Source organism: Bufo bufo, chromosome 1 (assembly GCF_905171765.1).
Source record: "Bufo bufo chromosome 1, aBufBuf1.1, whole genome shotgun sequence".
In the NCBI taxonomy this organism is placed as follows: domain Eukaryota; kingdom Metazoa; phylum Chordata; class Amphibia; order Anura; family Bufonidae; genus Bufo; species Bufo bufo.
The window spans coordinates 170,312,784-170,384,872 of NC_053389.1; the positions used below are offsets into that span (position 1 = coordinate 170,312,784).

General features: G+C 45.1%; 1 protein-coding gene across 3 annotated transcripts; it reads left to right on the forward strand.

The window, feature by feature from the left end:
• Positions 1 to 15,158: 15,158 nt before the first annotated feature.
• On the forward strand, positions 15,159 to 46,411 carry TMEM45B (transmembrane protein 45B). 3 transcript variants are annotated; one of them, XM_040431949.1, is made up of 6 exons: positions 15,159 to 15,282; positions 31,186 to 31,377; positions 36,276 to 36,488; positions 40,396 to 40,580; positions 40,711 to 40,856; positions 45,860 to 46,411. In XM_040431949.1, the coding sequence occupies exons 2-6, from the start codon at positions 31,194 to 31,196 to the stop codon at positions 45,975 to 45,977; spliced, it is 846 nt and encodes a 281-aa protein (XP_040287883.1). In that variant the 5' UTR covers positions 15,159 to 15,282; positions 31,186 to 31,193; the 3' UTR covers positions 45,978 to 46,411. The 3 variants fall into 3 exon arrangements, with proteins under 3 accessions (XP_040287883.1, XP_040287898.1, XP_040287892.1); XM_040431964.1 differs by having other exon boundaries at positions 15,188 to 15,276; XM_040431958.1 differs by lacking the exon at positions 15,159 to 15,282 and adding an exon at positions 28,600 to 28,715.
• Positions 46,412 to 72,089: the final 25,678 nt, after the last annotated feature.

Here is a 72,089-nt window from a genome sequence, read left to right on the forward strand (position 1 = left end):
CTAGTTGATACCAGGAGGCTAGTGAGTGTGAAGATCAGCCTGCCTGTGGATAATGAGCCAGAGTTAGCTCAGAAGATTCACCCCAAGAGAAGAGTTTTCCTCCTGAGAAAAGCCAAGTTCCCACAAGCAGAGCAGAGTGTCGGGATTCGAACCCGTGACCAGCCACATCCCAGGCGGTAGCCCTGCTTACTAGGCTACCGTCCTCTCTGGACATTCCTCCCTGAAACCTATCAGTTAACCTCAGTCTTGCCAAGCCTTGCTTGATTCCCCACACCTGGTACTTCCCTTCATAAGTCCAGCCCCTTGCTCTCCAGTTTGCTGATTATTGAGCTCCTGAGTCTTGATCAAGCTTCTCCTCATCTGCTGCTCTTGCTACTACTGGAAGTTCACTGCTGACCAGGAATTGCCTACCGACTACTCTTCTGCTTTGTCCCTACCTACTGAACTGCTACCACTGTTGCCATCCGGATTGTCTGACCACGCTTACTGCCGCCTGCCCTGACCCACCGCCTGCCTACCGACTACTCTTCTGCTTTGTTCCTACCTACTGAACTGCTACCTCTGTTGCCATCCGGATTGTCTGACCACGCTTACTGCCGCCTGCCCTGACCCACCGCCTGCCTACCGACTACGCCCCTCCAGACTTCCTGCACCTACTGCCTGCCTGCGGTCCTTGCCAATGGGCTCCACTCCTACCTCCGGCCAGCGGTCCTCTGACTCAGGTGAGCCTGTAGGACTGTTACAGAATAATCAGTCACACTATGGAGTCCGCAATGGCCACTCTGCTTAAGCAGGTCTCCGAACTTTAAGAATTTGGTACTACATATCAGGAGAAATTTGCCCAGCTCCAAGGCGTAGTCCAAAGCCAGCAAAGGGAGATTATTGAACTACAGAGGCAACTCCTGGACGTCCGCGGCGTGGCCGCAGACTCCCGCATGCCACTCTAATCAAGATTCGGCGGTGACAGACGCCAGTATCGGGGGTTTCTAAACCAATGCCGCATCTATTTTCAGATGTACCCGGCCCCTTTCACCACCGAGAAAAAGAAGGTGCTATTCATGGTCAATCTCCTGACGGATGAAGCATTAGCATGGGCATCACCTTACGTGGAGACTAACAGTCAGCTCCTGGACAACCTAAACAACTTCATCACCGCCATGAGCCAAGTCTTCGATGACCCCAACCGCTGTGCGACAGCCGAGGCGCGACTACATGGTCTGTGGCAAGGGAGACGCTCCGTCGCCGAATACACCGCCGAGTTTCGCCGTTGGGTCACGGACACCACCTGGAACCCAGCGGCACAGAGGAGCCAATTCCGGCGAGGCCTGTCCGAATTAATAAAGGACGAACTCGCCAGAGTTGAGGCCCGGACGATCTGGATGACTTCATTCAGTTATGCATACGGATAGATCAAAAACTCTCCGAGAGGAAGAAAGAAAGACTCTGGTCCTCGGACCACAGACCCACTTACTCCTTCTCTTCCACCTCCCAGCACAACCCCCAATCAGCAACTGAACCTATGCAGGTCGACGCTCTATGTAGGTCTCTATCAACAGCTAAGAAGGAGAGACGGCTGGCCGAAAACCTCTGCCTCTACTGTGGGGAGCCGTGTCATTTTGCCATCAAATGTCCTCATAAGATCCGAAAGACTATTGCCGTCACGGAACTAAAGGAGCAACCACAGACTCCAACCCCGCCAGCAGCCCCGGAAAATAACAACACGGTGGCTCATGGATCCCACTTCATCGTTCCCATCCTCATCGACATTGAGGGGCGACAACTCCCCTGTTCAGTGATGTTAGACTCCGGGGCGGGAGGCAACTTCATGGACCTAACCTTCGCCCGCGAAAAGAACATTCCACTGACAATCAAGGCAGCCCCCGTTTACCTGGAAACAGTCGACGGATCCCCACTCTCCTCGGGGCCGGGCACTCACGAGACCACCGAACTACAACTCCTCATAGAACCCGATCACAGCGAAAAGATCCACTTCTCGCTGATCGCCTTCCCGAAGTTCCCGGTGATCTTGGGCATCCCATGGTTGGCCACCCACAACCCCTCGGTGGACTGGGAAACCCGCTGCATACGATTCCCGTCCGAGTTCTGCTCCCTAAATTGCTCCCACAAACCCGTCCTTCCACCCGAAGACACCACCATCTCAAAACTATCCATCAAGGATCTGCTACCCCCTCAATACAGCGAGTTCCAGGATGTCTGCGACAAGAAAAACGCAGAAGAGCTGCCACCACAACGACCCTACGACTGCCCTATAGAACTGTTGCCCGGGGCCGAAATACCCTTTGGCAGTATCTACCCCCTCTCAGAGCCTGAACTCAAGGCTCTGAAAGAGTACCTGGACGAGGACCTGAGGAAGGGGTTCATTCGGCCCTCTACCTCCCCAGCGGGAGCCCCCTTTTTCTTCGTAGAGAAAAAAAGACTCCTCCCTGCGTCCCTGCATAGACTACAGAAAGCTTAACAACATAACCGTAAAAAAAAACGGTACCCGCTCCCACTGATTTCAGAACTCCTCGAGAGACTCCGGGCAGCGAAGATCTTCACTAAACTCGACCTTCGAGAGGGGCCTACAACCTCGTCCGAATCCGCCCTGGGGACGAATGGAAGACCGCCTTCCGGACACGTTATGGTCATTTCGAGTATCTGGTCATGCCTTTCGGACTCTGCAATGCTCCCGCCACCTTCCAGCACTTCATTAACGACGTCCTCAGGGACATGCTGGATCTGTTTGTAGTCGTTTACCTGGACGACATCTTGATCTTCTCTGAAGACCTCGAACAGCACCGCGAACACGTCCGCAGGGTACTGCAGAGACTCCAACAGAACTCTCTCTATATCAAGCTAGAGAAATGTGAGTTTGAGCGAACCACCACTCAGTTCCTCGGATACATCATCTCCCCTGAGGGCCTAAGTATGGACCCGGGGAAGGTCCAAGCTGTGATGAACTGGCCCGTTCCGAGAAACGAGAAGGAGATACAAAGATTCATTGGCTTCGCCAACTTCTATCGGTAGTTTATCTGGAACTTCTCCAAGGTCATAGCACCAATCACCCAACTCACCAAGAAGGCAGTCCCCTTCTCCTGGACACCCGAGGCCCAGGAGGCCTTCACCAAGTTGAAACTCCTCTTCACTTCTGCTCCAATCCTAATCCACCCGAACCCCGAGCTGCCATTTACAGTCAAAGTGGATGCATCAGACTCCGCGGTGGGGGCAGTTTTGTCACAACGGACAGGGGAGAGGATGCTATTACACCCGTGCACATATTTCTCCCGCCAGATGTCCCTCTCCGAGAAGAACTATGACATCGGGAACAAAGAACTACTGGCGATCAAGGATGCCTTCTCCGAGTGGAGACACCTGCTGGAGGGAGCCACCAACCCCATAATTGTACTAACTGACCACAAGAACCTCGAGTTCATCCGCAGCGCTAAGAGACTCTCAGCCAGACAGGCCAGATGGAGCCTATTCTTTTCCTGCTTCAACTTTCTCATCACCTATCACCCCGGATCAAAGAACGGCAAGGCTGATGCCCTCTCCAGAATGTTTTCCGAGCCCTCACAAAGTAACAAGGGCCAAAATAACATCCTACCCGAGAGAAGGGTCGTAGGGGCCACCTACTCTAAAGAACTCCTGGGCACAATCAAAGAAGGATATGAAAATGACCCCTGCCTCGCCCACCCCACAGGGAATGTCAGCCTTAGGTTTAAGAACGGTCATTGGTTTCATCAGGACCTACAACTATATGTACCAGAAATCGCACGGCTCGAAGTGCTCAAACTCAACCATGACTCCAAGGTGGCCGGCCATTTTGGCACAAGAAAGACCCAGGAGCTTCTCTCCCGCTCCTTCTGGTGGCCAACATACAAGGAGGACATCAAGAGGTACATCTCCTCGTGCACGGTCTGTGCCCGCAATAAGACTCCTCGTTCCTCTCCCGTGGGACTGTTACAACCCCTCCCGATTCCCTCCCGCCCCTGGGGCTCGATCTCCATGGACTTTGTGGTAGACCTTCCTCCTTCAAAAGGGATGAACACCATCCTGGTCCTGGTCGACCGTCTCACCAAGATGGCCCATTTCATCCCCTACAAAGGCCTACCCACCGCCAAACAGACGGCCGATCTTATTCTCAGAGAGGTCTTCAGGCTGCATAGGATCCCGGGACGATGTGGTCTCCGACCGAGGCGTACAATTTGCCTCAAAGTTCTGGAAGAACTTCTGCCTGGCGCTCGGGGTTAAAGTGAACCTGTCCTCCGCCTTCCACCCTCAGTCAAACGGGCAGACGGAGAGAACTAATCAGACCCTAGAGCAGTACCTACGCTGTTTCAGCTCCCACCTGCAGGATGACTGGCTTGATCATCTCCCCACGGCCGAGTTCGCCTACAACAATGCTGAGCACAGCTCAACCAAGCACAGCCCCTTCTTTGCTAACACAGGCTCGCACCCGGTGTTCATTCCCCACCTACCCGTCGCCTCCACCCTCCCAGCAGTGGCCGAACGCCTAACAACCCTACAGGAGGCACAAAAGAACATTATAGACAACCTCCAGCTTGCCCAGAGGCGCTTTAAACAGGGAGCAGACAGACGTCGCAAACCCACCCCGGGATTCCATGTGGGAGACAAGGTATGGCTGTCCACCAGGAACCTCAGATTGAAGGTCCCCTCCAAAAAGTTGGCCCAAAGATACATGGGTCCGTTCCGGATCATCGCACAAATCAACGAGGTCAGGTTCCGGCTCGACCTTCTGGACTCCATTAGGGTGCACCCTGTCTTCCATTGCTCACTCCTCAAGCCATACGTGGAGAACACCTTCACAGGCCGCCACTCGCCCCCTCCACCACCCGTGAGGGTACAGGGTGAAGAAGAATACGCTGTCGCAAAGATCCTCCACACCAGGATCCACCGGGGAAGACTACAATACCTAATTGGGTGGGAGGGTTACCCTCCCGAGGATAACTCCTGGGAGCCAGAAGAAAATGTCCACGACCCCAGACTGGTAAAAGAGTTCCACCAACGGCACCCCGGTAAGCCTGCCCCTGCGGTGCCCGGAGGTCACCTTGGAAGGGGTGGAGTACTGTCGGGATTCGAACCCGTGACCAGCCACATCCCAGGCGGTAGCCATGCTTACTAGGCTACCGTCCTCTCTGGACATTCCTCCCTGAAGCCTATTAGTTAACCTCAGTCTTGCCAAGCCTTGCTCATCACCCTTGATTCCCCACACCTGGTACTTCCCTATATAAGTCCAGCCCCTTGCTCTTCAGTTTGCTGATTATTGAGCTCCTTAGTCTTGATCAAGCTTCTCCTCATCTGCTGCTCTTGCTACTACTGGAAGTCCACTGCTGACCAGGAATTGCCTACCGACTACTCTTCTGCTTTGTCCCTACCTACTGAACTGCTACCACCGTTGCCATCCGGATTGTCTGACCACGCTTACTGCCTTCTGCCCTGACCCACCGCCTGCCTACCGACTACTCTTCTGCTTTGTCCCTACCTACTGAACTGCTACCACTGTTGCCATCCGGATTGTCTGACCACGCTTACTGCCGCCTGCCCTGACCCACCGCCTGCCTACCGACTACGCCTCTGCCAGACTTCCTGCACCTACTACCTGCCTGCGGTCCTTGCCACTGGGCTCCACTCCTACCTCCGGCCAGCGGTCCTCTGACTCAGTTGAGCCTGTAGGATTGTTACACAGAGCCAGTATACCAGCTAGACAAGTAAGCTGAGGGGCAGAAGGAGATATACTTAAAGCAAGGCCATATACGAGAGGAAGTTTTCTACTAAGGATAAAGCCAGCATTAGGGCATCCGGGCCTTGGGATAAAGACAGACAGGAGTTCTGAGGAACAGTGTACAGTATTTTTGAGGAGAAGGTACAGCCTGATCTGTGAGTGTGTTCAACCCTCTGAGTATCTTGCAAAGAACATTGTTGCCTGCCATTTATGTAAAAGCCTGCTTGTGATGTGATCCTGCTATATGAAACTGAACTTACAAAAGACTGTATAAAGTTAACCGCTTCCAGTAAAGAAAGTTTGGTTCACCATAACAACGTGTTCCTTACTTATTACCACTATCATCAACCGGTGTGCCACCGTTACAGACACTGGCGTCACGAACCTTAAAGGGACCTTGCCCTAGGCACATTAAACATCTGCAACATCCAGGGCACCTCATCTACCATCAGGCTTGGTCCCTATATACAGAGAGTGCCCCAGAGGACTTCTGTGCCAGCCTCTCCATTACTGCTTTACGCCTGCCCAGGGTCATCCCAGAAACTGTGAGTAACCCATAGCAACCCTTGTTTGCCTAAGTAACCGTGACCTCACATCGCAATACCCTGCAGGTCTACGTACTGCACATGTGTCACAGAAAGGAAAATTTTGATGCTTACCTACCCTAACAATGTTCCTAACTGTTTGCACGATCCTTCCTAGTCCGCAGTCACTCCGTAATGAAGTGCTGAGGCCTATATGGGGAAGGTACAGTGGGGTCAAAATAACTAACTAGTGAAAGATCGGCCAAATAACTATATTCCACCACAGTCAATACCAGGAGAGACACACAAGATATTTCCACTATCACTCTTGCAGTTTCACTCCACAGTGTGCCAGGCAGGGTCACAGCATCCATTTACACAGGCTGTGTGTGTCACTGACTGGACCGCATCACATTCACAAATTCTCACACAATCTATCTGTGCAAAAGAAAACTGACACTGTACTGACTGTGCACTCTTTATTTAATGCAGAACCAGCTAAAATTGGCATTTTTTTTTCTTTAACCACTTCACATCCAGGCCATTTCCCCCTTCCTGACAGAACCTAATTTTGCAAATCTGACATATCTCACTTTATGCGGTAATAACTTTGGAACACTTTTACTTAGCCAAGCCATTCTGAGAATGTTTTCTCATGACACATTGTACTTCATGACAGTGGTAAATTTGAGTCAAAATATTTTACCTTTATTTATAAAATAATCCAAAATTTCGCAATTTTCAACATGTTAATTTCTCTACTTTTAAAACAGAAAGTGATACCTCATAAAATATTTATTACTTAACATTCCCCATATGTCTACTTTATGTTGGCATCATTTTGGAAATGTCATTTTATTTTTTTAGGATGTTAAAAGGCTTAGAATTTTAGAAGCAATTCTTAAAACTTTTAAGAAAATTTCCAAAACCCACTTTTTAAGGACCAGTTCAGGTCTGAACTCCCTTTGTGGGGCTTACATAGTGGAAACCCCCCATAAATGACCCCATTGTAGAAACTACACCCCTCAAGTTACTCAAAACTGATTTTACAAACTTTGTTAACCCTTTAGGTGTTCCACAAGAATTAAAGGAAAATGGAGATGACATTTCTAAATTGCCAAACAAAACTCAATATTTATTACCCTGATTCTGCGGTTTACAGAAACACCCCAGATATGGTCGTAAACTGATGTAAGGGCACACGGCAGGGCGCAGAAGAAAAGGAGCGCCATATGGTTTTTGGAAGGCAGATTTACCTCAATTGGTTTTTAGATGCCATGTCCCATTTGAAGCCCCCCTGATGCACCCTTACAGTAGAAACTCCCAAAAAGTGACCATATTTTGGAAACTAGGGGATAAGGTGCCAGTTTTAGGCTACTTTCACACCTGCGTTTAGGTCGGATCCGTCTGGTATGTGCCCAGACGGATCCGCACCTATAATGCAAACGTTTAGATCCGTTCAGAACGGATCCGTTTGCATTACCATGAACAAAAAAAAAAAAAAAAAATTTTTATTTTTTTTTTAATTATTTTTTTTGTTCATGATAATGCAAACGGATCCGTTTTGACTTTACATTGAAAGTCAATGGGAGACGGATCCGTTTGAAAATTGAGCCATACTGTGTCAACTTCAAACGGATCCGTCCCCATTGACTTACATTGTAAGGCCTCTTTCACACGACCGTTGTGTGCACCCGTGGCCGTTGTGCCGTTTTCCGTTTCTTTTCGCGGACCCCATGACTTTCAATGGGTCCGTGGAAAAAACGGAAAATGCACCGTTTTGCAGCCGCATCCGAGATCCGTGTTTCCTGGCCGTGAAAAAAATATGACCTGTCCTATTTTTTTCACGGCCAACGGTTCACGGACCCATTCAAGTCAATGGGTCCGTGAAAGAACACGGATGCACACAAGATTGGCATCCGTGTCCGTGATCCGTGGCCGTAGGTTACTTTTTATACAGACGGATCCGAAGATCCGTCTGCATAAAAGCTTTTTCATAGCTGAGTTTTCACTTCGTGAAAACTCAGAACCGACAGTATATTCTAACACAGAAGCGTTCCCATGGTGATGGGGACGCTTCTAGTTAGAATACACTACAAACTGTGTACAAGACTGCCTCCTGCTGACTGGCAGCACCCGATCTCTTACAGGGGGCCGTGATCAGCACAATTAACCCCTTCAGGTGCGGCACCTGAATGGGTTAATTGTACTATCATATCCCCCTGTAAGAGATCAGGGCTGCCAGGCAGCAGGGGGCAGACCCTCCCCCCCTCCCCAGTTTGAATATCATTGGTGGCCAGTGGGGCCCCCCCCCCCCTCTATTGTAATAATAGGTTGGTGGCCAGTGCGCCCCCCCCTCCCTCTATTGTAATTATTCGTTGGTGGCACAGTGTGCGCCCCCCCCCCCTCCCTCCCTCTATTGTAATTATTCGTTGGTGGCACAGTGTGCGCCCCCCCCCCCTCCCTCTATTGTAATAATTCGTTGGTGGCACAGTGTGCGCCCCCCATCGGCCCCCCCTCCCTCTATAGCATTAACAATGATTGGGGGGGGGGGGAGATGGGAGGCCACACACTGGCCACCAATGTTGTTAATGCTATAGAGGGAGGGGGGGCCGATGGGGGGCGCACACTGTGCCACCAACGATTTATTACAATAGAGGGAGGAAGGGGGAGGGGGGGTGCACACTGTGCCACCAACGATTTATTACAATAGAGGGAGGAAGGGGGGGGGCGCACACTGTGCCACCAACGAATTATTACAATAGAGGGAGGAAGGGGGGGGGGGCCGCACTGTGCCACCAACGAATAATTACAATAGAGGGAGGGGGGGGGCGCACTGGCCACCAACCTATTATTACAATAGAGGGGGGGGGGGCGCACTGGCCACCAACCTATTATTACAATAGAGGGGGGGGGGGGCCGCACTGGCCACCAATGATATTCAAACTGGGGAGGGGGGGGGGGTCTGCCCCCTGCTGCCTGGCAGCCCTGATCTCTTACAGGGGGATATGATAGTACAATTAACCCCTTCAGGTGCGGCACCTGAGGGGTTAATTGTGCTGATCACAGCCCCCTGTAAAAGTCGGGTGCTGCCAGGCAGCAGGGGGCAGTCATGTACACAGTTTGTAGTATATTCTAACTAGAAGCGTCCCCATCACCATGGGAACGCCTCTGTGTTAGAATATACTGTCGGAAATGAGGTTTCACGATCTAACTCATATCCGACAGTATATTGTAACATAGAGGCGTTCCCATGGTGATGGGGACGCTTCAAGTTAAAATATACCATCAGATTGGAGAATACTCCGATAAAAGGGACTCCAGACTTTACATTGAAAGTCAATGGGGACGGATCCGTTTGAAATGGCACCATATTGTGTCAACGTCAAACGGATCCGTCCCCATTGACTTGCATTGTAATTCAGGACGGATCCGTTTGGCTCCGCACGGCCAGGCGGACACCAAAACGACTTTTTTTTCATGTCCGAGGATCCTCCAAAAATCAAGGAAGACCCACGGACGAAAAAACGGTCACGGATCACGGAAAAACGGGACCCCGTTTTGCGGACCGTGAAAATATACTGTCGTGTGCAATAAGCCTAAGTCTGGACGGATCCGTTTGCCTCCGCACGGCCAGGCGGACACCTGAACGCTGCAAGCTGCGTTCAGGTGTCCGCCTGCTGAGCGGAGCGGAGGACAAACAGAGCCAGACTGATGCATTCTGAGCGGATCCGCATCCATTCAGAATGCATTAGGGCTGGACGGATCCGTTCGGGGCCGCTTGTGAACCCCTTCAAACGGAACTCACAAGCGGAGCCCCGAACGCTAGTGTGAAAGTAGCCTTATTGGTACTATTTTGGGGTACATATAATTTTTAATTGCTCTATATAAAAATTTTTATGAGGCAAGGTAACCAAAAAATGGCACTGTTTTTATTTTTTACAACATTCATCTGACAGGGTAGATCATGTGCTATTTTTATAGACCAAGTAGTTATGGACGCAATGATATCAAATATTTCTACTTTCTTTGTTTGTTTGTTTCAGTTTTACATAATAAAGCATTATTAAAAAAAAAATTATGTTTTTGTGTCTCCATTTTCTGAACGCCATATTTTTTTTATTTTTCTGCCGATCGTCTGGTGCAGGGGCTAGATTTTTGCAGGAAGAGTTGACGTTTTTATTGGTACCATTTTTGGGTACATATGATTTTTTTATCATTCATTATTACACTTTATGGGGCAAGGTGACCAAAAAATTGGTTGTTTTAACACAGTATTTATTTATTTTTACAGCGTTCACCTGAGGAGTTAGGTCATGTAACATTTTTATAGAAAAGATCGTTACGGATGTGGCAATACTTAATATGTATACTTTTACTTATTTATTTAAGCTTCACACAATAATAGCATTTTTGAAACCCAAAAATTATGTTTTAGTGTCTCCATAGTCTGAGAGCCATAGCTTTTTTATTTTTTGACCGATTGTCTTAAGTAGGGTCTCATTTTTTGCAGGATGAGGTGACAGTTTGATTGCTACTATTTTGGGGGGCATACGCCTTTTTGATCGTTTGGTGTTGCACTTTATGTGATGTTAGGTGACAAAAAATGGTATTTTTTGGCACTGTTTTTATTTTTTATTTTTTCACCTGAGGGGTTAGGTGATGTGATATTTTTATAGAGTTGGCTTTTTTACAGATGCGGCGATACCTAATATGTATACTTTTTTTATTTATTTCACTTTAACACAATAATAGCATTTTTGAAACAAAAAAATTATGTTTTAATGTCTCTGAGTGCTATAGTTGTTTTTTTTTTTTTTTTTTGCGATTTTCTTATGTAGGGGCTCATTTTATCTATCTATCTATCTTTCTTTATCATCTATCTATATTTACTGGCTGGCATGGGGCCATATTATGGTGGGGGGTGGGGGGGTGCTGGAGGGCTTGGGCAGATGGCACAGAGGTGGGGATGATGGCATGGGGGGGTGGAAAGAGACACTGTTGGGGGCTCATGGAATATGGGGCAGATTATTGCACTGGGGGAAGTTGAAGGCACTGGGAGGGGGGCAGATGGTAATGTGGGGCAGTAGATGGCACTTAGGGGGGCATATGGCACTGGGACGGGCTGTTGGAATTTGGTCAGATTATGGTATGGGGGAGTTGATGGCACTGGGAGGGGGTGCAGATGGCACTAAAGGGGGGGCAGATGGCACTGGGGGGCTGTTGGCATGTGGTCAGATTATGGTATGGGGGAGTTGATAGCACTGGGAGGGGGTGCAGATGGCACTGAGGGGGGGCAGATGGCACTGAGGGGGGAAGATGGCATGTGGGCAGATTATGGTATCGGGGGGAGTTGATGGCACTGGGTCTGGTGGTGGCAGATGACAATTTGGGGCGACAGATGGCACTGAGGGGGGCATATGGCACTGGGGGGGGGCTGTTGGCAATAATAATAAAGTAAATGGGGACCCAGGTAACTCATCCCTTGTCTCCTTAGCAACCGTGCGTGAAAACCCTAACCCTCACCCTAATAAAATAAATGGGGATCCGGGTCAGTCATCCCTCGTCTCCTTAGCAACCATGGGTAGCAGCCCCATTTATTTCTATGGGGCTTTCGTTGCGTGAAAAACGCAGAATATAGAACATGCTGCGATTTTCACGCAACGCAGAAGTGATGTGTGAAAAACATCGCTCATGTACACAGGCACATTGAAATAAATAGGTCAGGATTCACCTAACACATTGCACCCGCGCGGAAAATTTGCCCGTGTGAAAGGGGCCTTAGGCATAAAAGATGCTGAAAATCTATTCCACTCAGGGATTGGAGTAGATTTTCACTCCAGGCGCGTGGACTGCTGTCATTTATGCCGTGACACATGCCTTGTCATAAATTAAACTAATCCTCTGACAGCACAGTTGGAAATCACAGACGGGCGTAAATAAACGCCAATTTCAGGGATCATTTACTAACATTTTTACGCCAGTTTGTGGGGGGCTAGGACATCGCCCCCAAAAAATTTACTGGGAAGAGGTGTAAATGTTAGCGAACGTGACTCCAGTCAGTGGCTGGAATAGTTCTTACACCAGACTCATGGACTACCAAAGGTGCACCTAATTTATTACACACTCTTCGTCATAAATTAGCTGCATCCTTCGGCAGCGCAAGGGGAATCAAAGACAGACATAAAATGTCGGTCTTTGTAAATGCCGCCCGTTGTCTACAGTTCACACAAGTGGGTTTTTACTATTTATTTGCAGCTGGTTACCCTAGGTCTGAGGCAGGTGTTTCCTATATATATCCAGTATGCAGCAGGATATATACACCCACACTGCATGTGTCTGTACTTGTGTTGATGTAGACAGTTACCTAATGTCTAAGGAGGGACTGATACAATTAATGTTTATTAGTAAACTGTGACAATGACACGGTTACATTGCATTACAGTATTAAATCAATGGCTACAATTCCTGGCAGTAACATGTCTCTGGGGGGGCATATACTATAAGATGGCTTTTTACATTGGTTTTTGTTGTCCCTCTGCGCCGCTGGAGTATCCAGCTAATTTATGATGAGCCGTGCGCCTTGTCATAAATTAGGCGCATATATTGCAGTCCGTGCGCCTGTCTGAAAAACCATGCCAGCCCTTGACTGGTGTAAAAGTAGTAAATTTGCTGGAGTTGAAGTTCGGGGTTCGGGGTTCGGCACAGCCCCCACTCCGCCCCCATCCAGCCTATCTATATTACTTGGCGTAAAAACACTTTTGTCACACAAGTGTTAAAGTAGTCGCAAAAATGTCCTTTGCAACTATTTTTACGCCAGATAATAAATGACCCCTTACACTTGAATAACAGCACACAATGGGGCACATTTACTAAAGAGTCTCATCCAGTTTTCACGAGTATTTTTTAAGTCTAATTTACCAACTGTTTATGTGCCAGTTTTGGAGGCATTTGCGACTAGTTTGAGTTTTAACACAAATTCAGAAGTCAGTCTGATACCAGTACGCCTTGTCTAAGCGTACTTTCACACTAACGTTATTCTTTTCCGGCATAGAGTTCCGTCCTAGGGGCTCAATACCAGAAAAGAACGGATCAGGTATATCCCCATGCATTCTGAATGGAGAACAATCCGTTCAGGATGCATCAGGATATCTTCAGTTCAGTCCTTTTGCCATTTCAGGCCGGAGATAATACCGCAGCATGCTGCCGTTTTATCTCCGTCCAAAATTCCGGAACACTTGATTTTTTCCCATTGACATGCATTATTGCCGAATCCGGCCCCAAGTGTTCCGGCAAAACAGATCAGTTTTTGCGGTCTGCGCATGCTCAGACCGCAAAAAAATGCAAACAAAATAAATTCCGGATCCGTTTTTCCGGATGACACCGGAGAGACGGATCCGGCATTTCAATGCATTTGTCAGACGGATCAGGATCCTGATCCGTCTGATAAATGCCATCGGTTTGCATACGTTTTGACGGATCCGGCAGGCAGTTCCGGCGACGGAACTGCCTGTCGGAATCCTCTGCCGCAAGTGTGAAAGTACCCTGATTCATCAACTGCTGTGCGACTTTTAGGGATGTTTCACACGAGCGGGAACATAAAGCTGTGAGTATGATTCTGTAAAGGTAAGGTCAAGCAGAGGCACACAACATTATAAGGGTCCATTCACATGTCCGTTTTTCTGGGTCCGCATCCGTTCCGCAATTTTGTAGCTGGTTGCTATGAGCAACTAAGCCAGTTCTACTTTACACCAGTTTAATAAATCTCCCCCTATGTCTTGACATGCCATGTTTGATGCAGATTATTGAATAAATCACATGAATTGGAAGAGTGCTGTGGTTTTCCTTTACTATAGGCCTCATGCACACGACCGATGTTTTATTCCGTGTCCGTTGCGCTGTTTTATTGATTTTCTGCGGACCCATTGATTTTCAATGGGTCCGTTGAAAACTCGGCTAATGCACCGTTTGCCATCCGCGTCCGTGATCCGTGGTTCCAGTCCGTCCAAAAAATATAACCTGTCCTATTATTTTCACGGAAAACGGTTCGCGAACCCATTCAAGTCAATGGGACCGCTAAAAAACGCGGAGGCACACAAGATTGTCGTCTGTGTCCGTTTTTTTCCTATCATTTGCATGGCAAACCTGTCTTAGACTTTTTTTTACATTCCTTTATGTCTGGTGGTCCTTCAAAAATAAAGGAAGACACACGGAAAAAAAAACGGAAACGGATCACGGGTAGATATACTCAGGTGGTATGAATCCAAATAGACTATTCACAGAGTACCACCATAATTAGGGTGGTACCCTGTGAATACACCATACCAAGTTTGGTAATCCGTGGTGCTGCTTGTTCTTGTTCTTCTCTGGTGTTTTTATATATTTTTTTGTGTGTGTATAGATTGTGCAGTTTCATGTGCTCCATAGTTTAGATCACGCATGCTCAACCTGCGGTCCTCCAGCTTTTGCAAAACTACAACTCCCATCATTCCCGGATGGCCTACAGCTATCAGCCCTACAGAAGGGCATGGTGGTTGTTGTATTTTTACAACAGCTGGAGGGCCGCAGGTTGAGCATGCCTGCTTTAGATGTTTCTGCAGACTTCCATTTCAGAAAAGAGAAGGTTTATCGCATACGTTCTTTGTGGTTTCATGTTTTATAGCCTCCAACACATTTCTTCACAGATCTCCAGATGGAAACCTGTCTGCCCCATATGGGTACTGTAGAGCATACGTCTGCCATGTGTTTGTGCTCTTGTGATGCTATGTTTAGATGCAGGTTTATGGGCAGGTGTAAAGAATTGTCAGGCGGCTTTCCTGTCTCTCAGGTTTGAGGAGTTGGTCCATTTACTGTTATCAGAAATGTTGGAACTGTCACATTGTTAGGTACAAGCAGAACTGGTTTTATTTCACACCGTGCAAAGGTCGCACACACCTCCCCCAGCCAGCCCTGAGCGGAGATGTGTACACCTGTTCCACAACTCCCTGCAGAGACCTGAGGAGCGCACAGGTACAGGTGAGAGCTCATGCATACACCTTCTTCTCATCAATGCTTTTTTCGATTCCTGGATCTTCTTGCTCCCATTCAGGAATCACGAAAACTTTCCAGTCACTCAGATGAATTTTTTGAGTCTGGTTATTCTATTTTAGGCAACTTTCACCAATAACTTGCTGTGTTTCTGTCACTTTTCATTCTTTGCCTATGTAACTTACTGATGACGTGAGGTTAATAATTCGTTTTTCAGGGTGGGGTACAGGACTTAACTGTGAGGGGTGGAGTAGCATTGTGGGCAGATGACCGCACTGTTGACAATGGGGGAAGGTAAATAGTGGTGGAGATTATCGCAGCTTGTAGCATATGGCAACTATTTGGCTGGTTTCATACACAATGGGGGTTATTAATGAAGTGCGCTATGCCTGTTTTAGGTGTAACACCTTTTTGCCACTTTAACCCCTTAGTGACCAGCCTGTTTTGGGCCTTACTGCCCGAGGGGTTTTCTTCCTTTTTTCATCGTTGCGTTCCAAGAGCTATAACTTTTATATTTTTCCGTCTATATAGCTTTATGAGGGCTTGTGTTTTGCGGGACAAGTTGTAGTTTTTAATGGCACCATTTTGGGGTACACATAACTTTCTGGTTAACTTTTATTAACTCTTTCTGGGAGGGAGATGGGAAAAACAGCAATACTGCCACTGCGTTTTTACGTTATAAATTTTAAGTCGTTCATTTTTTGGTATAAATAACATAATATCTTTATTCTCTGGGTCAGTACAGTTACAGTGATACCAAATACTTAGTTTTTTTTTACGTTTTACTACTTTTTAGCAATAAACCCCCTTTTTTCTTTTTAAGGTGTTTTTTCGGTGGCAACTAAGAATAAATGAGCAATTCTGCCTTTTTTTATTTATTTTTTACGGCGTTCACCGTAGGGGATAATTTGCGCGATATTTATGTAGTCCGGGTGGTTCCGGACGCGGCAATACCAAACATATGGGGAAGATTTTTTTCATTGAAAAGCGTATTTTATGGAAATCAAAGCGTAAATATTTTTTTTTATGTTTTTTTTTTTAAATTGAATAAATGTATTATATTTTTTTTTACTATAACAGACAGCTTTTTGATTGCTTTTAAAATGGAATGCTCTACAGTTCCGAGAATCAGCCACCTTCACAAGGCCTTCATCGGGCTGTTCTCGGAACTGACTGCTCCCGGTTACCGCATTTGTTTCAGACCAGCTCGCTGACTTACCTGTGCCTCGCCGGACTTGTAATTTAAGATGGCAGCCCGCATGTGTTCGCGGGCGAACATAGCGAACTAGCTATCACTGATGCTCTATGGGCCAACATGCATTGCATTTTAATGGCAAAGCTATTCTGACATTGACCAGCAGGCTGCGCCAGAGAGATTTCAAATACTGACGGAAATTATACGCTCCATTCATTAACATTAGCAACGGATTCAGGGACATAAAATCCGGACTATATACGCATTGCAAATAGGCTCGTAAGATTCTTATAATTTATGACCGTGTGTGCACTTTGTCATAAATTAGGTAAATCTATGGCAGTCTGTGTGCCTCCTGGCTGGAGTAGTTTTCCCCCAACATTTAAACCTGTTTCCTTTGTCATACGGCCGGTGAAAAAAGGGAATTGCAACTATTTTTAAGACTAAAATAATCGCAAGCCCCTTAAAAAACAGTAGTAGAATTTGGAAAACTGTTTTAGTTGCCCACAGCAACCAATCAGGGCTCACCTTTCATTTTAAAAGTGTTCTGAAAAAATTAAAGGTGACCTCTGGTTGCTATGGGCAACTCAGACAGTTTTCCTGTTAGACAGTTTTGACAAATGAGGCGCAATAGGGGAGATTTAGCAAACTGGTGTAAAGGAAAACTGGCTTAGTTGCCCATAGCAACTAATCAGATTCCATCTTTAATTTTCCAATGGAGCTCTGAAAAATGAAAGGTGGAGTCCGATTGGTTGCCGTGGGCTACTAAGCCAGTTTTTCTTTACACCAGTTTTGATAAATCTCCCCCAATGGATCTGCATCTGCAAACAGAGTTCACACGGCCAGGGCCCGTGCATTGTGGACCTCAATTTGCGGTCCGCAGCACAGGGCCCTTACGCTCGTGGGCATGAGCCCTTGAGGAGCAGAAACTGTTTATGGTCCCAATACGGGCACTGAGCGCTTACACTATTGCAGAGCTGCTCTTTGCGGGCCGCAATATGGGCACTGGCCAACAGCCCCTCCTCCCTCCCCGCACTGTAACTGGAAATCCACATGTAATCTGCAATGTGTGCAGGTACCCTAAAGAGGTTGTTTCAGGAGGAAACTGGACAACACTTTGGATCTGCCTGCAATAAACAATTGATCACTACCTACCTGATTCCACGCTGTCGCTCTGGATCACCCACCTATGCTCTGTTTATCCAGCTGAAGCTGTGATGTCACATTGATAACACCTCTACAGCTAATCACTGCTCTCAGCAATGCATTGCCATTTAGGTGGAGGATGACATCAGAGGCTAAAGGGCAAAAGTTCATGGTGAAGCAGTGCTCCGAGGGCCTAGGCCCATCCCTTGGTGCACCGAACACCTCATTAGCTGAGATAAACTGCAGGTTTCTCACAAATGGGGCTACGGATTTTAATAAGAGAGGGGGTGTTTTACTCGGCACGATCAATCCTAACAGTTTGCCTGGCTTAATAATGGGTGATCATGATTACAGATGCTCTTTTAGGGCTCATTCATATGACCGTATCTGTTTTTGTGGTCCGCAAATTGCAGATCCGCAAAAAACGGATAACGGCCGTGTGCGTTCCCCATTTTGCAGAACGGCAAGCCCCATGATAGAAATGCCTATTCTTCTCTGCAAATACAGACAAGAATAGGATGTTCTATCTCTTTTTGCGAGGACGCAGAACGGACATACCGATGCGGACAGTGCTATCCACATTGAAATGAATACATCCCCATCCATTCCGCAAAATTGCAGAACGGATGCAGACGCAAATATACGGTTGTCTGAATGGGCTCTAAGGAGCAGAATCTGGCAGAATAAAACTTCATATTCACACTACTTCTGATGAGAAAATGAACACACAATGTATGTTTGTACTGCTCTGGCCAGCCCCTCTCTACTGCTGTCAGCAGTTTAGCATGGTCAAATCTTTTCACTATATTTTATAGGGAAAATAACATCAACCCGCAGGGGACTGGTGGGAGCTCACACATGTAACTTCTGCAGACATGAAAGTCACTGATTCTCAACAGCAATGTTTTGAAGGAGAACTTTTCTGTATGCTCCCCTATAAGCAATGAATAGATGCGGAAATTAGACATCACAACATTATAGCTCCTCTCCCTAGTGCTGACAAATGCAGCTTACATATCACTTGTCACATTAAATGTTATGCAGATTCAGTTGTGAGACGTTGCATGGTTTCCAGACATCCCAACCTGCAAAAACTCATTTTAGGGCAGTGCACTTCTCATTTCAGGAGGTTTTCTTTTTTTTCTTTTTTTTTCTTTTTTTTACGAACTTTTTATTACATTTTCCAAAAATATGCAGAACATAACATATAACAAGGTTACTGTGCTGATGCAGCAGCTGTAACAGTTAAAGGCAAGTGTAACATGAACAAAACATATATGGGAACATAGTGAAACATTATATAATGTATGACCAAAAAGAAACAAGAACAGTAACATCTCAAGGTGTAGATTACGCCGCACCAGGTCTGGCCATGTGTTATAACAATCTACGAAATCCAGTTACGACACAGGAAGAAATAGCTTTCATTGTACTGTGTAGTAGCTTGTTTGGCAGATTTCAGCATTTTGCTGGAAGTCTCAACCTCGTAGCAGTCTGTGTCAATAAATTTGTTAATTTTGTAAGACATCAGATTCACAAGAGTTTTGTGAGACGGCTGACTTCTGAATTCCGTCTTAATGTGACGCACAATGCTGAATGCCCTTTCCACATCACAATTAGAATTTGGCAGCACCAAAAGCAACTTCATCAGCTGGCAGAGCTCTTTAAACCTCAACTGCCCTGTGCTCATAGATTTTACTTTGGACAGCTTCCCCCAGAATTCATCTACTGGTAAACTTTTGTAGTTTGGCACCAGTCCCTCAAGATTTGTTAAGACATAATCCAGGACTTCCAAGTGGAGCTGTTCTCTGGCATCTGCCTTGATCACATTTGGAAATCTCTCTGCCAAAATCAAAATCTGCTCTTGAAAACCTCATCTTGGTTTTCCATATTAACCACTGACAGATTCTTCAAGACTTGGTCTCCCATTGGGAACTTCTCCAAGATTTTTTTAATGCTCCTGAGTAGGGCTGCACGATATGGGAATTTTGTGCGATTGCGATTAGGGCCCTAAAAATTGCGATAACGATATGCGATACGATATTTTAAGGGAATTGTGCTAGAGGTCGATTTGCTTGGATTTTCAAGGCAAAAGCACACAGAAATGACTGATAATGCTGAAATGTAGTTATACTTAACTCCAGAACGGAAATGCACAGTGTTTTTCAAAATAAAACATCTTTTACTAAATTAAATAACATATTTGCATTACTGCAAAAGTACAAAATACAAAACTTGCCATTTTCTTAATAGCACTGCACAGAACAGATAAATAAAATAGAATAAATAGAAAAACATTTGTTCATTAAAATAACGACTTGCCTCCAGCCCCTCCTCCCTCCCCGCACTGTAACTGATGTATCGCCGGCCACGCTGTGCAACATAGCGGCCGGCGATACATCCGTGTCAGCCACGTAAAAAGTCAACCCTCGCTTTTTGGGGAAAAAAGTTTGTCTTATAAAGCAAAAAATATGGTAATACAATTGCAGCATTTTTGGGTCGGCCAATTGGCGATTACGATATGGCGATTTATAGCGATTGCGATTGCTTTGGCGATATATTGTGCAGGCCTGCTCCTGACATAGAATGCTCTGACATCTTTAAAGAACTTCTTTGTCTTGTAAGGGGGCATCTCTTGTCCTTCCTCACTTAGCAACTGCATCCTGGCCAGGTACCCAACAAATAGCTCTTCATCTGGAAGGTAAATTTCAGTGTTGCTTATATCTATTACCCGAATGTTGTTTTCTCTCAATACCTTCGACTTAATAAATCTGCTCGCCATGTCATGCAGGAGCTCTTGTACGCTCTGATTCAACTTGAAGAGGATAGGTGCCTTATTTTAAAATATCAAATTGAACTTGTCAAAGCACTGTGTGACATTATGTAAAAAGCATGCATATCGTTTCATTTGGGGATCTTTCAGCCTTTTCAGAATATTAGATGACTTCTTGATTCAAAATATGATAGAAAAGCTGGCCATTGGTGGAGCAGATGGTCCAAACCTTTTCCTAAAGAAAGCCAGCGTGTAGGACAATGCTTTTGTACTCTCTGCTGGGCAGCATTGCAGAACTCTTGAAACTGTTTTAGGTCTTCTCTTAGAACTTTTCTCAAAGTAGTAATAGATGTCAATGAGCAGTTCTTCAGGTGACATTGATATCTCCTTAGCCGCAGTTTTGGCACAAATGTTGACCAGGTGACTTGGACAGCCAACACTGTAAATATGAGGGGCCTGTGCTTTCACTCTTGACAATACAGAGTTGTTTTTGCCAATCATAACATTGCAGTTATCACGGCTAAATCCTACACAATTCGACCATTCAAGGCCTTTGTCATGCATGGATGATGCAATGGAGTTGAATATATTTGCAGCCATGGCATCATTGCACACTGGCATGTCTACAAATCCAACTGTTACCTTATCCTGTGTTTCATTGTAGTACCTGACTAAAATGGCACATTCCTTCTCACACATGATATCATTGCTTTCGTCAACCAAAATACTATATGGTCTTTTTTCTATCCTAATGAACTTGTACAGTTCCTCTGAACATTCAGGTTCCAGTGCCATGTTCACGATAGCTGCTGTCTGTTGATGAACAGGCATAGTTTTTTGCTATTTCTGAATCGGGAAACATTTTCCTGACTAGCTTGCCTGTGTGCTCACACCCCTGGAATGGCAGGTTATGCTCAACAACGAAAGATGTAAAGTATTCCTCAGCTCTAGTGACCTTCTCTGTCAGACTTTGGTTTTCTGCTGAAAAGAACTGTGAAATACTTGAGCAGCCTTCCCTGTGCTTAGCCTTCCTAATAAGCACAAGTCCCTAAAAGAAATAAAAGCATAAGGTGTACCCTTTTTATATTGTGTTATGTAATGGACTTTTTGGGGGTATTAAATTTTGTCGCAGTTTCACGGACGCACACAATTTTTAACCTGTGCATGTTGGGTATCTATTTACTCATTATAACCTCATCTTTTATATCTTGTAAAAACAATTGGTATTTTATTGTGCGTTGGGCACTACATTTAACTTAAAGGGGTTATCCGAGTTATGGGAAAAAAAATAAAACCTAACAAAATTAATCAGGATATACATATACATTAGTCAAGCTTGATTTTTTGAAAAAAAAAACGATCTTTACACCTTTTCTAGGTTCTGTTATTGCTGTGTTTACATACAGCAGTAACAACAATGACTCATCTCTCCCTCATGAATATTTGTGGGAGGGGTTGATCATCATGATGGCACTGTTTAGGGGGGAGATCTGTGTGGATGGCACTGTTTAGGGGGGGGGGGATCTGTGGTCTGTGGATGGCACTGTAGGGGGATCTGTGGATGGCACTGCCTGCCATCCACAGACCACAGATCCCCCTACAGTGCCATCCACAGATCCCTCTCCCCGACGCTCACAGCAGCAGTATATTAATAAACTAATCAGTCACTTCATTTCTCAATGCAGAGCTATTTTCTTATTATTTTGAAATCTCTGTGTCTCTGACTCTTACTTTGGCTTAGCTCCGGTAACAACAGCAGGCAGTGCAGGCGGCGTTCACTCACTGACGTCACGCGCCTGCTCCGCCTAGTGGGAGGAGCAGGCGCGTGACAACAGTGACAGTGAGTGAGCGCCGCCCCCCGAACTGCCTGCTCTGCTATTACCGGAGTACAGAGCTAAGACAAAGTAAGAGATATCCTGTAATAATCCAAGTAAAGAGCTCACTACAGCGCCCTGTATATTCTAACCCCCAGGCAAGCGTCCCTGTCACCATGGGAACGCTTGGGGGTTAAAATATACCATCGGATTTGAGTTTTTTACGATCTCACTGAGCTCGAAAAACTCAGATCCGATGGTATATTCTAACCAGGCAAGCGTCCCCGTCACCATGGAACGCCTGGGGGTTAGAATATTTTATACCATTGGATCAGCTATTAGCCGCAGGGAGGAACTTGGAGGTAGCCGCGGCACAAGTGAGGATCGCGCATGCGCGATCAACTCACAGCCGCACGGACTGTAATCCAGAGAGGTGGGGGCGTGGCCAAGGCTGATGACGTTCCGTTTACATGGCTTAGTCACTCCGACAAGCAGAGAGCTCCATGTAAACGGAACGTCACAGCTGATGACGTGGGCGGTCACATGACTGTTTAGTATAGCAGAGAAACGGCACAAGATAGGTACTGCAAGTGATTTAGGAAAACTAATGTATAGGAGAAATAAAGCCATAGAGAGAAATTAAGTTAACTCGGATAACCCCTTTAAGTGCATTTTTCACAAATGTTTTGGGTTTGAAAATACGTTGCGCTAATATCGTGCAACATACAAATTTGCAACTGCCACTATTTTATTCTAAAGGGTCTTGGCTTTCAGAAAATATACAATGTTTTGGGGTTTGAACTAATTTTCAGGCCTAAAATGGATTATAACATGGGTGCAAAAAAGGAAAAAGAGTCCTTGGTAAATTAAGGGGTTAACTGTAAAGTGTCACACATATTAAACTCACCTCAACATGTCTCTTAGGCCTCTTTCACACTTGCGTTGTCCGGATCCGGCGTGCACTCCACTTGCCGGAATTACACTCCGGATCCGGAAAAACGCAAGTGTACTGAAAGCATTTGAAGACGGAACCGTCTTCCAAATGCTTTCAGTGTTACTATGGCACCCAGGACGCTATTAAAGTCCTGGTTGCCATAGTAGGAGCGGGGAGCGGGGGAGCGGTATACTTACAGTCCGTGCGGCTCCCGGGGCGCTCCAGAGTGACGTCAGAGCGCCCCATGCGCATGGATGACGTGTCCAATGCGATCACATGATCCATGCGCTTGGGGCGCCCTGACGTCACTCTGGAGCGCCTGGGGAGCCGCACGGACGGTAAGTATGCTGCTCTCCCGCTCCCCGCTCCACTTTACCATGGCTGCCAGGACTTTAGCGTCCCGGCAGCCATGGTAACCATTCAGAAAAAGGTAAATGTCGGCTCCGGCAATTCGCCGAAACGACGTTTAGCTTAAGGCCGGATCCGGATCAATGCCTTTCAATGGGCATTAATTCCGGATCCGGCATTGCGGCAAGTGTTCCGGATTTTTGGCCGGAGCAAAAAGCGCAGCATGCTGCGGTATTTTCTCCGGCCAAAAAACGTTCCGTTCTGGAACTGAAGACATCCTGATGCATCCTGAACGGATTTCTCTCCATTGAGAATGCATTAGGATAAAACTGATCAGGATTCTTCCGGCATAGAGCCCCGACGACGGAACTCTATGCCGGAAGACAAGAACGCAAGTGTGAAAGAGCCCTTACAGTCATTTAACCCACCATGGGAAATTGAAAAATCACTGCTGCAAACAGTACAGCGAGCTACATTTTCATTATTTTTTAACCCTATCAGACAAGGGTACACTTTAGTGTAGTCAGGGGTGAAGTGCGTTTTGTACTTCTTTTTTTTACTTGCACATTCTGCCATGGTGCTGAGTGGTCGTCACGCTCTCGCTTTTGGCAAACTTAAGTTGTCTCTGATATGATATATGAGGTAGAAGGTAGGGCAGGCAGGGACTGGCAACGCTTCCCTATCTGCACACTTTGCTCTATGGTGTGGAGGACTGGGCTCATTACCCTGCCCCAAATTATCATATTTAGGCCTCCTGCACACGGCCGTTTTTTTTCCCCGTTTACTGGCCGTTTTTTGCGTTCCGTATTCTGTCCGTATACAGAACCATTCATTTCCGTATTTCCGTTTTTCCGTTCCGTTTTAACATAGAACATGTCCTATTATTGCCCGCAAATCACGTTCCGTGGCTCCATTAAAGTCAATGGGTCCGCAAAAAAAAGGAACACATACGGAAATGCATCCGTATGTCTTCCGTTTCCGTTCCGTTTTTTGCTGAACCATCTATTGAAAATGTTATGCCCAGACCAATTTTATCTATGTAATTACTGTATACTGTATATGCCATACGGAAAAACGGAACAAAAACGGAAACACAACGGAAACAAAAAATGAAACAACGGATCCATGAAAAACGGACCGCAAAACACTGAAAAAGCCATACGGTCGTGTGCAATAGGCCTTATGTATATGATTAAAGGGATTCTGTCACCACCTATAAGCCCCTGTGAGCTAAACATATGCTCATGTCCAGGGTAGCATTCTGATTTCTAAGGTGGCATTATAAAAGCTATTTGTGGCTTTATTCTGCGGAAAAAAACAGGTTTTACTAACCTGCCAATCATTGAATTAAGGTGCCCAAGCAGGGGAGGTCTGTGGATGCATGGTGCCCGGCCGCACGCATCGCCGTTCGTGCCCAGCGACGCCTTCTACTCCTCAGTGCCGCCTCTCCCTCTCACTCACTCCCCTTCCTCCCGCTTTGAGATCCTGCGCGTGGGCACAGGCTCAGCCTGATGCGCCGTTGCGGACTGCTGGCATTGGCTTCTTCTTGCACTGTGCGCACACGCGCCGAGAAGGGGACACTGCTACAGGTTGCCGGAAAGGTTTACTGCGAGTAAACCTTTTCCGGGATATATTGTTTCACATGCGGGCGTCAGGGAGCCGCTATCTAATAGCGGGAGACTCCCTGAACGTCCGGGAGACTTGAGATCCCTGGGTTTCCATCCTGGTAGTTGTCATTTTGGGGGGTCATTCGCAACATTCGCACAAATTCCTGGGGAGGAGCATGGATTTTAGGCGAGCTAGTCCTAATGTCAGACAAATACTCAATGGTTTACTTATAGCTGCCACTGTCTTTCTTATTTGTGTAGCTGTAGTCATAGTAGAGGTTGTCTCTGTTTGTTCTAGATAAAGGATAAGGAGACTGGAAAAAACAGGCTGTGGCCAGACTCACCTGATCTGGAATTTACTATGGAACATGTCACACTATAAGGCTACTTTCACACCTGCGTTCGGGTGTCTGCTCGTGAGCTCCGTTTGAAGGCTCTCACAAGCGGCCCCGAACGCATCCGTCCGGCCCTAATGCATTCTCAGTGGACGCGGATCCGCTCAGAATGCATCAGTCTGGCGGCGTTCAGCCTCTGCTCTGCTCAGCAAGCGGACACCTGAACGCTGCTTGCAGCGTTCGGGTGTCCGCCTGGCCGTGCGGAGGCAAGCGGATCCGTCCAGACTTACAATGTAAGTCAATGGGGACGGATCCGCTTGAAGATGACACCATATGGCTCAATCTTCAAACGGATCCGTCCCCCATTGACTTTCAATGTAAAGTCTGGACGGATCCGTTCAGGCTACTTTCAGACTTAGAAATTTTTTCAAACTATAATGCAGACGGATCCGTTCTGAACGGATCCAAACGTCTGCATTATAGGAGCGGATCCGTCTGTGCAGATACCAGACGGACCCGCTCTGAACGCTAGTGTGAAAGTAGCCTAAGGCCTCATGCACACTCCGTTTTTTTTGCGGATAGGATGAGGACCCATTCATTTCATTTCAATGGGTCAGCAAAAAAATGCTGATAGTTCATCCGTTTGTGTTCCGCGTCCGTTGTCCGTGTTTCCCTTCAGCAAAAAAAATAGTGCATGTCCTACTTTTTTCACATTTGCGGACAAGGATAGGCATTTATTACAAGGGATCTGTGGAAAAAAAGGATCCTCCCCAAAAAAACTGATGACGCATCATTTTTTTTTTGGCGGACGCACAATTTGCGGACGCAAAAAACAACTGTCGTGTGCATGAGGCCTAAGGCCTCTTTCACACTAACGTATTTAATTTTTTTTAGTTTCTGTTCCGTTTTTGCAGTTCCCGTTTGTGGACCATATGCGGAACCATTAATTTTAATGATTCCGCAAAAAAAAAAACAGAATGCACCCCGTGTGCATTCCGTTTCCGTATTTCCGTATATCCGTTCCGCTGAAAGATAGAACTTGTCCTATTATTGTCCGCAAATAACGTTCCGTCGTTCCATTCAAGTCAATGGGCCCACAAAAAATACGGAATGCATACGGAACACATCCGTATGTCATCCGTTTTTTGAGGATCTATGCCCACTTTGCCCATTTGTTTACACATTTTCTGTTTCCGTTTGCGATTCGCAAAAAACAGATCGCATACGGAAACCATACGGGGAATCAAAAAACGGATCCGTGAAAAACGGACCGCAAATATAAATCTTGAGTGATCCTGGTCTCAGGGAAAGCTGGGTGACAGCCAATATTCACAAAAATTTCAACATAAATTACAACATGTCCATGATGCATTAATAAACCCTAAGGGTAATGGCACATAAAGTGAATTATGTGCGGTTTGCATTTTCATGTGGGGAAAACCACATGGTAATAGAGGCTAATGGCACCCTTTAGGCTAGGTCTACACGACGACATGTCTCGCTCGACAGGGCACAACTACACTGCAACATTTGTCGCGTGACAATTTTTATAATGATAGTCTATGGTGTCACAATGCGACATGCTGCGACTGCGATGCGACAGTCACAGAAAAATCCATCTCAAATGGATTTTTTGAAACTGTCGCAGTGCAACACCATAGACTATCATTATAAAAATTGTCGCGCGACAAATGTCGTCGTGTAGACCTACCCTTAAAGAGGACCTTTCATGGGTCCAAAGAATATGAACTAATTAGCAGGCTACATAGAGCGGCGCCAAGGGATCTAAGTGCACTCACTATTATTCCTGGGCGCCGCTCCGTTCGCCCGCTGTGGCCCCCGGTATTTACTCAACATTCAGTGCAAGTAGGAGGAGACGCCAGTGTCTCTCCTTCTCCCTGACAGCAGCGCTGTCCAATCGCAGCGCAGAGCTCAGAGCCAGGGAGAAAAAAAAACTCCCTGGCTCTGAGCTATGCGCTGCGATTGGACAGTTTGTTTCCCTGTGGCGGTATTTTTCACTATCTTGACGATTTTTTATTTGTTGGCCCTCCTGAATCTGATGATTGTTCTGATTTGCTGTTTGGTTTTTTAGACATATGTAGTAGTTTTAGTATTCCGGTTGCTGAAGAAAAAACAGTTTCTAGGAATCATTATAGATGCTAAATTTAGGTTATGGAAAATTAAGTTAGATACAATTACAATTGTCTATAGTCTCCTTGTTGAGAAAAAAGAAATGTATGTTAAAAGAGATGCAGTCTGTTTTAGGGTCGCTTAACTTTTCCAGTAGAAAAATACCAATGGGGAGAGTTTCTTCAAACCGCCTTTATTTTGCTACTAGAGGTTTGAAGTCTCCTAGTTCCCAAATCCGTCTTACAAAATGTTTACAAGATGATTTGGTTTGAATTTTTGCATAATTTCAATGGCGCTAGTTGTTGGCAAGAAGAATTTGTGGATTCTGTTGCGCTGGGCCTTTTCACGGGAGCGCCTGGTAGTTGCGGTGTGTTCTGGATTGGCAGCTAGTCGGCGGAACAATGGCCTGACTCATGGGTGAATTCTGGAGTGACAAGTAATATTGTGCTGTTACAGCTCTTTCCTGTAGTGGTCGCTGTAGTAATCTGAGGGGCTGAATTCAGAAATAAAAGGATTTTATTTCATACCGATAATAAAGGAGTTATTTTTGCAATTAACACTTTGTCGTCTAAATCTGAGCTAGTAGTGAAGTTACTGAGACATTTGGTCCTTTTTTGCATGCAATGTAATATTTGGATTAAGGCTAAGTGTTGTAGGTGCATCTAATAGCTTAGAGGATTCTTTATCTTGTTTTCAGCTTGCAAAATTGCGGGCAGTGATGGTCAGTTTGCAGTGTTCGCCAACGAACACATGCGGGCTGCCATCTTGACTCACCCGTCCAGCGATGCACAGGTAAGCCCTTACCTGTGCCGGGAGCCGGTCTGAAATCAAATGCGGTCACCGCGAGCAGGCAGTTCCGAGAACAGCCCAATGAAGGCCCCCGGCGGCTGCACCCGGTGACCGCATTTGATTTCAGACCAGCTCCCGGCACAGGTAAGGGCTTCATTGCCATCGCCGGATGGGTGAGTCAAGATGGCAGCCCGCGTGTGTTTGTTGGCGAACTCTGCGAACTGACCATCACTGATTGCGGGAACTTGCTCCAGAAGCAGAGCTGGAAGGGATCCCATGCCCTTGTCATCTTTGGCACCTTATTTGGGATTGATATCTGAAAATACAAAACGTTCACTGGCACCTAGAAGGTGGGCTGCTTATGCAGCTGCATGGTGTGATTGGTTATTATTCAATGAGTCGATGGCAATTGCGATTAATTTAGTAAGGGCTTATTATTTATTGCTAGCCTATGTGAAAGGAATCTATCTTTTTCTGCAGTTTCTAAAACGGTATGCGGGTAGTGAAGAGAAGGCATCGCCCGTACGAGTGCTGTGGTCTCTTCAAACAGCTGATTGGCGGGGGTGCTTGGAGTCACCCCCCTGCCAATCTGATACCGACCTATCCTGAGGATAGGTCATCGATATGGAAAAACCAGACAACCTGTTTAAAATAAACAGAAAATTTGCACTTAAAACCACATAGAAACTGCACACAAAATGTGATACTGTAAATAGTGCAAATTTATGTGCGTTTTTATCGCATTTTTGCTGCTGTTTTCATGCAGATTTTTTGCATGCAAATCTGTACCTTGTGCGAGTAGCCAAAGGCCACCTGCGCACGTTGCAGAATACGTGCAGTTTTTGTGCGTGGATTGCCGTGCAGAAAAAACACAGCGAATTACAGTACCAGCAAAGAGTATGAGGCCTAAGGCCGCCTTCACATGTGGCAGATTTTGTTGCAGAAATGTCTGCAGCTGATAATCAGATCTAATCATATGAATGGTGCTTGCAGAAGTCTATGTACATGCTTCCATAGTTGTAAGCCAGAAGTAGAACCTAGACATAAACACGAGTTTAATGTTTTCCTCTGATGGCAGGACGAAAGATCTTTCATCTCCCGATGTGTGACCAATGTAAAGCCATACGGACTAATATGTGTATGGCCGTGCCTGTGAACAACCAACTTCTGTCTAATGTGTATGGCCTCCTTATGCAGATTATACGCAGTTTTTCCGTGCGGACTCTCATGTGGAGACAAACACATTGTATTCAGTACCAGCAAAGTGTATGAGATCACAAATCTCATGTACACTTAAAGGGTTTCTGTCACCCCGCAAAACTCATTATTTTTTTTTTGGATAGTTCGATTCCTCATAGTGCGATATAGGAGAATATAATGCTCTTACTTACTTTCATGCGGCCGATTCTTTATAAAACGAACTTTTATAATATGTAAATGAGGGCTCTACCAGCAAGTAGGGCGTCTACTTGCTGGTAGCTGCTGCAGAAATCCACCCCCTCGCCGTGTTGATTGACAGGGCCAGCCGTGATCTCCTCCTCCGGCCGGCCCTGTCAGTAATTCAAAAATCGCGCGCCTCGCGTCATTCGGCGCAGGCGCTCTGAGATGAGGAGGCTCGTCTCCTCAGCACTCCCTCAGTGCGCCTGCGCCGATGACATCACCAAAAGAGAAGACGTCATCGGCGCAGGCGCCTGCGCCGAATGACGCGAGGCGCGCGATTTTTGATTTACTGACAGGGCCGGCCGGAGGAGGAGATCACGGCTGGCCCTGTCAATCAACACGGCGAGGGGGCGGATTTCTGCAGCAGCTACCAGCAAGTAGACGCCCTACTTGCTGGTAGAGCCCTCATTTACATATTATAAAAGTTTGTTTTATAAAGAATCGGCCGCATGAAAGTAAGTAAGAGCATTATATTCTCCTATATCGCACTATGAGGAATCTAACTATCCAAAAAAAAAAAAAAAGAGTTTTGCGGGGTGACAGAAACCCTTTAACTTTTTTGTTACGTGCGAAAAACTTTTTCTCCGGTCTAAAATAACGAATCTCTGACAGCACTGTCAAAAATGAGCATAACCAATGCCCAAAATAAAGGATCTTTTTTTATTTTTTTATTTCTCTGTTCTTCTGACGGATTAGAAGAACGGAAAACAAAACAGTGATATGAACCCGGCCTAACACAAATCCGGTTGTTGGTTCGGAAACTCTGCAAGACAGCCCATACCCGTGTGCAGGAACACAACCTTTTTAACGGGTTGTCTCAGCTCGTTGTTACTGAGGCGAGATGAGACACAGTTCAGACCACCTCCCAGCCGGGAAATAGCAGAGCGCTCTGGTGCTCTGCTGTTTCAGTACCTCTCATTACCGTGCATGACGGCTACTGAAACCGCATAGCACAACAAGCTATGCTGTTTCTGATTTAGGGAGAACCCATATCTGGTTGTGCTACGCTGTTTCAGTAGCTGTCATGCACAGTAATCTGGTAACAGGAAAGTAGCAGAATTATGAATGCAGCTCTGGAGGTGACTGGAGTATAATACATAAGTGAAGCAGAGGATTTGATTGTTTCTCCCATCACTACTGCTGTCTGTTGATGTCTTTGGTAAATATATCATATCCCTTTAATAAAAAGGGAGGACATTATAAGGTATCGCCAAGCTCTGCTCCACCTTGTACCTGGATATTGGAGCTTTTGTTCAGTTTTCTTCTTCCGGTTAATTTCACTGCACATTCCCTCTGTTGTCAGCACCGCTTCTGTCCCAAGGGGAAGGGTGGATTACAACTGCAACTCTTATCATTTTACTGATTACATTATTGTTTCAGGGAAATAAATGGCGAATTTCAAAGGTCACGCGCTGCCAGGCAGCTTCTTCCTGGTGTTCGGCCTGTGGTGGTCGATAAAGTATCCACTCACGTACCTCAATGGCAGAATCAAGGGAAAACGCAGCAGCAACCAGTGTCACAAGCGCCTGGAGCTCATCGAAGGGGTGATGAAGGTCGTATTCACTTTTATAGGTAAGGACTTGGGGGTCATTTATTAAGGGACTTGAGACTATTTTAGGGGTAAAAATAGACACAAAAATAACCTACAAAAACCTCCCTGTCTAATCAGACAGCATCTAAACCCACAGAAAAAAATCAACATCTACGCATACAAAGAAAGCTGTGGGACTCCAAATGTACAATAAATATAAAACAATCTTTATTAATTGATAAATATAAAAAAAATTATTATTCTAAAGAAAAAGGCAAGATGGATATTGATACCGAGAACATTGTAAGGGGCGTTATCCCCAATATACGGTAGTGATCCACGTCTACAAGATACAGTCCTGATCAAAAGTTTAAGACCACTAAATGGCAAAAAAATCATATTTAGCATGGCTGGATCTTAACAAGGTTCCAAGTAGAGCTTCAACATGCAACAAGAAGAAATGGGAGTGAGACAAAACATTTTTTGAGCATTCAATTAATTGAAAATAACGATTAAACTGAAACAGGCTGTTTTTCAGCTGATCGAAAGTTTAGGACCACATGCCTTTAAAAGGCCAAATCTGTGCAAAGATGTGGATTCATTGTCATTTTCTGTCAGGTAGTCACACATTGTGATGGCAAAGGCAAAAAAAACTCTCCCTTTTTGAACGTGGTCGGGTTGTTGAACTGCATAAGCAGGGTCTCTAACAGCGCGCCATCGCTGCTGAGGTGGGACGCAGTAAGACAGTCATTTGGAATTTTGCAGCGTACTCAAGTTAGGGTTAATAGTGTTCCTGGGTGTTGTAGTGCAATCATGACACTAACCTGAGACGGCTGACTCTCTGCAAGGGCAGGGGATGATAGGAAATGTTCGTGACGCCAGTGCCAATTAAACGGTGGCACGCCGTTTGCTGATAGCAGGAATAATTGAGGAACCACGTGATGTTAAAGCAGAACTCAAACTTTAGTAGTCATCATATAGGGACAATAACGGAAACGCAGTTCCTTTGCAGACAGTTGATTTTCAATACAGTTGATGCAGGCAATATATGTATAGCAAGGTGACTTCAGAGTGTTAAACACAGGACTTGCAGTACAGGAGCTTGCACTCTATCCCTGACTGATCCTGGAACATAGAAAATCTTCTCCAAGGCCCAATACCCTAGCTCTGGCGTATATCCTTGGTTTTATCTTTATCAAGTACCTCCTCTGTTGTCTTGAGTACCTCTTGCTTTTCTTGACATGCCTCTGTCTCTCTCTCAGCTTCCTCAGACTCTAGAAACTTCTGAACTCAGGTGTTCCTGCTTCTGCATAGATGAACTCAGGAGGGGAACCTTCTCTTTGAATCTGGAACCCGGTTACAGGGACTGCAATACCCTCTCCTGGTCGGCAGGCTTCCGGCCTGGACTTGACTCTGACATAGTCTAAACTCTAACTGCTGTAGACTGACTTTAGACTAGACTGACCTTTCCTTCCCTGACTGGGCCTTATATAAACTAGGGCTCCCTAGCTCCCTCTAGTGACTAAGAGCTGGAATGACACCCCTAGCAGGCCTGTACATGCAAGTTTCACAGTAACAGGGAAATACATAGCATTACAGTTTATAAAGATGACTTATACCAACTTCCCCATAAATAAGGGGGAACGACAGCACACAAGTGACCCTTCTGTAGTGACGGGCATTACAGTCCCCGTACACTACAATTTCTTAAATGATCCTGAGGGTTATGGAACAAAAAAGTCAAGTGGAAGACCCAAAAAAATTTCATCAGCACTGAGCTGGAGGATCCAATTGGCTGTCCGTCAAGACACTGGACGATCGTCGACCCAAATAAAGGCCCTTACTGACTGCAGCTCCATAACCATCAGACGGCATCTGAGACTGAAGGGGTTCAAAAACAAAAAACGTCTTCAAAGACCTCGTCTCCTTGAACACCACAGAACTGCTCGTTTGGACTTTGTAAGAGAGCACCAAACATGGGACATTCAAAGGTGTAAGAAAGTTTTATTTTCTGATGAGAATTTTTTTTAACCTTGATGGTCCTGATGGTTTCCAACGTTACTGGCATGACAAGCAGATCCCACCTGAGATGTTTTCTACGCGCCACAGTGGAGGGGGCGCCATAATGGTCTGGGGTGCTTTTTCCTTCAGTGGAACAATGGAGCTTCAGGAAGTGCAGGGGCGTCAAACGGCCGCTGGCTATGTCCAGATGTTGCAGAGAGCATTCCTCATGACTGAGGGCCCTCGTCTGTGTGGTAACGACTGGATTTTTCAACAGGACAACGCTACAGTACACAATGCCCGCAGGACAAGGGACTTCTTCCAGGAGAATAACATCACTCTTTTGGCCCATCCTGCGTGTTCCCCTGATCTAAATCCAATTGAGAACCTTTGGGGATGGATGGCAAGGGAAGTTTACAAAAATGGACAACAGTTCCAGACAGTAGATGGCCTTCGTGCAGCCGTCTTCACCACTTGGTGAAATGTTCCCACTCACCTCATGGAAACGCTTGCATCAAGCATGCCGAAACGAATTTTTGAAGTGATAAACAATAACGCCGGAGCTACTCATTACTGAGTTCATGTTTGGAAGTTGGATTTCTGTTTTAGGGGGGTTTAGTTTTTTTTTGGGAGGTGTGGTCCTAAACTTTTGATCAGCTGAAAAACAGCCTGTTTTAGTTTATTCATTGTTTTCATTAAATTGAATGCTCAAAAAATGTTTTGTCTCACTCCCATTTCTTCTTGTTGCATGTTGAAGCTCTACTTGGAACCTTGTTAAGATCCAGCCATGCTAAATATGATTTTTTTGCCATTTTTCAAGTGGTCTTAAACTTTTGATCAGGACTGTATATGATAGAAATAAATGGCACTACTGAGCATATTATTACCAAAGTGATGAGATATCAAATCTTCAACAATCACCAATAGATCGTACAAGAACATCAATGTGTGCAGTGATTAAATAACAAGATTGCCCCATAGGCCCACAGGTATGTCAGGCACAATATCGCATCAGCAGTGTCGCTGAACAAGACACCACATTACCTGTAAATGTCTAAAATATCATAAATAATAACTGCCGTGCAGACTACACTGGCAAAGGTGGTCGCGCTGCCACGTATAGGCTGTAACTTCAGAGTGTAGGTGAGGATATGACAGTCTCTTCTAGTGCAGCCGAACAACCGGATTCCAACAGAGGATGATCTTTGCCAAAAACGACCCTTCTGTGGATAGTGAAGGTCCATTTAGCTTTCCATATATCAACAATATTTTATTATACTCACAAAGGTATAAAATCAACAGGCATTGAACAATCAGCAGGTCATCCAAGGGTAAACTTATGAACACGGATGACCTGCTGATTGTTCAATGCCTGTTGATTTTATACCTTTGTGAGTATAATAAAATCTTGTTGATATATGGAAAGCTAAATGGACCTTCACTATCCACAGAAGGGTCGTTTTTGGCAAAGATCATCCTCTGTTGGAATCCGGTTGTTCGGCTGCACTAGAAGAGACTGTCATATCCTCACCTACACTCTGAAGGTACAGCCTATACGTGGCAGCGTGACCACCTTTTTGAGTAAACCACTGTTTGGTGTGAATTGAGCAGAGGTCTGCGACGCAGATAGAAGATCTTAATAACGCAGTAGTGAACTTTCATTTATTTTATTTTATTAGTTTTTATTGTTTTTATTTATTTTAAGAAAGTTTACACTGGCAAAAAGAATATATAATTAGTACCGCAGCACTGCAGATGCATAAAATATACCAAAAGTTTACATATAATGCGACTTCTAGAAAAACAGATGTACCCTGTGACATGGTTCACTTATAATCAGGAATGCTGTCTGAGCACAAGTACCTCGAGTCCTCGACGGGCGTTTCACCCTCAAGGCTTCGTCAGGAGGTAATAGATTTAGACAGTACAAGGTATATATAGGGAATACAATGGGAGTATACCTGATAATAATAAATATAAAAATAGACACAAATCCCTTTTGTGACCAGCCGTGCAACAATATTTAGTTGCATGGCTGGTTTCACGCCATGTTGGGCAGGACGGGGGTGTGTTGGGGGCCGTGCTGGGGCCTGGAAAGAGGTGTAAATATTGGCAAAAACATATGCCAGGCGTAAGGACTGCCATAGATGCACCTAATTTATGACGAGGGACACGGCTTGTCATAAATTAGCCATCTACTACGGTAGTGCAGGTGGGAAACTAAGACCTGCTTAAAAAGCCAGTCTTAGTAAATGTGCCCCAACAAGTGGTCCAAGTGTCACTGACCCTTCCTGCCCACGTCTGCAGTGAGCTAGCCACTGGTGTGTGGTTGTGGTGGGGGTCGAGGGGTTACCTGCTTTATTAAAAGGGAATCCGTCCACCTTTCCTGACATATATCTTTTAGTAATTAATTATAATTCCCCACGAAATAACAGTAATTCTGGAACATTTTTTTTTGAGCTCTCCATTGTGGTGTTCCTCTGTTCTTCCTCCTAGAATGTTGTGAATTAATTGAGTGCTGGGTGTGTACCACTTCACATACTGACAGTGTGCAATCAGTGATGACAGTGCCAGACACACCCCTTTGCCATGGTGAATGGTAACACCCGTCTGCCAATTTATTCATACATTTTTGGAAGGAATACCAGAGGAATAGCATAAAACAGAGTTATAAGCAAAGATGAACCAGGATTGGTATTTCTTGGGAAATACAAGTAGTTACTAAAACAAGCATGTCAGGAGAGGTGACAGGCCCGATTTATAAGGGATTGTGTGCTGGGGGCATCTGCTCTACTGTACATCTGTCCTTGTTTTATCCTTGAGGATCCATTATGAATCCTGGACCATGGCTACACTATATCAGCAGTGGATGGAAGTGAGGCAAATCCTGTCACGTTCCTCATTCTTGGAGGGTTCATTGATTTCTGTCTCCATGTAGGGATGCTGGCCGAGCAGTTTGTCCCAGACGGTCCTCACCTGCACCTTGTCAATGGTGAGGAGCACGGCTGGGTGAAGTTAATGAACTGGCAACACACCACAATGTACTTCTTCTACGGTCTGTCCGGAGTGGTGGACATCCTGACATACTTCCCATTGAACTTTCCACGAGGGCTGGACCGTCTGTCCTTAGCTTTGGCAGTTTTCATTGAAGGTAAGAAAGTTATATAAAGATATGTGTCCCAAATGAAGTCTCCTTAATCCGTCCACAGTTCCTCTGGGACCCTCAACTAGCAAAAGAACTGGGGGTCCCCTTGGCTCTATCCTCTAAGTCAAAGCAGCTGCTTTTCCCATTGAAATCAAAGAAAAGATGTGGCAGGATAGTAGTTACAGAGCAAGCAGTCTGGTAGGATTTGATTGTGGCAGAGATGTCCCCAGGGCGATTAGACTTTTATGGTATATCCTGGGAATATGCCATATGTGACTGAGATGGAAATACCACAATTCAGTTGGGTTTTCTGCTAATCAGATCTGCTAGGTCAGATGACAGACTGCATCGCTGACTGTTTACCTGCAGCAGCAGCAACATGTATTTTGAGCGCAGCTCTGGCAGTGACTGCAGTATACAAAGGAGAAGACCGGTGTCGGTCTTCTCCTTTGTGTATCAACAGGACGCCGACCCTGGACACGTGCACCGCGCATGAATAGAGGGGAGTGCCGGCCGTTTCACTTTGTGGAGTGACCGCAGTATGTCATGATGTTAGAGACTGGGGGAGATTTATCAAACTGGTGTAAAGGAGAACTGGCTTAGTTGCCCATAGCAACCAATCAGATTCCACCTTTCATTTTCCAAAGGAGCTCTGAAAAATGAAAGGTGGATGATTGGTTGCTATGGGCAACTAAGCCAGTTTTATTTTACACCAGTTAGATTATTTAGATTAGGTTAGATTAGATTAGGTATTAGGTTACATTATTTCCTCCACATAATCTAATAATACACGTAAAAACTATTTAAAAATTGTTATTTAATGTAGAGATTCCCTTTAAAGAGGTATTATGTAAGGTAAGGCTGAGAGGTGCATTCAGTGTCATCATTCACACAACCATAGTCTACATTCACACAACCATATGATCGAGTCCGCGTCCAGCGGGTGCAGACCCATTCATTTTGTCCGCATCTGTAGTTCCCTTCCGCTACTCCCCTAAAAAATAGAGCAATTGCGGACAAGAATAGGCATTTTCTATGAAAGCGGTGGCATGTGCGGTCCGAAAATTGCAGAACGCACATGGGCCTGTATGCATGTTTTGGTTATACCATGTCTCAGGCGAAGCACTTGACACCTGGCGCCTCCTCTGCTGTTTGTGAATGGCCAATTTCACACAAGAGTATTTAGTGCGAGAACTACGCTCTGTCAGTACAAATAAAAAATAAAAAATCTCAGTATAAGGGCTTTTTCACACGGCCATTGCCCCTCCGTTACCGTATCGCGGCCCGCATACAGCAGGCCTGCAATACACGGTGCACCGTGCACTTGAATGGGTCCGCAAATCCGTAGATGGGGTGCGGAATGAAACCACGGAATGGAACCCTACGGAAGCACTACGGAGTGCTTTCATGGGTTCGGTTCTGTGCCTCCGCACCGCAAAAAGATAGAGCAAGTTCTATCTTTTTGCGGAACGGACAGATCGCGGACCCATCACGGTTGGTGCCCATGCATTGCGGATTGCAATTTGCGGTCCACAGCACGGGCAGCACACGGTCGTGTGAACAAGCCCTTAGGCCTCTTGCACACGTTTTTGCGGATTCCGTTTGCGGTCCTCATGCGGAACCATTCATTTCAATAGTTCTGCAAAAAAAATGGAATGTACTCGATATGCAGTCCAGTTCCGTATTTCTGTTCCGCTGAAAGATAGAACTTGTCCTATTATTGCCCGCAAATAACGATCCGTGGCTCCATTCAAGTCAATGGGTCTGCAAAAAAAAAGGAATGCATTCATATGTCTTCCGTATCGGTTCCATTTTTTCTGAACCATCTATTGAAAATTTTATGCCCAGCCCAATTTTTTTATGTACTTACTGTTTAAATATTATTTTATTCTTCCATTCCCGATCCGCAAAAAACGGATCACAAACGGAAACCAAATGGAAAAACGGAACGGCATAACGGAACGGAAGCGGAAACACTACTGAAAGAAAAAAAAACTGAAAATAATTCAGGTTTTGAGATCCGGCAGAGGATTTCAAAACCTGAATTAAAAGGATCTCTTCCATTTAATACATTCTGATGGCTCAGTTTCGACCTGTTGTATTAAATTAAAACTGAACAAACCTGATCAGGCATGAAAATCATTGTGATGAAAAAAAAAAAATAGGAACCATTGACAGGGTACTTTCACACTAGCGGTTCAGTTTTAGGGGCTCAATACCGGAAAGAAACGCTTCAGTTTTGTCCCTATTCATTGTCAATGGGGACAGAACTGAACAGAACGGAGTGCTCCAAAATGCATTCCATTCCTTTCTCATACCGGTGAGCAAACCGCAGCATGCTGTGGTTTGCTTTCCGTCCTGAGATGCAGAGCAAGATGGATCCGGCATGATCCCCAATGCAAGTCAATAGGGACGGATCCGTTTTCTCTGCCACAATTTTTCAATGGAGTTCATGACAGATCCGTCTTGGCAATGTTAAAGATAATACAACCGGATCCGTTCATAACGGATGCAGACGGTTGTATTATCAGTAACGGAAGCGTTTTTGCTGGACCTTGCCGGATCCAGCAAAAACGCTAGTGTGAAAGTAGCCTTAAGCTACTTTCACACTAGCATTTCTATTTTCCGGTATTGAGATCCGTCAAGCTTCCGTTTTGTCCCCATTCATTGACAATGGGAACAAAATGTAACTGAACAGAACGGAATGCTCCAGAATGCATTCTATTCCATTTGGTTGCATTCCCATACTGGAGAGCAAACCACTGAAAGCTGCGGTTTTCTTTCCGTCCTGGAATGCGGAAATGTGCGTCATGACCCTCAATGCAAGTCAATGGGGACGGATCCGTTTAACTCTGACACAATAAAAAAACTGATCCGTCCTCCATTGACTTTCAATGGAGTTCATGAAGGATCCGTCTTGGCAATGTTTAAGATAATACAACTGGATCTGTTCATAACGGATGGAGGTGGTTGTATTATCAGTAACGGAAGCATTTTTGCTGAACCCTGCCGGCTGGTGTGAAAGTAGCCTTAGTGTACTTTCACACTTGCGTTAAACTTTTCTGGTATTGAGTTCCGTCCTAGGGGCTCAATCCCGGAAAAAAACTGATCAGTTTTATCCTAATGCATTCTGAATGGAGAACAATCCGTTCAGGATGCATCAGGATGTCTTCAGTTCAGTCACTGTACGTTTTTTGGACGGAGACAATACCGCAGCATGCTGCGGTATTTTCTCCGTCCAAAATTCTGGAACACTTGCCGGAATGCCGGATCCGGCATTATTTTCCATTGAAATGCATTAATGCCGGATCCGGCCCCAAGTGTTCCGGACGAATAGATCCAGTTTTGGGGTCTGCTCATGCACAGACCTTTAAAAATTTGAAAAACCGGAGAGACGGATGACAACCGGAGAGACGGATCCGGTATTGCAATGCATTTGTGAGACGGATCCACATCCGGATCAGTCTACAAATGGTATCCGTTTGCATACAGATTGCCAGATCCGGCAGGCAGTTCCAGCGACGGCGGAACTGCCTGCCGGAATCCAACAACGCAAGTGTGAAAGTACCCTTATATTGATTTTCATGTCTGATCAGGTTTGTTCAATTTTGCAAACCAGACACAAAAACACTGCTCACAGCCCCAAAACGCAACTGAACTGATGTATACTGATGCATCCTGATCAGTTTTGTCCCCATTGACAATGAATGGGGACAAAACTTTCAAATCCTCTGCCGGTTCTCCAAACCTGACGCAGACGTGAAAGTAGCCTTAGCATTCAGGACAGGAAATACCCCTGACACACTGGGGGTCATTTACAAGGACCAGCGACAGAAATTTGCCATTTACTAATGCCCAAGTAGATGCTGTATTAAAGGGTCATGTTCATGCTGCACCTCACTTTTTCTTGCAGGCCTCCTCTTCTATTATCACGTACACAATCGTCCGCCTCTTGACCAGCACATCCATTCCCTGCTTCTCATCGCCATATTTGGAGGTTCAATAAGTATTATGATTGAAGTGTTTTTGAGGGACAACATTGTCTTGGAAATGTTCCGCTCCAGCCTGGCAATACTCCAGGGGACCTGGTTCTGGCAGGTTGGTTTCACCACATACTGATGTTTCCAGTCATGATGCGATTCAGACAAATGTATTTTTCCTGAGTACTAAAGAAATGGTGCTGGGAGATCCTCTCATTCTTCATTCATTCATTTTCCTCTCCTTGTAGATTGGATTTGTGCTATACCCCCTTGGACATGCCCCTGAGTGGGACCAGAGCGATCATGAGAATATCATGTTCATAACCATGTGCTTCTGCTGGCACTACGCCGTGTCCCTGATTATTATATCTGTAAATTATGGGTTGGTGTACTGGTAAGTGTGAAGAAATTATATTTTCATATTTATTTTATCATATAATACAGCTCTGTACAGAGAATATATCACTCCCTAACCCCAATGAGTTCCTCATAACAAATGTACGGTATTTTATGTATTGCTGATTAATCAGTAGCATCAGGGATAGTCTCCATGTTGGATAGTCACAGTACAGTGATATCTCCGACAGCCGTAAAGAGTTGAATATAGCGGCAGTGCACGAGATCAATCACCGCTCCATTCACGCAGGGGTTTCTGATGCCCCCATTTTTTTGAGATCGATGGGGGACCCATCCTGCTGATATGCAGTGGCGACTCTAGGATCAATATATAGGGGGGGCACAGAAGATACACAGTCAAAAATGGGGGGGCACTGATAATTTTCACCAGCTAATCATACTACTTCATTACTTCTTCTTCAGTGTCTGATAGGCCTCCTGAGTTATATTACTCCTGTATAATAATGTACCCTGATATTCCTTAGTTATATGACCCCGCCGGGCAGTGGAGTTGCTAGAAATGACTGGGCCCCACAGCAATCTTTTGAATGGGGGCCCCCCTCACCCACTAACTTTTTCACAACCCCTTCCTTTCATGCTGCCCCCCATTCCTGTGGCTAGTAAAGATCTCTCTCTCAGACCAGACCCGGCAGCTGTTCCATCCTTTTCCTACTCTGTCTGTACTTGCAGCGTACTCAAGTTGTGTGTAATAGAGTTTCTGGGTGTAGTAGTGCAATGACACTAACCTGAGACGGCTGACTCTCTGCATAGGCAGGTGATGGTAGGAAAATGTTCGTGACGCCAGTGCCAATTAAACGGTGGCACGCCGTTTGCGGATAGCAGGAATAAATGAGGAACACCGTGAGGTTAAAGCAGAACTCCAACTTTAGTAGGTTTCATAGAGACAATAATGGAATCGCAGTTCCTTGGCATACAGTCGATTTTTCAATACGGTTGATGCAGGCAATACAGATTGAGCAAGGTGATTACAGAGTGTTAAACACAGGACTTGCAGTACAGGAGCTTGCACTCTATCTCTGACTGATCCTGGAATATAGCAAATCTTCTCCAAGGCCCAATAACCTAGCTCTGGCTTTATATCCTTGGTTTTAGCTTTATAGAGTACCTCCTCTGTTCTCTTGAGTACCTCTTGCTCCCTTTGATCTTTGCCTCTGTCTCGCTCTCAGCTTCCTCAGGCTCTTTAACTTCAGTATTCCTGTTTCTGCATAAGGGAATTCAGGAGGGGAACCTTCTCCTGAAGGCAGGCTTCAGGCCTGGACTGGTTTCTGACATTGTCTAATCTCCAACTGTAGACTACAGACACTAGACTCTGTCTCTCCTTCACTTCCCTGACTGGGCCTTATATAATCTAGGGCTCTCTAGCTCCCTCTAGTGACTAGAAGCTGAAATGACACCCCTAGCAGGCCTGTATATGCAAGTTTCACAGCAATAGGGAAATACATAGCATTACATTACATGACATTTTATAATACTGACATATACCAACTTCCCCATAAATAAGGGGGGACGACAGCACACCAAGTGACACTTTTGTAGTGACGGGCATTACAGTCCCCGTACACTACATACTATCTGTATATTTTTTCATAGTGTAATAATGTTGAGGGGGCCCTGACAAAATCTTTTAGTCCTCCTCCTCCTCCTGGATGGGCCCCTTCTAGGTCAGGGCTCCAAAGCAGCCGCTTCCAGTTGCGTCGCTACAGGGGGGCAAGGGGGGGCAATCCCCCCCCCCCCCCCCCCAGGTCATTCCTTGCCCTTCTTCCCCAAGAATCGAATGAGTCTACAGGTTAAAAGAAGCTAAAGATCCGACTTATTCGATTCTTTGAGTTAAAAGAACCGTGAGTCACTCGAACAGTTTACACTGAGGCTGATGCTTTTGTTGCAGCAGTTATAAGGTTAAGGGGCAGTCAGCAGAGATAAGATAAGTGGCAGGACACAGAGTTTAGATTACAGGTTGAATTAACCCTTTAGGATCAAATTAGCTTCTCAAGGAGATATATATGTTAAAGGCATCCCTTCTTCTGAAACTTCTGTCTCATTCAGTAGCTATATAACTAAGGGTGGGTTCACACTAGTTATTTTCCTGTGTGATGTCTGTGCGGACTGTGGACTATTTTATTATCAGCCAGTGTTACTGTTATCAGCTTAGCACATACAGTTTTCCCTGTGCATTCACTTCACTTGGTTGTACTGTCAGACTGTCACTGTGGGTGACAATGTATTCTGTACTGAGTCCTGTCACCTTCCCTTCCTCACTCAGTCAGAGCTCAGACCAAGTGCCAAGAGCCGACTCAGCGAGTCGAAGCATCCGCGCATGCGCACCACCTAAGCTCTTCGGGTTCACTTGCGTCTCAGCTCAGCAGAGTCAGCGAGTAAACCAAAGATTCGATTAATGAATCGGTTCATGAGAAGGATCCGAACTTCCCATCTCTAGCCCGCACTACTCAGTGAGTGATTCACAAATCACTACACAGACATGACAGATGGGGGTGGGGGCGGCGTTCGGACCCAGCGGAGGCAGAGCGTGCAGGGCGGGCGCAGGCTGGGAGTGTGGCAGCCGCAGAGTTGACATCACCACGTAAAGCTGCGTGCCTGCCCGCACCCTGCGAACGCTTGCTTCTGTTCTGCAGCTCTGCTACTGAGTCTGCTAGTGTCAGTGAGTTTGTCTGTGCCCAGCCCAGGCCCCAGCTTCGGACAGGAGAGGTCCAGAGGAGGACTGTGTGTGGCAACTTCCCAAGAACTCTGCCTGGCCCTGCCCTGGCCGGCCCCTAGGCAAGCTAAGAAGAAAACAAAGTAAGAATAAAAAGTTTTTTTAAAAGTATGTACCCCCACTACCTCGCCTCATGGCCTGCCTGCTTGCGCCCAGCCCCTCCTCAACCCTGATACCCCTATAACTTAGGAGTATCAGGGAACATTATACAGGGGTAATATAACTAAGGACCCCTGTATAATGTCCCCTGATAGCACTGAGTCCTCCTCAGTTATATTACCCTTGTATAATGTACACTGATACCCCTTAGTTATAATATTACCCATAATGTCCCCTGATACCCCTTAGTTATAATATTACCCATAATGTCCCCTGATACCCCTCAGTTATATAACTGAGGGTAATCAGGGTACATTATACATGGGGTAATATAACCAAGGGGTATCAGGGTACATTATACAGGGGGTAATATAACTTACATTACCACCGTATAATGCCTGATAGGCCTCCTGAGTAACTTATATTACCCTTGTATAATTATGTACCCGGATACCCCTTAGTTATGATTCCAGCGGGGTCTTATAACTAAGGGGTATCAGGGTACATTATTATACAGGGGTAATATAACTCAGGAGGCCTATCAGGCATTATACGGTGGTAATATAGCTTACATTACCCGTGTATAATGTCCTACGATAGCCCTCCTCAGTTATATTACCCTTGTATAATGTACCCTGATACCCCTCAGTTATATTATCCCTGTGTAATGTACCCTGATATCCCTTAGTTATATAATATAACTAAGGGGTATCAGGGTGCATTATACAGGGCCCAGGGTAACATAACTAAGGAGTTCTATCCTATCAGGGACGTAATACAGGGGTAATGTAAGCTATATTACCCCTTTATAATGTCTGATAGCCCTCCTCAGTTATATTACACCCAATGTACCCTGATACCCCTTAATTATATTACCCCGGCGCCAGGGGCGTAGCTGCAGGGGAAGCGGCTGCTACAGTATTTTTCAGTAGTATGATTAGCTGGTGAAAATTATTAGTGCCCTCCCATTTTTGACTGTGTATCTTCTGTGCCCCCCCTATATATTGATCCTAGAGTCGCCACTGGCCGTTTCCCCTGCAGCTACGCCCCTGGTGCCGGGGTAATATAATTAAGGGGTATCAGGGTACATTGGGTGTAATATAACTGAGGAGGGCTATCAGACATTATAAAGGGGTAATATAGCTTACATTACCCCTGTATTACGTCCCTGATAGGATAGCACTCCTCAGTTATGTTACCCCTGTATAATGCACCCTGATATATTATAGGGGTAATATAACTGAGGGGTATCAGGGTACATTATACAAGGGTAATATAACTGAGGAGGGCTATCATGGGACATTATACAGGGATAATGTAAGCTATATTACCACCGTATAATGCCTGATAGGCCTCCTGAGGGCATCCGGGTAACTAAGGGGTATCCGGGTACATAATTATAACCCCCTGTATAATGTACCCTGATTACCCTCAGTTATATAACTGAGGGGTATCAGGGGACATTATGGGTAATATTATAACTAAGGGGTATCAGGGTACATTATACAAGGGTAATATAACTGAGGAGGACACAGTGCTATCAGGGGACATTATACAGGGGTCCTCAGTTATATTACCCCTGTATAATGTACCCTGATACCACTAAGTTATAGGGGTATAACTGGGCGCAAGCAGGCAGGCCATGAGGCGAGGTAGTGGGGGTACATACTTTTTATTCTTACTTTTCTTAGCTTGCCTAGGGGCCGGCCAGGGCAGGGCCAGGCAGAGTTCTTCGGAGAGTGCCTCGCCCTTTGGTGCTGTCACACACAGTCCTCCTATCCTGTCCAAAGCTGGGGCCTGGGCACAGACAGGCTCACTAGCAGTAGCAGAGCTGCAGAAGCAAGCGTTCGCGCGGGCGGGCAGGCACGCAGCTTTACGTGGTGATGTCAACTCTGCGGCTGCCACACTCTCAGCCTGCGCCCGCCCTGCACGCTCTGCCTCCGCTGGGTCCGAACGCCCCCCCCCCCCTCATCTGTCATGTGGATGTTGTCTGTTGTTGTGAATCAGTAGTGCGGGCGCAGCAGCGAATCAGCGGGGTGGGCGGGGGCAAGGAATGACCTGTGCCACCCTGTAGCCACTGCTGATATGTGATAAGTTTCAGTATTGGGCCACCCTGCAGCCATTACCAAACATCTGTGATTCCACTAATGGAAGCTCCACTTGTATTTCAGGTGTTTGAAAAGAAATAAGGGTCTGGCTGGAGATGTGACCATCGGTATTAGAAAATTAAACTCCAATAACCAGGGCGAGATGCAGACTGCTCTGCTCGCTGCCTCCGATGAGGAGTAAGTATTAGAAAGGAAATGAATGAGGACAAAGGATGATGGCAGCCATTTGGACCCTGGACTAAGCCTCTGCAATACATGGTGAAGCCTAGAAGACTATCTCTTCACTGTTCTTCATGTCACTTGGGTAGTGTTCACGTCATGGAGACCTCTACTCTGGAATGAAGGATTCATTACACACAATCTCTGGGTGTGGATACTTCTAGAGTTGAACTCTGAACCAGGACTGTCCTGACACGCTATCTCCATATTACACCCCAGGACAGAGTTCATTGTGGAGTGACATAGCTTGTAATTTATTGAACAGACTCTGTATGCTCTCCATCTGTGTAACTTCTACATTCAGGGAATGGAAATGTGGTAATTTCTGTGGATATTTTATAACTTTTGAAGATAAAATAAATTGCACTGGTGTCAAGCTGTGTCTAATGTCTAGCACATGCCATCTGAACTATGTACCAAAAACTCTTGGAAACAAAGGTGACAAGCTGTTCATTACCCATCAGACTCCAAACATCAGATCCACCCGATTACTTTAATAATTATACAGTCTAGAGATCAGATTGTGTGTATATATATATATTTCATTATAGTCTTAGACAATCCCTAAAGGATATATACAATTTGAATTCATTTCATTGTTCCAATGCCTCTTAAAGTAAACCTGTCACCTTAAAATGCAGTGCAATCTGCAGGCAGCATTTTATAGAGCAGGAGGAACTGAGCAGATTGATATACCGAATAATTTCCCACAAAACTATATAACTTTTATAGGCGTCGCTACAGGGGGGAAATTGTCCTCCTCCCCTAGGTTATTCCTTGCCCCCGCCCCGCTGATTTATGGCATTAAACTGTCACCATGTCTGGGCTGAGACCCCGGCTGTTACACACAGCCAGGGATCTCAGCTAACCGGACCGGGACCAATGAGGGCGGTTCCAGGCCAGCGATCGCGCTGATTGGCCAGTCTGTACTATATAGTGTACTGTCGTGTATTATATAGGCATCAGACCCACTGGATCTTCAAGAAACAAGTGAGCCTGGGTAAAAAAAAATAAAAAAAAGTAAAAATAAAAAAATATTATTTCTTCTTATAGCCGCACATTTATCACTGATTAATAATACACTACACATGTTTGATATCACCGCGTTCGCAACTACCTGATCTCTGAAAGGGTCATGTTACTTTCCCCGCACGGTGAACGCCATAAAAAAATAAAAATATGATGAAATTGAAATTTTGCCCAACTTACTTCCCAAAAAAGATAATAAAAGTGATCAAATTTTTTTTGCATGTATGCCAAAATGGTACCAATCAAACCGTCACCTCATCCCGCAAAAAATTTGCCCCTACATGAGACAATCGCCCAAAAAATAAAAAAAAATATGGCTCTCAGACTATGGAGACACTAAAACATGTTTTTTTTTAAAATGCTATTATTGTGGTAAAATAAATTAAAAAAAATAGACATATTAGGTATCGCCGCATCTGTAAGAACCTGCTCTATAAAAATATCACATGACTTAATCCCTCAGGTGAACACCATAAAAACAATAAAATAAAAACTGTGCCAAAAAAGCCATTTTTTGTCACCTTACATCACAAAAAGTGTAATATCAAGCAATCAAAAAGTTATATGCACCCTAAAATAGTACCAATCAAGCCGTCCTCTCATACCAAAAAATTGTATTCGGTTAGTACAATAAAAAGGTATCCCTGCATACCGCAATACTCTCATGTTTTGTAATCTTATTTATATATACTTATTTCATTTTTTTTCAGTAGTATGATTAAGTGGTGACAATTATTAATGCCCCCCCCCATTTTTGACTCTGGTATCTTATGTCAACCCCCCCCCCCACCTATATATTGTTCCTAGAGTCGCCACTGCTTTTAGTTCATTAATTTACATCTCTGCTCACTCTGGGTTTTGAAGTCCAGGAGGCGGTCCTATCAGTGACTGACAACCTTCCATCTATGACTGTGTATACACAGATAGCTGTCAATCACTGATAGGACCACCTCCTTGACTTTAAAGCCCAGAATGAGCACAGATTAAAACTAAAAAAATATAAGTTTTATGGACTCTTTTTTAACAGAGCTATGCATATATCCAGCTGCTCAGCTCCTCCTGCTCTATTACAGGCTGCCTTCAGCTCAGACAGCATGTTCAATGTGACAGGCTCCCTTTAACTTCTTCCCACACTGAATCATATATGTATGGCACAGTAGGCGGGTAGTGACCCGTAATATAATGCATCACAGGTAGCCATTGGATAGGCATGGCAGCAGGGGACCTAATGAAGGTCACCAGGTCTTCCACATGTTGTATATCTATTGCTAGAAACAGGGTCAAATTGGATGGCTGTCATTTGTATTGCAGTGTATTATAAAATAATAAAATCTTTAAACATATTTTAACCCTCGGTACGCATTTTGGGCCTTAGTGACCAAGCAATTTTTTTTTTCATTTTTCCAAGAGCTATAATTTTTTTTCTCCTGGACGTCCTACGGCAGCACAGTCACGAATGGGTTAAAGCCCCCTAGGTACAACTAGACAGAGACAGGTTAATAAGCAGTAATGATCAATCAATTAACCAATCACCGTGGCCCCTATACAGCTGAGCAGGAGGAAGGAGCCAGTTTATTTTATTTTTCACTAGGTCATGATGGAGGTAAGGTCTTACAACATTGTGCCTTACAAACACTTCTCCAGCACTCTCAAAGCCTTTCCGTGCTTTATGTCTCTATGCCATCACGTGCCGAGGTAGGGCAGCATGGGCACGGTCCATCACGGGTGCCAGCTGTCAGAAGGTTGCCGGATGCAAAGATCGTTTCTATTAATACTGATGGAAGGGCTCATTGCTATAGTGTCGGGGAGCTGGTGGTCCTTTCACTTACTCATCGATCAGTTCCCCATGCTCCTTCCCTCCTTCAGGCTGTCTGCTCCCTGCTTCAGCATTAAGCCCTGTAGTGCAGGCACAGATCGTGCTCCCGCACTGTGTAGGAGGAGCCCGGGAGTATGCCTGTGCACTGCTTCCACACAGTGCTGCAGCATGATCTGTGCCTCCAGTGGAGTGCTGGAGGTGATATGATCAGGAACAGGACAGGGTGAGTTCTTACATTACTACACGGGAGGGGCCACAGAAAGGACATAACTACAGTGAAGGGGCACAATGGGGGCATAACTAATGTGAGGGGAGGCATAGTGAGGGCACAACTACTGTAAAGGGACACAGACAGCATAACTACTGAGGGGGCATAATATGTGCATGACTACTGTGAATGGGGAAGAATGTGGGCATAACTACTGTGAAGGGGAACAATGTGGGCATAACTACTGTGAAGGGGAACAATGTGGGCATAACTACTGTGAAGGGGCACAGTGTGGGCATAACTACTGTAAAGGGGTTCAATCAGGGAATAATTACCGTGAGTGGGTGCACAATGAATTGATTACTGTGAGAGGGGCACAATGAATTGATAACTACTGTGAGAGGGGCACAATGTGGGCATAACTACTGTGAGATGGGCACATTGTGGGCATAACTACTGTGAAGAGACACAGAGGGCATAACTACTGTGAGGGAGCACAATAAGGGATAATTACTCTAAAGGGGGTGAAGTGTGGGCAATACTACTATGAAGAAGGCACAGAGAGGGCATAACTACTGTGATGGGGTACAATGAGGACATAACTACTGTGAAGGGGGCACAATATGGGGAAAACTACTGTGAGGGGGGCACAATGAATTGATTACTGTGGGAGGGGCACAATGAATTGATAACTACTGTGAGAGCGGCACAATGTGGGCATAACTACTGTGAGATGGGCACATTGTGGTCATAACTACTGTGAAGAGACAGAGGGCATAACTACTGTGAGGGAGCACAATAAGGGATAATTACTCTAAAGGGGGTACAGGGAGGGCATAACTACTGTGAGGGAGCACAATGAGAGAATAAATACTATGAAGTGGCACAGAGGGCATAACTACTGTGAGAAGGGTACAATGAGGGCATAACTACTGTGAAGGAGGCTCAATGAAAGGATACCTACTGTGAGGGGGCAAAGTGTGGGCATAACTTCTCTGAAGGGGCCACAGAGAGGGCATAAATACTGTAATGGGGGCACAATGAGGGCATAACCACTGTGAGGGGGCACAGAAAGGGCATAACTACTGTGAGAGGGCACAAAGGGCATAATTACTCTAAAGGGGGCACTGTGTAGGCATAACTACCGTGAGGGGGCACAATGTGGGCATAACTACTGTGATGGCATAGTGTGGGCATAACTATTCTAAAGGAGCCACAGGGAGGGCATAACTACTGTGAGGGGGGAAACAATGAATGGATAACTTCTGTGAGGGGGCACAATGTGGGTATAAATACTATGAAGGGGACACAATGAAGGGAAAACTACTCCGAAGGGGCCACAGAGAGGGCATAACTACTGTAAAGGGGGCACAATGAGGGCATAACTACTGTGAAGGGGCACAAAGAGGGCATAAATACTCTAAAGCAGGCACAGTGTAGGCATAACTACCGTGAGGGGGCACAATGTGGGCATAACTACTGTGATGTGGTACAATGAGGCATAACTACTGTGAAGGGGGTACAATGAAAAGAAAACTACTGTGAAGGGGGCACAATTAATTGATAACTACTGTAAGAGGGGCACAATGTGGGCATAACTACTGTGAAGAGTGCACAATAATTACTGTGAAAAGGTGAACAATGTAGGCATAAGTACTGTGAGGGGGCTCAATTTGGGCAGAAATACTGTGAGAGGGGCACAATGTAGGCATAACTACTGTGGGGGCTCAGTGTGGGCATAACTACTGTGGTGGGGCGCAATGAGGGTATAACTACTGTGAGAGGGTGAAGTGTGGGCATAACTACTATGAAGGAGACACAGAGAGAGCATAACTACTGTGATGGGGTACAACGAGGGCATAACTACTGTGAAGGGGGTACAATGAAAGGAAAACTACTGTGAGGGGGGCACAATGAATTGATAACTACTGTGAGAAGGGCACAATGTGGGCACAACTACTGTGAAGGTGCACAGTGTGGGCATAACAATTGTGAGGGGACACTGTATGGGTATAACTACTGTGAAGGGGTGCAGTGTGGGAATAACTACTCTAAATGGGGCACAGAGAGGGCACAACTACTGTTAGGGAGCACAATTAGGGCATAACTAATGTGAGGGGCACAATTACTCTAAAGGAGGCACAATAAGGGCATAACTACTGTGAGGGGGGCACAATGATAACTAATGTGAAGGGGCACAAAGAGGGCATAATTACTGTGAGGGGAGCACAATGAGACCATAACTACTGTGAGGGGGGCACAATGAGGACATAGCTATTGTAAAGGGGCACAGAGAGGGCATAACTTCTCTGAAATAGCACAGAGAGGGCATACCTACTGTGAGGGAGCACAATTAGGGCATAACTAATGTGAGGGGCACAATTACTCTAAAGCAGGCACAATAAGGGCATAACTACTGTGAGGGGGGCACAATGATAACTAATGTGAAGGGGCACAAAGAGGGCATAATTACTGTGAGGGGGGCACAATGAGACCATAACTACTGTGAGGGGGGCACAATGAGGACATAGCTATTGTAAAGGGGCACAGAGAGTGCATAACTACTGTGATGGGGGCATGATAAGGGCATAACTACTCTGAGGGGGCTCAGTGTGAGCATAACCACTGTGAGGGGGAGCAAATCATGTCAGTGCATTTATCAATATGCTGCTGGTATTTGTGATGGTAACATGGCTTCCATTTAACTATGATTATGCATTTCACCCAGCAAGTAGCCCCTGGCTGGCCTTCCCCAATGGGAATGATGGGGAAACCTTCTCAAGGAGATACAGTGACCCTTCACTTCCTGCTCTGGCTGAACAAGGTGGTAGGTTTTGGAAGCCTTGCAGTCCCCCGGCCCAACTTGCCCTCAGTTTCTTCGCCTCTGGACAGTGGAAAAGTGCAGAGTATCCGGATGCCAGGTCAGTTCACTCTTCAAAACTGCATTTACTCTGAATGAGCCTGAATAACTCAGTCAGTAGAGCATCTGACTCAGTTCAGACGATCAAAGATTCAGGTCCCTGTTGAGTTCACTCATGCTCTAGGTCAGGGATCAGCAACCTTCGGCACTGCAGCTGTTGTGAAACTACAGTTCCCAGCATGCTCCATTCATTTCTATGAGAGTTCTTAGAAGAGCATAGCAAGTATGGATGCTGGGAGTTGTAGTTTCACAACAGCTGGAGTGTCGGAGGTTGCCTACCCCTGCTCTAGGTGCTGATGGTGATTTCACTTTTTTGTTCAGTATGTTGCATACAGCTAGCAATACCACCTTCTCCTTGCCCTAGATAAGTACGGCAGACATTGTGAGTAGGGATGAGCGAATCGACTTCGGATGCTTCATGCAAAGTTGATTTGCACAAAACTTCGTTGTAATACTGTAAGGAGCTGGAGCTCCATACAGTATTAGAATGTATTGGCTCCAATGAGCCGAAGTTATATTCGGTACCGAGTTATATTCGAGTTCGGTTTCAAGGTTTTTTACAGAAATAATTCACAAAGTTTTTACACAAAGTCTAGCGAGACTTCGCAAAGTAATAACTTCGGCTCATCGGAGCCAATACATTCTAATACTGTATGGAGCTCCCGCTCCTTACATTATTACAACAACGTTTTATGTGAATCGACATCGCATGAAGCATCCGAAGTCGATTCGCTCATCCCTAATTGTGAGTACTTTTATTACAGCTGTGTTCCCTCTGCTGGTCACTCCGCTGAATGTTTCCTGGCACACTAGGGCTGCTGTTTTCTGGGAGATGTCTCTGTTCTGGCTATGTTGTGGTCACCTCCAGAGTTCTCATACCTTTCTTCCCAATGCAATCAAGAATCCAGTTTTTCAGCTCCTCTAGGGATCGTTGAAAGCGGCAGCATTAGGGCTCGTTCTCACGACCATATGGCTATTTCAGTGTTTTGTGGGCCGTTTTTAATAGATCCGTTTTTCACTGTTTTGTTTCAGTAGTGTTTCCGGTTCCGTTCCGTTTTTCCATATAGCATATACAGTATACTGTAATCACATAGAAAAAATTGGGCTGGGCATAAAATTTTCTATAGATGGTTCCACAAAAACGGAATGGATACGGAAGTTATAAGGAGTACATTCCGTATGTGTTTCGTGTTTTTTTTGCAGACCCATTGACTTGAATGAAGCCACGGAACGTGATTTGCGGGCAATAATAGGACATGTTCTATCTTTGAACGGAAAAACGGAAAGTAAATGCATACGGAGTACATTCCATTTTTTTTTGAGGAACCATTGAAATGAACACAAAAAACGGCCTGTATGTGGAATGCAAAAAACGTTCGTGCGAACGAGCCCTTAGAAAAAGTGCCATCTTCAGAAGCCAATTTAAAATGTGGACTATTCGATGTGTTTTGGACGGAAACATTTTTGTGACCACAATACATCTCTACCTGCACACTCCCATGTTGCCAAGCCACCGGAAATCCCAATTCACTTATTTGCACTTCTGCGTTTATTCTACTCCCAAGGTGTTGCTAAGAGTACAGTGTTTGATAGGCTCCCTAAGGATGCAAGGTGTTGCTGACACCCTATACTTAGATGATTGGTATAATCCAAACATTATTTCCTGATGGATCTGCACACAACCATGCAGGTGTTACAAGCTAATGGCTCCCGAATCAATTACAAGAAGTCACAGTGAGTCAGAAACTTAAATACCTGGGGCCAGATTTATCATTAGCTCAGGTCAGAATAATGGAGTGAAAAAGTCCCAAAAAAGTCCCAAACGCTAAAACTGCGCACAAATTTGCGACTTTTTTCTGCTCTGCACTATGCTCGCCAGTTTTCTGAAAGTGGGCGTGTTTTCTTATGTAAATGAATCTCTAGACAGATTTACTATTGGGACTATTTAAAAAAGTCGCAAAAAAGTCGCAAAAAAGTCCCAATTTCACTCCAGTGAGGACCATGCTTATCTTATGAGACTTTTTAATAGAACATGCGACTTTTTCATAAAAACGTGCGACTTTTTCGTAAAGATGTGCGACTTTTTGTAAAGCTGCTTACTGAAGGATAAACTGCTACCATCAAACCACATTTATTACAGTCTTAAAGGGCCGATCATAAATCTGACTTGGCTAAAACTGACTTTAGCCATATGTTAAAGTGGAGTGAGCTGTCAGAGGAATGATAAATCTGGCCCCTGGTTTCATCAGAAACTCTCTTCAGCTAATGATAAAGCTGTCTTCAGAGAGAAGACATGCAATCCTGAAATTGGCGACTCTAGGAACAATATATAGGGGGGCACATAAGATACCACAGTCAAAAATGGTGGGGCACTAATAATTGTAACCACTTAATCATACTACTGAAAAAAACTAAATAAGTATATATAAATAAGAGAATATTGCGGTATGCAGGGATACCTTTTTATTGTACTAACCTAATACATTTTTTTGGGTATGAGATGATGGTTTGATTGGTACTATTTTAGGGTGCATATGACTTTTTGATCGCTTGGTATTACACATTTTGTGATGTAAGGTGACAAAAAATGGCTTTTAGCACATTTTTTTTTTTTTATGGTGATATTTTTATAGAGCAGGTTCTTTCGGACGTGGCGATACCTAATATGTCTACTTTTTATTTATTTGACTTTAGCACAATAATAGCAGTTTTGAAGAAAAAAAAAAATCATATTTTAGTATATCCATTGTCTGAGATTGATAGCTTTTTTTTCTTTTGACCGATTGTCTTAGGTAGGGTCTCATTCTTTGCAGGATGAGATGGAGGTTTGATTGGTACTATTTTGGGGGGCATATGCCTTTTTGATCGCTTGGTATTACACTTTTTGTGATGTAAGGTGACAAAAAATGGCTTTTTTGGCAGTTTTTATTTTAATTTTTTACGGTGCTCACCTGAGGGGATAGAACATGTGATATTTTTATAGAGCAGGTACTTACGGATGCGGCAATACCTAATATGTCTACTTTTTTTTATTTATTTTACTTTAACACAATAAAAGCATTTTAGAAAAAATAAAAACATGTTTTAGTGTCTCCATAGTCTGAGAGCCATTTTTTATTTTATTTTTTGGGCGAGTGTCTCATTTTTTTGTGGGATGAGGTAACGGTTTGATTAGTACCATTTTGGCGTACATACGACTTTTTTATCACTTTTATTACCTTTTTTGGGAAGTGAGGTGGGCAAAATTTCAATTTCATTATAGTTTTTACTTTTTTTTAAATAAATTTTTATGGCGTTCACCGTGCGGGGAAAGTAACATGACCCTTTCAGAGATCTGGTCATTAAGTACGCGGTGATATCAAACATGTGTAGTGTATTTTATGTTAAAAAAATTTAATCGGTGATAAATGTGCGGCTATAAGAAGAAAACAAAAATTATTTTTACCTTTTTTCCACTTTTTTTTTTACCCAGACCCACTTGATTCTTGAAGATCCAGTGGGTCTGATGACTATATAGTGTACTGTAGTGTATTGTGACTTTACACTTAGCCTGATCAGGCTGCTGCTTTTAGCAGAAGCCTGATCCGGCTTAGCTATACCATGTCAAGCCGGAAGCCTGGGAAGGCGTCCGGTTGCCATGGTAACCATCAGATGCTGCCACAACAGAGCAGCGGCTGATAAAGGAAGGGAGCCCCTTCCCTCCATGATCCCATCAAGTATCGGGTGGCTGCAATGGCACAGCAGCACCCGATGGGAGAGGGAGGGAGCTCCCTCCCTGTTAACCCCTTCCATACAGCATGGAAGGGGTTAAACGGCTGACATCTGTGCCAACACCGATGTTTGTCGTTTCAAGCAGAGTGTCAGCTGTATCCTGACACTCTGCGAAACTGCTCGGCCATCCTGAAAATGGGGGAAGTGTGGGGGGAATCGCGCGCAGTGGTTCACTGGCCCAGGACCACCCTCATTGGTCCCGGGCCGGTTTGCTTATATCCCTGGCTGTGTGTAACAGCCGGGGTCTCAGCACAGACATGGTGACAGTTTAATGCCATGAATCAGCTGGGGGGGGGGGGGGTGCGGGGGGCAAGGAATAACCTAGGCAGGGGCAATTGCCCCCCTGTAGTGATACCTATGAATCCTGAAGGGGGCAAGTCAACCTGAATGATCCAGGGCTGTCAGACTGGCCTTAGCTTACTTCCAACCTTAGGTTACTTTCACACTAGCGTTTTGGCTTTCCTTTTGTGAGATCCGTTCAGGGGTCTCAAAAGTGGTCCAAAACGGATCAGTTTTGCCCGAATGCCTTCTGAATGGGAAAATATCCGCTCAGAATGCATCAGTTTGCCTCCGTTCAGTCACCATTCCACTCTGGAGGAGGACACCAAAATGCTGCCTGCAGCGTTTTGCTGTCTGCCTGATGAAGCGGACAGCAGTACAATAGAAAACGGATCCGTCCCCCATTAAATTTCAATGGTGTTCAAGATGGATCCGTCATGGTTATAGAAGACATAATACAACCGGATCCGTTCATGACGAATGCATGCGGTTGTATTATTGTAACTGAAGCGTTTTTGTAGATCCATGATGGAGAAGCAAAAAACGCTAGTGTGAAAGTAGCCTTTACCCTTGCAACCACCAAATGGTTGTTCGGTCAAGCTAATTTACCAAATGATTCATTTCAATAAACAGCCTGCAAGGAGCTTTATCCAGAGGAGTGGAGCCTCAACTCTACAATCTTCTTTTGAATAGTGAAGAAGTAAAGAGAAGGCCAAACAAAACAAAAAAAAAACAAAAAAAACAGCTCTGGATGCTTAGAGCGACAGAGAGGAAGAACTAAAATATCCAAATTTGCTCTCTGTATGGCTCTCACCATGTTCTAGCATCAGATGATTTATCAGCTGGAAGGAGAAACTGGTATATGTATATTCCAATAGCTTCTACTGTTGACAAGAGTCTGGAAAAGATGAGAAGCAGACAGAAGTCATAGCCATTCTCCCATGAGGGACTCATTTGGTCACTCTCAAAAAACAGTTACTGGAGTCTGCTAGGCATTTTGGACTTTCTCTTCCAAAAGACGCTCCTTCATCTTCATCCATACAAGCAAGGCCGGAGGTGTGGGGATGGGCAAACTGGGCAATTGCCCAGGGCCCCCTACTCAGTGGCGGATCCAGAGCCTGGTCTCGGGAGGGGCACTTCCAGATTATTTTCTGTCTGCCGCCACAAGACTACACAGTGTAGAGGTATACTGTATATTGTGTGGCACAGTGGATGCTATATGTGTATAACAAACATACACTCACCTAAAGAATTATTAGGAACACCTGTTCTATTTCTCATTAATGCAATTATCTAGTCAACCAATCACATGGCAGTTGCTTCAATGCATTTAGGGGTGTGGTCCTGGTCAAGACAATCTCCTGAACTCCAAACTGAATGTCAGAATGGGAAAGAAAGGTGATTTAAGCAATTTTGAGCGTGGCATGGTTGTTGGTGCCAGACGGGCCAGTCTGAGTATTTCACAATCTGCTCAGTTACTGGGATTTTCACACACAACCATTTCTAGGGTTTACAAAGAATGGTGTGAAAAGGGAAAAACATTCAGTATGCGGCAGTCCTGTGGGCAAAAATGCCTTGTGGATGCTAGAGGTCAGAGGAGAATGGGCCAACTGATTCAAGCTGATAGAAGAGCAACGTTGACTGAAATAACCACTCGTTACAACCGAGGTATGCAGCAAAGCATTTGTGAAGCCACAACACGCACAACCTTGAGGCGGATGGGCTACAACAGCAGAAGACCTCACCGGGTACCACTCATCTCCACTACAAATAGGAAAAAGAGGCTACAATTTGCACGAGCTCACCAAAATTGGACTGTTGAAGACTGGAAAAATGTTGCCTGGTCTGATGAGTCTCGATTTCTGTTGAGACATTCAAATGGTAGAGTCCGAATTTGGCGTAAACAGAATGAGAACATGTATCCATCCTCTGATGGCTACTTCCAGCAGGATAATGCACCATGTCACAAAGCTCGAATCATTTCAAATTGGTTTCTTGAACATGACAATGAGTTCATTGTACTAAAATGGCCCCCACAGTCACCAGATCTCAACCCAATAGAGCATATTTGGGATGTGGTGGAACGGGAGCTTCGTGCCCTGGATGTGCATCCCTCAAATCTCCATCAACTGCAAGATGCTATCCTATCAATATGGGCCAACATTTCTAAAGAATGCTATCAGCACCTTGTTGAATCAATGCCACATAGAATTAAGGCAGTTCTGAAGGCAAAAGGGGGTCCAACACCGTATTAGTATGGTGTTCCTATTAATTCTTTAGGTGAGTGTATTTCACATGAAAACTTACAATTACTTGGCTTGGCCCTGGGGGATCTCGGACGCCACTTCAACACTTTGGCCGGGGGCTCGGCGGAGCTGATGTTGTGTTTTATCCTAATGAGAAACATTTCATAATAAAGATTTGGAGAAGGGGCAGAGGGATTGCAGAGCAGGGAGAGGCTGGTGCTGCTACTAGGGAGCTCATACCATGGGGGAGTAATAAAGCCCACCTTAATGCCCCCCCCCCAGTGGTAATAATTCTCCATATAATAGACAGTGCAAAAAATACCCCCTTGTAATGCCCCCAGTTGAGCTAATTATTTCAGAAGACTTAAAGGTGGGAAGACAATGTAATAGAGCAGCACGAAATGCCAGCAGAATGCTTGGATGTATAGGGAGAGGTATAAGCAGTAGAAAGAGTGAAGTGCTTATGCCGCTGTACAGAACACTGGTGAGACCTCACTTGGAGTATTGTGCGCAGTACTGGAGGCCATATCTCCAGAAGGATATAGATACTCTAGAGAGAGTTCAGAGAAGAGCTACTAAACTAGTACATGGATTGCAGGATAAAACTTACCAGGAAAGGTTAAAGGACCTTAATATGTATAGCTTGGAAGAAAGAAGAGACAGAGGGGATATGATAGAAACTTTTAAATACATAAAGGGAATCAACTCGGTAAAGGAAGAGAGCATATTTAAAAGAAGAAAAACTACCACAAGAGGACACAGTTTTAAATTAGAGGGGCAAAGGTTTAAAAGTAATATAAGGAAGTATTACTTTACTGAGAGAGTAGTGGATGCATGGAATAGCCTTCCTGCAGAAGTGGTAGCTGCAAATACAGTGAAGGGGTTTAAGCATGCATGGGATAGGCATAAGGCCATCCTTCATATAAGATAGGGCCGGGGGCTATCCATAGTATTCAGTATATTGGGCAGACTAGATGGGCCAAATGGTTCTTATCTGCCGACACATTCTATGTTTCTATGTTTCCCCATAGTGCCCCCATAATGTGCCAGTAAAAAATACCCCTAAATAGTGCCCCCAGTAAATGCCCCCATAGTGCTCCTCTCCCCCTTCCTCCTAGTGCCCCCCATGATGTACCAGTATAAAATGCATCATATATAGTGCCCCAGGAGACGCCCTCAGTGTCCCTCATAATTTGTTTTCATCATCTGTATTTTTATTAGTTTGTATATGCATAGAAGAAACCCACTGAGGTAAAAGCAATTACAAGTCAATCCCCATACGGGGTAAGGGTACAACAATGGGTGACCTATTACAAAGCAATAAACAAAGTAAGACCAGTATTACAGCATACCAGTGCATAAGTACAGTTTAACATTATACTGAATAGAATACTCATTATGTAACAGAGAACAAGTGATTTGGGTGCTAGAGGAGTATTGGGAAGAGCGAGAAAGGGAGTTGGGGAGGGGGGGGGGGCAGGGAGACAGATGAGTACCTCGAGAACCTGTTCAAAACAGACGCTATCAGGTAGTAAAGTTGGTGCGTGTTGATGTACAGGGTGGACCATTTATATGGATACTCCTTAATTAAATGGGAATGGTTGGTGATATTAACTTCCTGTTTGTGGCACATTAGTATATGTGAGGGGGGGAAACTTTTCAAGATGGGTGGTGAACATGGCGGCCATTTTGAAGTCGGCCATTTTGAATCCAACTTTTGTTTTTTCAATAGGAAAAGGGTCATGTGACACATCAAACTTATTGGGAATTTCACAAGAAAAACAATGGCGTGCTTGTTTTTTTCTAGTAAATAGGCCACAGCACTCTTTTCATAAAATGGCAAAGGTGGGTGCACGTCCGGGTTATGTTCTATAGCTCCACCTCAAGACTGCTGGTATCCAGGGTAACAGGGGAAGGGGCTACCACCTTTAACTCACCCTTGGCACCTTTACCCAACCTTGACCCATAACAAAAGACACGACAACTGTATCACTTTATTGCTGGATGGTGATCGGCCACAGCTTCTTTATTAAAGCGGCAAACCTTAATAAACCATAATATCGGAACGGTATGCCAAAGGCTGGACTCCCAGCGGGCAAGTTAAACCGTAATCATCAGAGCTGTCTGCCAACCGCTGGACTCCCAGCGGGCAGTTACTCCATCTGCTACCACCATATCTCCGCTGTACTCAAATGCCGCCAGCTGTGACTTCTTTTTTTTTTTTTTTTACTTTATTGATAAACTCGACCAAAATTCGCAGCTCTCCAAAGCCGTAATCATCAGAGCAATATCCAAAACCGCTGGACTCCCAGCAGGGTCTCTTAAAAAATAGAAAAACAAAACAGAATAACCAAGTATCCATAACTGAACAGAACCGTGCACTTCGACCCGCCTCCCAAGAATAACCGCAAAGGGAGGGAGGGAGGGCCAATCTGCTTCCACTTGCAAGAGGAAGTGACCATGACAGAGAGAAGGTATATGTGACCTTCAGGATTTCCTGCACCGCCCCCATCCTGTCTAAGGAGGTTCCCCAGTGATTAACCCTCAATGACCCTAATCTGCAACCTACTTAACCATTACTGAGACGGGGCCAGATTCCTAAATACCCCTAAGGGGAAAAGGGGGGAGGGGGAGGACCATCAGTCCCTAAGCACCCTCCCTATACAGTCAGGCGCTTTCCAGACTGCTGGTATCCAGGGTAACAGGGGAAGGGGCTACCACCTTTAACTCACCCTTGGCCCCTTTACCCAACCTTGACCCATAACAAAAGACACGACAACTGTATCACTTTATTGCTGGATGGTGATCGGCCACAGCTTCTTTATTAAAGCGGCAAACCTTAATAAACCATAATATCGGAACGGTATGCCAAAGGCTGGACTCCCAGCGGGCAAGTTAAACCGTAATCATCAGAGCTGTCTGCCAACCGCTGGACTCCCAGCGGGCAGTTACTCCATCTGCTACCACCATATCTCCGCTGTACTCAAATGCCGCCACGGAGGAGGCCCGTTCTCCCAACGGGGCTCCGACCACCACCCAACATAACCGAGTCTGTTTTAGCTCACGTACAGGCCAGAAAAGGAATTGTCCAAATTAACACCCAAAAGGAAGACACCATCAGGTCCCATTAAAAACCAAGGCCAATAAGGCCCGTGATGAGAGCATAGTCCAACCACTTTTCAAATCACTAGTCAGACCACACATGGAGTACTGTGTACAGCTCTGGGCTCAGAGAAGGGCAACTAAAGTAATGACTGGAATGGGGCAACTACAGTACCCTGGAAGATTGTCAAAATAAGGTTTATTCACTGTAGAAAAAAGACGACTAAGGCGAGATCTAATAACTGTGTATAAATATATCAGGGGTCAGTACAGAGATCACTCCCCTCATCTATTTATCCCCAGGACTGTGACAAGGGGAACATTCTCTGTGTCTGGAGGTAAGAATGTATTTTCACAACATAGAAGAGGATTATTTACGGTAAGAGCAGTGAGACTATGGGACACTCTGCCTGAGGAGGTGGGTGAGAAAGGGATAATCATATGTCAGGACACATGAGGTCCAGAGCTCTGGAATAGACAAAGGTGCATTACCACAGCGCGGGTCACCAGCATCACCGCGCCTCCGGCGGAACTCTATACCAACCACCTCTGGAAGGAGTTATGACCACCAGAATTCCAGGATCCCTGTCCAAAAGACTTCCACCTCTCGAAAAACCAAAGAGCGCCCACCAGCCTCTGTTCCTCTCTCCGCACCGCACAGAAGGTATACGAAAGCCAGCCATCGAACCGCTAAACGCCCCAAATCTGAAAGAAAAAACAATTAGCCCGAGCCACAACACGCAAAAGAGGATCGCACAACTAGACACAGAATAGTTATATTTCATCCAAAAAGTATTTTCTTTTTTGTTATTATTATTATTATTATTATTTTTTTTTTAAAGACCAAGGTAAATTGTCAAACCATAGTGCACTTGGAAAGAGTAAACGGATGGCTCACTGTGAGTGATCACGCTAGGTGCTCTGGATGAAGAGAGCCACCCCTTGCTCTGGAGAAGGTAAGATACATGCATAAAATTAAAAAGCAACTAACAAAACAATATCCTTAATCGATGAATACTCGATTTTCCTGGAAACCTAGATGTTTCTCACAATTAAAGTCCCAGTGTAATAAGCCCATATCATATGGGTGAGTCCAGTGGAGATGATAAAAGCTGTGTCCAGTAGGAGTAATTAGAATTGTATCCTCAAAGCTCTACACTGTGTGCAGAATTATTAGGCAAATGAGTATTTTGACCACATCATCCTCTTTATGCATGTTGTCTTACTCTAAGCTGTATAGGCTCGAAAGCCTACTACCAATTAAGCATATTAGGTGATGTGCATCTCTGTAATGAGAAGGGGTGTGGTCTAATGACATCAACACCCTATATCAGGTGTGCATAATTATTAGGCAACTTACTTTCCTTTGGCAAAATGGGTCAAAAGAAGGACTTGACAGGCTCAGAAAAGTCAAAAATAGTGAGATATCTTGCAAAGGGATGCAGCACTCTTAAAATTGCAAAGCTTCTGAAGCGTGATCATCGAACAATCAAGCGTTTCATTCAAAATAGTCAACAGGGTCGCAAGAAGCGTGTGGAAAAACCAAGGCGCAAAATAACTGCCCATGAACTGAGAAAAGTCAAGCGTGCAGCTGCCAAGATGCCACTTGCCACCAGTTTGGCCATATTTCAGAGCTGCAACATCACTGGAGTGCCCAAAAGCACAAGGTGTGCAATACTCAGAGACATGGCCAAGGTAAGAAAGGCTGAAAGACGACCACCACTGAACAAGACACACAAGCTGAAACGTCAAGACTGGGCCAAGAAATATCTCAAGACTGATTTTTCTAAGGTTTTATGGACTGATGAAATGAGAGTGAGTCTTGATGGGCCAGATGGATGGGCCCGTGGCTGGATTGGTAAAGGGCAGAGAGCTCCAGTCCGACTCAGACGCCAGCAAGGTGGAGGTGGAGTACTGGTTTGGGCTGGTATCATCAAAGATGAGCTTGTGGGGCCTTTTCGGGTTGAGGATGGAGTCAAGCTCAACTCCCAGTCCTACTGCCAGTTTCTGGAAGACACCTTCTTCAAGCAGTAGTACAGGAAGAAGTCTGCATCCTTCAAGAAAAACATGATTTTCATGCAGGACAATGCTCCATCACACGCGTCCAAGTACTCCACAGCATGGCTGGCAAGAAAGGGTATAAAAGAAGAAAATCTAATGACATGGCCTCCTTGTTCACCTGATCTGAACCCCATTGAGAACCTGTGGTCCATCATCAAATGTGAGATTTACAAGGAGGGAAAACAGTACACCTCTCTGAACAGTGTCTGGGAGGCTGTGGTTGCTGCTGCACGCAATGTTGATGGTGAACAGATCAAAACACTGACAGAATCCATGGATGGCAGGCTTTTGAGTGTCCTTGCAAAGAAAGGTGGCTATATTGGTCACTGATTTGTTTTTGTTTTGTTTTTGAATGTCAGAAATGTATATTTGTGAATGTTGAGATGTTATATTGGTTTCACTGGTAAAAATAAATAATTGAAATGGGTATATATTTGTTTTTTGTTAAGTTGCCTAATAATTATGCACAGTAATAGTCACCTGCACACACAGATATCCCCCTAAAATAGCTAAAACTAAAAACAAACTAAAAACTACTTCCAAAAATATTCAGCTTTGATATTAATGAGTTTTTTGGGTTCATTGAGAACATGGTTGTTGTTCAATAATAAAATTAGTCCTCAAAAATACAACTTGCCTAATAATTCTGCACTCCCTGTATATAGAGAACAGGGTTGTGCCTATCCAGACTGGCATAGATAATAAATGCAACCAGATTTATTTTATTTTACCGTACCCGAACAAACCAGTCCGGGTACACACCCCCCCGGGCGCCCCGAGCGCCGGCCCAAATCACCCACAAATTGTCAAACCGCCTGGGGAAAACCTAACCTAAAGGGAAAAACAATTGGAGCCCCACCATGCGTGAAGTCATTACAGAATACCAAACGAACCGACCAGCCGGATCGAAACCAGACGGAGGGGGGGTACCCACCCCTTTATATTAACTGGATCGACATGTATAGACGGACCCCAATCCCGAGTACTATTACCCATACAAAAATTATGGAATAACAAGCTTATATATTTTTTTTTATTTTTATATACACACGGCCTAGTGCCCGCAGATAGGAGCATAACAGGCAGTACTACTTTTTATTTTATTTTTTTATTTTATTTTATTTTTTTAAATACTACACTCCATGCTGAAAGGGAAATTGGGAGAACACCCGACAGGACTGATCTATCCTGAAAAACATCCGCAAAAAAGGCCAGCCAATAAACAAGACACAAGATAGAAGCAAGGCTTCTCATGCAGGAGAATATAAAAATACATAATAAATATATACATCGATCAAACCTGTTTATTTATTTATATATGTATTTATTCTTTTTTTTTTTTTATACCTTTATCGTATTATATATATTCAATTTTTTATTTTTTTTTATCCATAAAATTACATTGTTAAATCATTTATTATTAGTATCATTTCATTCTTTTTAATCACGTTTTATTTGAATTTTATTTATTTTTTTTTAAATTATTTTTATTTATTTTTTATATAATACCTAGATATATATATATACTCAGTTCTATTATTTATTATTATTATTATTTTTTTATAATACCCTTTGTTATTCATTTGTATATTTTAATGCCTATAATATATTAATTCGGTTAGTAATTTTCTTTCTTTTTTTTTTTTTTTTTTTAAATCGTATAGACAGAAAAAACCTCCATATATGCTAATGATATCCCGTTGCTCAGGGCTGCACCTGAGTTGCCCAATTTCCAGGAAAATATGTGCGGGTAACCTACAGGCTCTGTAAATCCACCCTATTTTTAAGCCATTAAGCGACCATCGAGATTTTTTTTTTTTTTTTTTTTTTTTTTTTATTAAGGCAGGGACACCGCCTCTACCAGTAATTCTAACTCTGCACAAGAACCATCCTCCCCGCAGTACTCACCAGTACAAAGAGGAACGGAACCTCCAAAGGAGCGGGTACGGGCTGCAGCGACCAGGCCGAGCCCTGGAGTGACGGTCAGGCAACAGCCTCGATACGGTGATTGTATAACCAGACTCCTCCGATGCGCCTGACATCCGTCCTAAAGACGATGATAAGCGCCACCTGAGGATCTGGAGCGCCCATTTCTCCCTGAAACCCAGGAACGGCGACAGGACTGGCGCATGTGGAATCCATTACGGCCATGCCTCCAGGCAACCTAAGGGAAGAAAAAACCGCACCTGTGCCTGCGTGAAGGGGAGGAAGGAGGGGGGGGGGGTGTCGCCATAATGGCTGCAAATAAGACCCAGAGAGTCTCATTGTACGGAAGGGGCTCTGATCGCAAAGCTGGGACAGTAGGAATACCCCTTAGAAGCCATAGGCACAGGTGTACCGCAATCGGACATGGCAAGCACGAGGGGTTATTCTATAATACTGGACAGGAGACTGGGGGAAGCTAAAACAAGCAGCACATATGAAAACTCGCCTGCCCAGCGGTGCCCAGGACCCGGTAAACGCTGCAGGGGAAGGGGGGCGGGGGTTAGGCCATGGGAGCTAAAGGAGGCCGTCCAAAGCAGCAGGGGGAGGGGTGAGGACCCCATATTGCCCTATATTACCGGGGAGACCAACAATCCCGCCCGGCTTGCATAGCCCGAACGCCATGGAACAGAAGCTGGGAAGGGGGGGGGGGGGGGCGTTGACACAGCGCAGCACCACAGACATCACAGGATGGGTCGAAAGAAACGGCGCACACATGCGGGAAGTTGGGGGATAATAAAAGTCGGGGGGGGGGGGGTAGGAGCAACGGCGAGCAGACCGCCGGACCTTCGCTGAAGCGCTGGAGCTGCATGTATACTGCAGCAGCAGCTGCACAAAGCCCCAGAAGCAGGCACTGGGGAGGAGGATGGCAGGGTAGAGCTCAAGCTGCTCTAACAGAGCACAGCTAACCCTCCCCTCCTCATGTAACTCACCAGGAAGCAGCTCATAAGGGCAGAACCACCTGTGGACTCCTGGTGTGGACAGAGCAAAGGGGTATGTCCATACCAATCTGCTTCCACTTGCAAGAGGAAGTGACCAGGACAGAGAGAAGGTATATGTGACCTTCAGGATTTCCTGCACCGCCCCCATCCTGTCTGAGGTTCCCCAGTGATTAACACTCAATGACCCTAATCTGCAACCTACTTAACCATTACTGAGACGGGGCCAGATTCCTAAATACCCCTAAGGGGAAAAGGGGGAGGGGGAGGACCATCAGTCCCTAAGCACCCTCCCTATACAGTCAGGCGCTTTCCAGAATTGTAGGTGTCATAAATATTTAGACAGCACTCCTTAAGTGATGATAATGAATGCTTTTATTTCATATGTTTCAGCCGGAATAGGTGGTATGTCAGTTGCAACGTTTCAGGCTTGATAATCGCCTTCCATCAGGCACTCTGAAGACCACACTGTGTGTACAGCCGGCGCTTGGTTTTAACGTAACTTTATTCTTTCATGAGTTATTTACCAGTTTCTGACCACTTATAAAATGTGTTCAATGTGCTGCCCATTGTGTTGGATTGTCAATGCAACCCTCTTCTCCCACTCTTCACACACTGATAGCAACACCGCAGGAGAAATGCTAGCACAGGCTTCCAGTATCCGTAGTTTCAGGTGCTGCACATCTCGTATCTTCACAGCATAGATAATTGCCTTCAGATGACCCCAAAGATAAAAGTCTAAGGGGGTCAGATCGGGAGACCTTGGGGGCCATTCAACTGGCCCACGACGACTAATCCACTTTCCAGGAAACTGTTCATCTAGGAATGCTCGGACCTGACACCCATAATGTGGTGGTGGGTGCACCATCTTGCTGGAAAAACTCAGGGAACGTGCCAGCTTCAGTGCATAAAGAGGGAAACACATCATCATGTAGCAATTTTGCATATCCAGTGACTCCCTTTTATCTTCGAATCTACATATTTGATGTAACTTTTCGAACCACTCATTTATAGGGGGGGGGGGGACAGTGTTAAGCCACTTTAGAGGGATTAAAGACTTAGCTGCTACTAAAAAGTGAGTGATCAGGGATGAGGAGGATTGAAGAAGTTCCGATGTAGGACAACCCAGTAATACCAAGGCCAGAGTTAACGTTAATTTTGGTCCCATAATTTCTCTTGTTATGCGTTCCACTTCAGACCAAAAGGGGCGGATAGCCGGACAATCCCACCAGATATGGGTATGCGTGCCCACTTGTAGGTTGCATCTTCAGCAGAGACTAGTGGTAGAGAGTCCATGCGCAAAAAAGGAACTCAGGGGTTTTGTACCATCTAGCAAGAATTTTGTAGTGAGATTCTTGTAAGCGAATACATCTTAAATATCCGTGGGAATTTTGAAGGATCTGAGTTATCTCCGTCTCAGTGAGAGAGAGGCCCAGTTCTTTCTCCCAAGAAGCAATGTATCCTGGGTTATTCAAGTTTTTTTCACTTCTAACAACACTCAGTACTTTAGAGAGTTTTTTGAACTTAGAGACTGGAGATGACAAATCTAGCTCAAAATCAGTAAGGTCTCTGAAGGGGTAATGCGCTTGTAGGAAGTCTTTACAACATCTAGTAAAGTGTGAGACATGCAGAAACGTGAGTGAGAGATTTGGGATCAGTGACTTTAGGTCTGCCAGGCTAGGAATCCCTCCGCTCTGGAACATGTTCGAGACAGAGATGTGTGCTAGTTGATCCCACATAGGCTTAAAGGTCAGAGACTCTCTGCATACGATCACAGGTATTAGGCTGGAAGGTAGCAATGGAGATATCTTAGGGGCTAAAGAAGGCGAGAGTAAAGCCCAAGTATTAGAGGCCCCTTTGAAGAACAAATTGATGTCAGATGGGTTATATGTGTTGCGCGTTTTGGGGGGCAACCACATGTCCTGCACCAAATCTCCTTTATAAGCTTTTGTGGACCATCGAGAGATGGTTTGCGAGTCGGAAAAGGCAGTTAAGTTGATCCATCTTCTCAGTTAAATCGCCCTGTATATTGTTTGGACATCTGGTAGACCAATGCCTCCCCTCTTAGTTGGCCTAGTGAAGAGTTTATGCGCCAGTCGGGGTCGTTTCTGTTTCCATAGGTAGTACGAGAAAAGGGATCTTATTTTGGTAAAGAAGGTTTGCGGCAAGGCAATTGGCAGCATTTGCAATTTGTACAGAACTTTGAGAAGGACATATGTTTGTATGACGTTTTTCCTACCAATCCATGATATCAAGGGATATCATAGTCTGTAAGGATTTTTTGGATTTCTATAAGGAGTGGACGAAAGTTCATATACTTTGTGTATGGAGGTAGGGATATGAACGGTATTTGAGGGATGAGGAGGCCCACGTAAAAGGGGAAATTCCCTTAATCCTCAAATAGCTTTCTTTTGTGAGGGGTATATTCAGGATTTCTGATTTCATAATATTTACTTTGAAGTTTGAGACTTCTCCAAATCCTTCAAATAGTTTAACCAGACAAGGGAGTCCAACCTCTGGGTCAGGCAGTAAGAACAGGAGGTCATCTGCAAAAGCTAGCATTTTCAACTCGCCATCTGGCGTGGGGAAACCTTTTATATGTGAATGCTGTCTTACTCTTTGTAGCAAGGCTTCCATTACAAGTACAAACAGAGTGGGGGAGAGCGGACACCCCTGTCTGGTACCATTTGTTATCTCGAAAGGGGGTGACAAATAGTCATTCCCTAGAAGAGAAGCCGACGGTTGGGAGTAGAGCGAAAAAAATCGCTTTTATGAAAGCAGTTGGGAAACCGAATTTCAATAGTATGGAGTGCATGAAGAGCCAATTAACTCTATCAAAGGCCTTCTTGGCGTCTACTCCGAGAAGGACCAATGTGCTTCGACATGTGCTTGATGGATTGCCGTAAGCAGTTTGGTCGTGTTGGTCCTTTCCTCACTCCCCGGTACAAATCCCGATTGCTCTTCACCTATAAGGTGTGGTAGAAGCTTCTTTATTCGTAGGGACAGAAGCTTAGCCCATATTTTAAGATCTAAATTTAGAAGTAATATGGGTCTGTAACTTCCACATTCTTCTGGATTTTTACCTTTTTTGGCTATAAGGGTAATGTGTGCTTCCTGCGACTGCTTGGGAAGTGGGTCCCCTCTGAACAACGAGGAGCAAAGTTCGAAGAGATGAGGCATGAGGACGTCTTGGAATTTTTTATAGTAGAGCAAGGGGAGCCCATCTGGGCCTGGGCTCTTTCCCAGAGGGAAGGAGGCAAGGACCATGTTCACTTCTTCATGCGCGATAGGAGTAAGGAGGGAATTTTTCATGGCTTGGTCCAGGTTTGGCAGGGATATGTCCTTCAAGAAGGCATCAATCAAGGTTTGCTTATGATTTTCTCCTTGCGCATTACCCATTTTATCAATGTTATATAGCACTGAATAGTACCTGTGAAAGGTCTGCCATTTCTGGTAGGGAGGAGGTAGTCATACCTGTTTGGTCTCTAATCCCATGAATGTGTTGTTTAGCTCTTTCTTTCTTAAGTAAGGCGGACATAATCTTCCCTCCCTTGTTCCCGTGGGCGTAAAGCCTATGTCTGAAATGAAGGTCAGCTTTAGCTGATTTATTTTGTAAGTGAGTGAGGAGTTTTTCTCTTAAGGTTCGCAGTTTCGTCTGTGTTTCAATTAGTCTAGAGCTTTTACAGTATGTTCTTTTTCTAAAATTGTTATCTGTTCTAATAACCCATCTATATCTCTTTGCCTCTCCTTTTTTAAGTCTCCCCAAGAGATGAAAAGTCCTCTGACAAAAGGCTTGTGTGTTTCCCAAATTATTGGGCTTGAGGGGCCAGAATTTTTGTTCAATTCGAAAAAAGCGGAGATTTGCGTCTGTATGTCCGATAGTGCTTTAGTGTTCTCTAAAATCTGTTAGTTGTATAGTTGAGGAGCCATCTCCACATTGTAGGAGGGGTATTAGTAAGGGTGAGGGAAAGGTGGACCGGAGCATGATCCGATATGGCTATAACCAAAACCAAAACTCCAAATATCTGAGATACATAAATCATAAATACAGGAGTCGTCGTCCTATGCATGATGCTTCACTCTTTCCTCTCAAGAAGCGGTAATCGTAACCTTGGCTTAAGGAAGATCCACAGCATTAACCAGTAGGCCACTTCATTGTGCAAGTATCTCTGTCTCAAAGCGACAGAGTGTGGATTTGAGGAAGAGAAAGAGCACCACCAATCTCTAGTACGTATTATTCAACTAAATATTTAGTGAAATATTCTCAAACATTTCTAACTCATTACATTTACATCAGATTCCAATTGACCTATAGCTCTACGTTTATGGTATCATACATAGGTTGCTTCAAAAGGGCTACCAGGTATATTAAAGCCCTGTAGAAAAAAGTAAAAGGAGAGGGATAGGAATGAAAGAGGGACGGGGACAATTGGTCAAGAAAACAGAACCCTGAAGTATTTAAGGGTTAACTACACATTTGCCTGAGAAGGACTCATTGCGGACGTTCTGGTCAGGTCTTCGTAAGACGAATGAACCATGAGATCATCAATAAGATTCAGATTATAGGTAACCTGATCGAGCATGATTCAGGTAAAGTAATGGAGGGGTAAGATCCTGAAGTCAGCGGTGTGGCGAGCTGGTGTGAGCTGAAGGCCTCTTGGTTCTCTGAGGCTTCGGACGGGTGATAGTGTGCCAGTCCTCTGATTGTGGTAGGGGTGGTAAGCGTACTAAGTCCGCAGCTGGGGACCAAGACGGTATTTCTACTTGTTCTAAGTCCAGAATAGACCATGCGGTTTCAAGATCAGCTGGGGTTTTTATGATGATTCGCTTGTCGTTCTTCATCACAGATATTCCAAAAGGAAATAGCCAAGCATACTGAAGACCCTTTGCTCTCAGCTTATCCAACAGTGGTCGTAGCAGGCGCCTTTTCTGGAGAGTTGAGGGCGCAATGTCCTGATACAGGGATATTTCTACCCCTTCGTAGCAAACAGGGCTTTTTTCCCTGGCTGAGCGGAGGATTGCGGCTGTGTCCACAAATGAGAGCAGTCCACAGATTACATCTCGGGGTGGCTCATTTGGCTTGGGTTTCGAGCGCAGTGCTCTGTGTATACGCTCAATCACAACTGTCATGGCGCGTTCTGGCCCCAATAAATCAGCAAATAACTCCTGCGCCACTTTAGGAAGCGCCTCCCCTGCCCAGGATTCGGGGATCCCTTTGAATCTAATATTTTTGCGACGGCTTCTATTTTCCTGATCTTCAATCAGTGTGTATTGCGCATTCACATGTGCCTCCAGCTGCTCTGTTCTAGCTGCTAGTGCGGAGGCATGAGAGGTAAGCTCTGAACATGTCATCTCTAGGGCCTCTGTCCGGAACCCCAGTGCATGTAAGTCTGTTTTTATGTCAGCCAGGTCAGCTTTCTTCAGCACTGCCGCGGTGAGCGTTTCATCTGGGGTCTGTTCATCCTCACTGCTGTAGTGGCGTTCATCTTCAGACTCTCGATGCTGGGTAAGCTCCGTCGCCATCTTAGTCTGAGAGGCGGGAGAGTGCGTATGTCTTTTGGCAAAGAGTTTCGTGACCGCTGCTTGATTTATCTTTATCCTGGCGGGACCTTCACCATCTCTTGGTTGATATCTTCCTATTTTGCCCATGTTTCATGCGATTTAACAGGGTATTTCAATGCTTGTGAGAGTACGTGGCAGGAGAGCTCTTTCTCAGGCTGC

Coding starts and splice junctions, on each gene's coding strand:
- TMEM45B (XM_040431949.1), top strand. CDS start 31,194: ATGGCGAATTTCAAAGGTCACGCGCTGCCAGGCAGCTTCTTCCTGGTG. Junction 36,489..40,395: donor TTTGGCAGTTTTCATTGAAG/GTAAGAAAGTTA, acceptor TTTTTCTTGCAG/GCCTCCTCTTCTATTATCAC. Junction 40,857..45,859: donor AATTATGGGTTGGTGTACTG/GTAAGTGTGAAG, acceptor CTTGTATTTCAG/GTGTTTGAAAAGAAATAAGG.